This window comes from Rana temporaria, chromosome 8 (genome assembly GCF_905171775.1).
Source record: "Rana temporaria chromosome 8, aRanTem1.1, whole genome shotgun sequence".
NCBI classification, from domain to species: Eukaryota; Metazoa; Chordata; class Amphibia; order Anura; family Ranidae; genus Rana; species Rana temporaria.
In genome coordinates, this window is record NC_053496.1 from 190,182,539 (window position 1) to 190,253,052 (window position 70,514).

The 70,514-nt window shown below is 53.4% G+C and overlaps 4 protein-coding genes across 4 annotated transcripts; 1 reads left to right on the plus strand and 3 right to left on the minus strand.

The window, feature by feature from the left end:
- Positions 1–5,264: 5,264 nt before the first annotated feature.
- Positions 5,265–28,670, minus strand: LOC120910672. The gene is made up of 10 exons (XM_040322424.1): positions 28,257–28,670; positions 25,831–25,921; positions 25,597–25,749; positions 25,414–25,519; positions 22,417–23,391; positions 15,959–16,041; positions 14,155–14,253; positions 10,471–10,584; positions 10,281–10,362; positions 5,265–8,860 (listed from the first exon to the last, which is right to left on the minus strand). Exons 2-10 carry the CDS (start codon positions 25,900–25,902, stop codon positions 6,633–6,635), a joined length of 3,912 nt encoding a protein of 1,303 aa, XP_040178358.1. The 5' UTR covers positions 25,903–25,921; positions 28,257–28,670; the 3' UTR covers positions 5,265–6,632.
- Positions 28,671–37,780: 9,110 nt separating this feature from the next.
- Positions 37,781–38,830, plus strand: LOC120909781 (gastrula zinc finger protein XlCGF9.1-like). The gene has a single exon (XM_040321511.1). The coding sequence runs from the start codon at positions 37,846–37,848 to the stop codon at positions 38,467–38,469; it is 624 nt and encodes a 207-aa protein (XP_040177445.1). The 5' UTR covers positions 37,781–37,845; the 3' UTR covers positions 38,470–38,830.
- Positions 38,831–49,069: 10,239 nt separating this feature from the next.
- Positions 49,070–59,163, minus strand: LOC120909782 (zinc finger protein 3 homolog). The gene is made up of 2 exons (XM_040321512.1): positions 59,046–59,163; positions 49,070–51,648 (listed from the first exon to the last, which is right to left on the minus strand). The coding sequence occupies exon 2, from the start codon at positions 51,487–51,489 to the stop codon at positions 49,216–49,218; it is 2,274 nt and encodes a 757-aa protein (XP_040177446.1). The 5' UTR covers positions 51,490–51,648; positions 59,046–59,163; the 3' UTR covers positions 49,070–49,215.
- Positions 59,164–65,996: 6,833 nt separating this feature from the next.
- On the minus strand, positions 65,997–67,766 carry LOC120910673 (adhesive plaque matrix protein-like; the record flags this gene model as incomplete). The annotated part of the gene is made up of 1 exon (XM_040322425.1): positions 65,997–67,766. A coding segment is annotated over one exon (1,770 nt), but the record flags the coding sequence as incomplete, so codon positions are not given.
- Positions 67,767–70,514: the final 2,748 nt, after the last annotated feature.

A 70,514-nucleotide genomic window follows, 5' to 3' on the forward strand; every position in this document is an offset into this window, starting at 1 on the left:
TCCCCCGGGGCAGAGGGGACTGAATGCTGGCCTCTTGCCTCCCGATCATGGGCCCTGGCATTGTGAGGTGTGACAGACTCCCCCGGGGCAGAGGGGACTGAATGCTGGCCTCTTTCCCACCGATCATGGGCCCTGGCATTGTGAGGTGTGACAGACTCCCCCGGGGCAGAGGGGACTGAATGCTGGCCTCCCGCCCACCGATCATGGGCCCTGGCATTGTGAGGTGTGACAGACTCCCCCGGGGCAGAGGGGACTGAATGCTGGCCTCTTTCCCACCGATCATGGGCCCTGGCATTGTGAGGTGTGACAGACTCCCCCGGGGCAGAGGGGACTGAATGCTGGCCTCCCGCCCACCGATCATGGGCCCTGGCATTGTGAGGTGTGACAGACTCCCCCGGGGCAGAGGGGACTGAATGCTGGCCTCTTTCCCACCGATCATGGGCCCTGGCATTGTGAGGTGTGACAGACTCCCCCGGGGCAGAGGGGACTGAATGCTGGCCTCTTGCCTCCCGATCATGGGCCCTGGCATTGTGAGGTGTGACAGACTCCCCCGGGGCAGAGGGGACTGAATGCTGGCCTCCCGATCGTGGGCCCTGGCATTGTGAGGTGTGACAGACTCCCCCGGGGCAGAGGGGACTGAATGCCGGCCTCTTGCCTCCCGATCATGGGCCCTGGCATTGTGAGGTGTGACAGACTCCCCCGGGGCAGAGGGGACTGAATGCTGGCCTCTTTCCCACCGATCATGGGCCCTGGCATTGTGAGGTGTGACAGACTCCCCCGGGGCAGAGGGGACTGAATGCTGGCCTCTTTCCCACCGATCATGGGCCCTGGCATTGTGAGGTGTGACAGACTCCCCCGGGGCAGAGGGGACTGAATGCTGGCCTCCCGCCCACCGATCATGGGCCCTGGCATTGTGAGGTGTGACAGACTCCCCCGGGGCAGAGGGGACTGAATGCTGGCCTCTTTCCCACCGATCATGGGCCCTGGCATTGTGAGGTGTGACAGACTCCCCCGGGGCAGAGGGGACTGAATGCTGGCCTCCCGCCCACCGATCATGGGCCCTGGCATTGTGAGGTGTGACAGACTCCCCCGGGGCAGAGGGGACTGAATGCTGGCCTCTTGCCTCCCGATCATGGGCCCTGGCATTGTGAGGTGTGACAGACTCCCCCGGGGCAGAGGGGACTGAATGCTGGCCTCCCGATCGTGGGCCCTGGCATTGTGAGGTGTGACAGACTCCCCCGGGGCAGAGGGGACTGAATGCTGGCCTCCCGATCATGGGCCCTGGCATTGTGAGGTGTGACAGACTCCCCCGGGGCAGAGGGGACTGAATGCTGGCCTCCCGATCATGGGCCCTGGCATTGTGAGGTGTGGGCCTGGGGGACCCCTGAGGTTACTTTGGATTCAGGTCCATGTCCCCCCAAGACACACGGACTCTGGGAACCCTGTATATGTCATATTAGAAATGGTGACCGATTCCTAGCGTTGGGGCACATCCTGTTAGGAGACGCCGATGTCACCTCCAGCCACATGTCTGGCTGTTGTCTTCTATAATGTAAATGAGTCTAGTGTGACTTCTAAGGATCTTTCCCCCATTGTTGGTTGTGCTAATTAACCCTGCAATTGTATGAAGGAGTTCTGTGTTGATATGTACGATGATGTGTATTGTAGTTAGGGAGTCACAACGGCTGCTTTAAGGGATTAGTTAATTAGCTCATGTTAATTGATGTTTCTGGTTACAGGTGTATTGTTAGAGTAATATGAGCAGAAGGGGGGAACTTCCTCTTCTACTGTATATAAGACTTCTAATAAACAGTCCATGTTCAGCAATCACACGAGTCTCGTCTTGTTTTGTGCTTGTGAGTGGTTGGAATATCTGATATCTATATTCAGACTGGAGGAAGTGGGATATGACGAAAGCACTTAAGCGGAGTGTGGGAGGTTTCGTTACGGGGGGCAAATCCACGTTAATGGTCATGGGAAAGGTGGGCAACTCCACGTTAATGGTCAGTGGGAAAGGTGGGCAGATCCATATTGCTACCTTTATTATACTGATTGGAAAAAGCTTTTGATCCCACACCCAACCCCCCCCCCCCCCGTTCAATACCTGATCTCAAGTCCAAACCCAATCCCAAACTTAATCTCAGACCTGATCCTGAACCCAATCTCAGACCTGATCCTAAACCCAATCTCAGACCTGATCCTGCACCCAATCTCAGACCTGATCCTGCACTCGCTCTCAGACCTGATCCTGCACCCAATCTCAGACCTGATCCTGCACCCAATCTCAGACCTGATCCTGCACTCACTCTCAGAACTGATCCAGAACCCAATCTCAGACCTGATCCAGAACCCAATCTCAGACCTTATCCTGCACCCAATCTCAGACCTGATCCTGCACCCAATCTCAGACCTGATCCTGCACTCACTCTCAGAACTGATCCAGAACCCAATCTCAGACCTGATCCAGAACCCAATCTCAGACCTGATCCTGCACCCAATCTCAGACCTGATCCTGCACCCAATCTCAGACCTGATCCTGCACTCACTCTCAGAACTGATCCAGAACCCAATCTCAGACCTGATCCAGAACCCAATCTCAGACCTGATCCTGCACCCAATCTCAGACCTGATCCTGCACTCGCTCTCAGACCTGATCCTGCACTCGCTCTCAGACCTGATCCTGCACTCGCTCTCAGACCTGATCCTGCACTCGCTCTCAGACCTGATCCAGAACCCAATCTCAGACCTGATCCTGCACTCACTCTCAGAACTGATCCAGAACCCAATCTCAGACCTGATCCAGAACCCAATCTCAGACCTGATCCTGCACCCAATCTCAGACCTGATCCTGCACTCGCTCTCAGACCTGATCCTGCACTCGCTCTCAGACCTGATCCTGCACTCGCTCTCAGACCTGATCCTGCACCCGCTCTCAGACCTGATCCTGAACCCAATCTCAGACCTGATCCTGAACCCAATCTCAGACCTGATCCTGCACCCACTCTCAGACCTGATCCTGCACCCACTCTCAGACCTGATCCTGCACCCACTCTCAGACCTGTTCCTGCACTCGCTCTCAGACCTGATCCTGCACTCGCTCTCAGACCTGATCCTGCACTTGCTCTCAGACCTGATCCTGCACCCAATTTCAGACCTGATCCTGAACCCAATTTCAGACCTGATCCTGAACCCAATCTCAGACCTGATCCTGCACTCGCTCTCAGACCTGATCCTGCACTCACTCTCAGACCTGATCCTGCACTCGCTCTCAGACCTGATCCTGCACTCGCTCTCAGACCTGATCCTGCACCCAATCTCAGACCTGATCCTGCACCCACTCTCAGACCTGATCCTGCACCCAATCTCAGACCTGATCCTGCACCCACTCTCAGACCCGATCCTGGACCCAATCTCAGACCTGATCCTGCACTTCACTCTCAGACCTGACCCCAATACCAGAACCCAAGTTTGATCCCATACGCCACATGCTTTTCACTTTTAATTTATGTTGTGACTGATAAGGCAGGAGAGCTGTGCTGTCATTCACAACAACACAAGCCCACAACACACAGCAATCTACTACACTATTAGTTGGTGTAGTCTGTAGTGTATTCCATAGCTTAGTGTAGTCTTTGGTGTGGTTCCTGGCATGGTCTCCAGCGTAGTCTCTGGCACGGTCTCCAGCTTCGTCTTTAGGGTAATCTCCGGCATGGTTTCCAGCGTAGTCTCTAGTGTGGTTTCTGGTGTAGTCTCTGGCTTAGTGTCCAGCGTCATCTTTAGTGTAGTCTCTGGTGTGGTCTCCGGCATGGTCTCCAGTGTAGTCTCTGGCGTAATCTCTAGTGTGGTTTCTGGTGTAGTCTCTGGTGTGGTCTCCGGCATGGTCTCCAGCGTAGACTCTGGTGTAGTCTCTGGCATGGTTTCCAGCGTAGTCTCTGGTGTGGTCTCCGGCATGGTTTCCAGCGTAGTCTCTGGAGTAATCTCTAGTGTGGTTTCTGGTGTAGTCTCTGGCATGGTCTCCATCGTAGTCTCTGGCATGGTCTCCATCGTAGTCTCTGGTGTGGTCTCTTGCATGGCCTCCAGCGTAGTCTTCAGTGTAATCTCTGGTGTGGTCTCTGGCATGGTCTCTAGCGTAGTCTTCAGTGTAATCTCTGGCATGGTCTCCATCCTAGTTTCTGGTGTGGTCTCCGGCATGGTCTCCAATGTAATCTCTGGTGTGGTCTCTTGCATGGCCTTCAGCGTAGTCTTCAGTGTAATCTCTGGTGTGGTCTCTTGCATGGCCTCCAGCGTAGTCTTCAGTGTAATCTCTGGCATGGTCTCCATCCTAGTTTCTGGTGTGGTCTCCGGCATGGTCTCCAGTGTAGTCTTCAGTGTAATCTCTGGTGTGGTCTCTTGCATGGTCTCCAGCGTAGTCTTCAGTGTAATCTCTGGCATGGTCTCCATCCTAGTTTCTGGTGTGGTCTCCGGCATGGTCTCCAGTGTAGTCTTCAGTGTAATCTCTGGTGTGGTCTCTTGCATGGCCTTCAGCGTAGTCTTCAGTGTAATCTCTGGTGTGGTCTCTTGCATGGCCTCCAGCGTAGTCTTCAGTGTAATCTTTGGTGTGGTCTCCGGCATAGCCTCCAGCGTAGTCTTCAGTGTAATCTCTGGTGTGGTCTCCAGCGTAGTTTTCAGTGTAATCTCTGGCATGGTCTCCATCCTAGTTTCTGGTGTGGTCTCCGGCATGGTCTCCAGTGTAATCTCTGGTGTGGTCTCTGGCATGGTTTCCAGCGTCTCCAGTCTTCGGTGTAGTCTCTTGCGTAATCTCTATTGTGGTTTCTGGTGTAGTCTCTGGCTTAGTGTCCAGTGTAGTCTCTGGTGTGGTCTCCAGCGTAGTCTACTTCTCTACTCCCAACCAAACTGTCCCCTCCCCATATGGGGTGTGTCCTCCCACCTGTGTTCTCTATTCCCAAACTGGCCCACCCCTATGGTGTGTGGCCTCCCACCTATGCTCTGTACTCCCAACCAAACTGTCCCCATCTTATATACGGTGTGCCCTCCCACCTGTGTTCTCTATTCCCAAACTGTCTCGCCCCCTATGGGGTGTCTGCTGCCACCTCAGTGTGTTCCTGTTCCTCCTGTTACATTCACCATAAAATAAACAATATGGTGGGAGCCCCTGACCCAGGGACTCCAGGCAGAGATCTCAGCCATAGATAGTCTGTCAGGTGGACCCGACACTCTCCAGCAGACATGAAACACTGAAATATCACCCCTGGGTGGAGTGACCCTTTAAAAATGAAATGTATTTATATTTTATTATTACAAAAATTCATCCTGAAATTTCCCTCCCCCATTGTGGGTGGCTCCGCCCAGTGTCAAGCCTGCTGTCTCCACTTGTAGGTCGGAGAAGCTGGAGGTCTTGGTGTGGTTGGAGCAGGAGAAGGTTCTCTCTCCATGGTAGTGTCCTGAAGATGGCTCCTCTCTGCTATAGTTTGCCCAGTGTCCAGCCTGATGGGATCACCAGTCCATCCCTGGTACACCAGTAAAGTCTCTCTTCTGGGCGGACACTCGTAGGTCGGAGAAGCTGGAGGTCTTGGTGTGGTTGTAGCAGGAAAAGGTTCTCTCTCCATGGTAGTGTCCTGAAGATGGCTCCTCTCTGCTATAGTTTGCTCAGTGTCCAGCCTGATGGGATCACCAGTCCATATTTGGTACACCAGTAAAGTCTCTCTTCTGGGTGGACACTCGTAGGTCAGAGAAGCTGGAGGTCTTGGTGTGGTTGTAGCAGGAGAAGGTTCTCTCTCCATGGTAGTGTCCTTAAGATGGCTCCTCTCTGCTATAGTTTGCCCAGTGTCCAGCCTGATGGGATCACCAGTCCATCCCTAGCACACCAGTAAAGTCTCTCTTCTGGGTGGACACTCGTAGGTCGGAGAAGCTGGAGGTCTTGGTGTGGTTGTAGCAGGAGAAGGTTCTCTCTCCATGATAGTGTCCTGAAGATGGCTCCCCTCTGCTATAGTTTGCCCAGTGTCCAGCCTGATGGGATCACCAGTCCATCCCTGGTACACCAGTAAAGTCTCTCTTCTGGGTGGACACTCGTAGGTCGGAGAAGCTGGAGGTCTTGGTGTGGTTGTAGCAGAAGAAGGTTCTCGTTGGGATGGTGACAGGAAGATAGTTTGCCCAGTGTCCAGCCTGATGGGATCACCAGTCCATCCCTAGCACACCAGTAAAGTCTCTCTTCTGGGTGGACACTCGTAGGTCGGAGAAGCTGGAGGTCTTGGTGTTGTAGCAGAAGAAGGTTCTCTTTGGGATGGTGACAGGAAGATAGTTTGCCCAGTGTCCAGCCTGATGGGATCACCAGTCCATCCCTAGCACACCAGTAAAGTCTCTCTTCTGGGTGGACACTCGTAGGTCGGAGAAGCTCTAGGTCTTGGTGTGGTTGTAGCAGAAAAAGGTTCTCTTTGGGATGGTGACAGGAAGATGGTTGGCCCATTGTCCTGCCTGATGGGAGAACCATGTATATACCAGTCTATCCCAGGCACTCCAGTAAAGAGTCTCTTCTGCGTGGACACTCGTAGGTTGGAGCAGAAGTTGTAGCTCTTGGTGTAAGTGGATCAGGTTCTCTCTCTGGAGAATGATGCTGTTAGGCCGAGCTGCCCCAATCATACCGTTTCATACTCTGGACAGTCAAGCGTCTCCTGCCCAGTGTGGGTGGACTGATGGGCCAGGAGGTGTCTGTGCTGCTTGAAGCCCCGACCACACTCCGCACACTGGAAATTCCTTCCATCTCTCCGGTGCTCCTTTTCGTGTCTGATGTACTGTGACTTCTGGGAGAAGCACTCCCCACACTCGGAGCAGGAGAACTGTTTGTCCAGGGTGGCATGACTGGCCTGGTGGCGGATGAGCTGGGTGTAGTGGACAAAGAGCTCCCCGCAGTCGGGACAGGAGTAGGGCTTTTCCCCAGTGTGGACTCGCTGGTGTTTGATGAGGTTGGAGCTGGTGCTGAAGTATTTGCCGCAGTCGGAGCAGTAGAAGGGCTTCTCACCGGTGTGGACTCGTTGGTGGATAGTGAGCGTGGTCTTTCGGTTAAAGCTTTTTCCACACTCTGTGCAGGCATAGGGCTTCTCGCCGGTGTGGCTCATCTGGTGAATGGCCAGGTGAACGTACTGGTTGAAGCATTTGCCACAGTTGGCGCAGGCGAAAGGTTTCTCCCCCGTGTGGGTCCTCTCGTGGATGAGGAGCTGCGACTGGTACGAGAAGCTCTTCCCGCAATGCGAACATACGTGTGGCTTCTTGCTCTTGTGGACAGTGTGGTGGTCATCCAGATCTCGCTTATTGGCAAAGCGATCGCCACACTCGTGGCACCTAAAGGTCAGCCCTTCCATGTGAGACTGAGCCCTGAAGTTTGGGTCACACGGAGTGTTACGGCTGATGAGACGTTCACCAACCTCCCTCGTCCTGGGGTAAGGCGCATACACGCCCAGAGGGGGAGCTGAGGGATAGGAGTCTATGGTGTCCTCTTCACATGAATCTGTCCCCTCATTAGAAGTGTTATGATTGACGATCCGACCTCTGACCTCCCCTGGTTTTGGGAAATGCGAATACGCTCCATGAGATGGAGCTGAGGGACGACAGGAGTCCATGGTGTCTTCTTCACATGAATCTCTCTCATTAGGAGGGTTTCGGTTGACAAGTTCACCAACCTCCCTCATCCTGGGGTAAGGAGCATACACGCCACAAGGGGGAGCTGAGGGACGACAGGAGTCCATGGTGTCTTCTTCACATGAATCTCTCTCAGGAGGGTTTCGGTTGACGAGTTCACCAACCTCCCTCATCCTGGGGTAAGGCGCATACACGCCACAAGGGGGAGCTGAGGGACGACAGGAGTCCATGGTGTCTTCTTCACATGAATCTCTCTCATTAGGAGGGTTTCGGTTGACGAGTTCACCAACCTCCCTCATCCTGGGGTAAGGCGCATACACGCCACAAGGGGGAGCTGAGGGACGACAGGAGTCCATGGTGTCTTCACATGAATCTCTCTCCTCATTAGGAGGGTTTCGGTTGAAGAGCTCACCAACCTCCCTCGTCCTGGGGTAAGGCGCATACACACCACAAGGGGGAGCTGAGGGACGACAGGAGTCCATGGTGTCATCTTCACATGAATCTCTCTCATTAGGAGGGCTTCGGTTGACGAGTTCACCAACCTCCCCCGTCCTGGGGTAAGGCGCATACACGCCAAAAAAGGGAGCTGAGGGCCGACAGGAGTCCATGGTGTCTTCTTCACATGAATCGGTCTCCTCATTAGACGGGAGTTGTTCCGACGTGTAAATCTCATCCTCCTCACTGGAGAAGAACTCCTCCTTGACGATAATCGGAGTATACGGAATAGGATCTGAGGGTAGGGAGCCATCCTCCTCTTCCTTCACAGTCACTAAAGAATATTCCTCGGACAGAAACGCGTCGCTCTGCGGGAAATTTTCCTCCTCAGCTGACCAGGGTTCCTCTTTAATACAGGAAGGTGAAAACTGAGAGCAGTAAGTGGGCAGGTGAGCTTCAGTGAAGGTGGAATGACTTTTGTTACCCAATTGGGGTTCCTCAAGATGCCTATGTTCTGAATGAGTTGAGGGGGGCTGGGTGGCGCCATCTTGGAAATGACCTTCACATGGCACTTGAGTAGGTAGGTGAGTTGTAGGCTCAGCATGTGCTGGGGGGTCGTTGTGCCGAAGGCGCCCCCCTTCAGAAGACCCAAGCTCCTCTTTGATCACAGTTGGTGGATTTATTGTCTGATCTGCAGAGAAGAAGTCGGAGTCTCTTGGAGTCTCTACATCACAGCGCCGGGGTTCCTCTTTTATTGGAGGACTCTTCTCCAGAGGGGGAACATTCTGGATTTCTGTGGAAAGAAAGCTGGCCTCATTAGGGGGTCTCACCAGCGTACATCAATCATCATCATCGGCTCAGAAGAGACTTGGGGACAAAATGGCGTTGAGATGTAATGTAATGCTACATCCCATCTCCCCCATCCCCCCCCTCTCGTTGTGTTTAATCGTGTTGGATCACAGTACATAGACAAAGGTCTGGAGACACATCGCAGCGGGGGATGTGCAAGGAGGGGCTGCCTGCTTATAATAATCCCTTTATGTGTTTTAACTGTAGTTGTTTGAATATACAAGTGTCGAGTTCCCATTGGTTCTTCCTTGTCCCCTCCCCCCTCTATGACAAGGCTAAGGGGAGTGTCCCTGTGTTTAAAAATTAATGTTTGGTACCTAATAAACAGTTGATGCTCTGCATGTTTAACCCTCAACATCTGTGTGGCTTGCCTCGTGATTGGGGGGTTAAGGGCTGGTTGTGGCGAGTCTGCAGGCTGGGGGGTGCGTTTGGAGGACGGGAGACACAGGTCTGGCGGAGGTGCCCAGCCGGGGTATCTGAGATCCGTCACATAATCTTTCTGGGGTACAGATGCTTTCAACTTACTGGGGGGGGCATTTATTTATAGTCCTGCAGAACCCCCTGTATTGGGTCACCTCCCACTGATTGGTGGTGGGGTGTCAGGAAGATGGTGGTGGTGGAGTGTCAGGAGGATGGTGGTGGTGGAGTGTAAGGAGGATGATGGTAGTGGGGTGTCAGGAGGATGGTGGTGGTGGGGTGTCAGGAGGATGATGGTGGTGGGGTGTCAGGAGGATGATGGTGGTGGGGTGTCAGGAGGATGGTGGTGGTGGGGTGTCAGGAGGATGGTGGTGGTGGGGGTGTCAGGAGGATGATGGTGGTGGGGTGTAAGGAGGATGATGGTGGTGGGGTGCCAGGGGGATGATGGTGGTGGGGTGTCAGGAGGATGATGGTGGTGGGGGTGTCAGGAGGATGATGGTGGTGGGGGTGTCAGGAGGATGATGGTGGTGGGGTGTCAGGATGATGGTGGTGGGGGTGTCAGGAGGATGATGGTGGTGGGGGTGTCAGGAGGATGATGGTGGTGGGGGTGTCAGGAGGATGATGGTGGTGGGGTGTCAGGAGGATGATGGTCGTGGGGTGTAAGGGGGATGATGGTGGTGGGGTGTCAGGGGGATGATGGTGGTGGGGTGTCAGGAGGATGATGGTGGTGGGGTGTCAGGAGGATGATGGTGGTGGGGTGTCAAAAAGACCCCGCATCTCTCCATAAAGAGGACCTGTCACACACATTTCCTATAGACCCCTCGTGTCACCCGACAGATAAGAAGCCATTCGCACCCAGTATGGCCACCCGATCCGATCTCCGGCTCTCTATTCCAACGTATCACACTTCAGGAAACCTCATCGTTTACGAAGAAGACTTCTCTTACCAAGTGATGGAGCCGGAGGACGGACATCAGTGGCGGCGCCTTTCCTGCCCAGGTTCTTCTGCTCTTCGATGTGCCGACACACCTGAGAGGAGACACAGACACCTTATAGGAACCCGACACACAACCATACCGTCACCATCCAGACACACCCCTTGTCTGTTACTGGATAATGTCCCAGAATCCTCCTCACCTCTCCTGTCAGCAGCTCCGTGATCCGGTTGGCCAGTTCCTGAACCTCCAGCTTGAGTCTTATGGACGAAGGTCGGGAAACCTCAAGAGAACTTTTCTTCACAACAACAAAATCCTACAAAAGGAAAGCCGCGGATGAACACGGACCTCAGGCGGCAAACCCTCCTCCCAACTTCATTTCCCGCCAGGTCTGTGTGATGTCATGTGACCTCCCAGAATCCTCCTCACCCCTCCGGTCAGGTCTGTATTATTAATAGAGATAAGAGTGATGTCATGTGACCTCCCAGAATCCTCCTCACCTCTCCAGTCAGGTCTGTGTATTATTAATAGAGATAAGAGTGATGTCATGTGACCTCCCAGAATCCTCCTCACCTCTCCGGTCAGGTCTGTGTATTATTAATAGAGATAAGAGTGATGTCATGTGACCTCCCAGAATCCTCCTCACCTCTCCGGTCAGGTCTGTGTATTATTAATAGAGATAAGAGTGATGTCATGTGACCTCCCAGAATCCTCCTCACCTCTCCGGTCAGGTCTGTATTATTAATAGAGATAAGAGTGATGTCATGTGACCTCTCAGAATCCTCCTCACCTCTCCGGTCAGGTCTGTATTATTAATAGAGATAAGAGTGATGTCATGTGACCTCCCAGAATCCTCCTCACCTCTCCGGTCAGGTCTGTGTATTATTAATAGAGATAAGAGTGATGTCATGTGACCTCCCAGAATCCTCCTCACCTCTCCAGTCAGGTCTGTATTATTAATAGAGATAAGAGTGATGTCATGTGACCTCCCAGAATCCTCCTCACCTCTCCGGTCAGGTCTGTATTATTAATAGAGATAAGAGTGATGTCATGTGACCTCCCAGAATCCTCCTCACCTCTCCGGTCAGGTCTGTATTATTAATAGAGATAAGAGTGATGTCATGTGACCTCCCAGAATCCTCCTCACCTCTCCGGTCAGGTCTGTGTATTATTAATAGAGATAAGAGTGATGTCATGTGACCTCCCAGAATCCTCCTCACCCCTCCGGTCAGGTCTGTATTATTAATAGAGATAAGAGTGATGTCATGTGACCTCCCAGAATCCTCCTCACCTCTCCAGTCAGGTCTGTGTATTATTAATAGAGATAAGAGTGATGTCATGTGACCTCCCAGAATCCTCCTCACCTCTCCGGTCAGGTCTGTGTATTATTAATAGAGATAAGAGTGATGTCATGTGACCTCCCAGAATCCTCCTCACCTCTCCGGTCAGGTCTGTGTATTATTAATAGAGATAAGAGTGATGTCATGTGACCTCCCAGAATCCTCCTCACCTCTCCGGTCAGGTCTGTATTATTAATAGAGATAAGAGTGATGTCATGTGACCTCCCAGAATCCTCCTCACCTCTCCGGTCAGGTCTGTATTATTAATAGAGATAAGAGTGATGTCATGTGACCTCCCAGAATCCTCCTCACCTCTCCGGTCAGGTCTGTGTATTATTAATAGAGATAAGAGTGATGTCATGTGACCTCCCAGAATCCTCCTCACCTCTCCAGTCAGGTCTGTATTATTAATAGAGATAAGAGTGATGTCATGTGACCTCCCAGAATCCTCCTCACCTCTCCGGTCAGGTCTGTATTATTAATAGAGATAAGAGTGATGTCATGTGACCTCCCAGAATCCTCCTCACCTCTCCGGTCAGGTCTGTATTATTAATAGAGATAAGAGTGATGTCATGTGACCTCCCAGAATCCTCCTCACCTCTCCGGTCAGGTCTGTGTATTATTAATAGAGATAAGAGTGATGTCATGTGACCTCCCAGAATCCTCCTCACCTCTCCGGTCAGGTCTGTATTATTAATAGAGATAAGAGTGATGTCATATGACCTCCCAGAATCCTCCTCACCTCTCCGGTCAGGTCTGTGTATTATTAATAGAGATAAGAGTGATGTCATGTGACCTCCCAGAATCCTCCTCACCTCTCCGGTCTGTATTATTAATAGAGATAAGAGTGATGTCATGTGACCTCCCAGAATCCTCCTCACCTCTCCGGTCAGGTCTGTGTATTATTAATAGAGATAAGAGTGATGTCATGTGACCTCCCAGAATCCTCCTCACCTCTCCGGTCAGGTCTGTGTATTATTAATAGAGATAAGAGTGATGTCATGTGACCTCCCAGAATCCTCCTCACCTCTCCGGTCAGGTCTGTATTATTAATAGAGACAAGAGTGATGTCATGTGACCTCCCAGAATCCTCCTCACCTCTCCGGTCAGGTCTGTGTATTATTAATAGAGATAAGAGTGATGTCATGTGACCTCCCAGAATCCTCCTCACCTCTCCGGTCAGGTCTGTATTATTAATAGAGATAAGAGCGATGTCATGTGACCTCCCAGAATCCTCCTCACCTCTCCGGTCAGGTCTGTGTATTATTAATAGAGATAAGAGTGATGTCATGTGACCTCCCAGGATCCTCCTCACCTCTCCGGTCAGGTCTGTATTATTAATAGAGATAAGAGTGATGTCATGTGACCTCCCAGAATCCTCCTCACCTCTCCGGTCAGGTCTGTATTATTAATAGAGATAAGAGTGATGTCATGTGACCTCCCAGAATACTCCTCACCTCTCCGGTCAGGTCTGTGTATTATTAATAGAGATAAGAGTGATGTCATGTGACCTCCCAGAATCCTCCTCACCTCTCCGGTCAGGTCTGTATTATTAATAGAGATAATAGTGATGTCATGTGACCTCCCAGAATCCTCCTCACCTCTCCGGTCAGGTCTGTGTATTATTAATAGAGATAAGAGTGATGTCATGTGACCTCCCAGAATCCTCCTCACCTCTCCGGTCAGGTCTGTGTATTATTAATAGAGATAAGAGTGATGTCATGTGCCCTCCCAGAATCCTCCTCACCTCTCCGGTCAGGTCTGTATTATTAATAGAGATAAGAGTGATGTCATGTGACCTCCCAGAATCCTCCTCACCTCTCCGGTCAGGTCTGTGTATTATTAATAGAGATAAGAGTGATGTCATGTGACCTCCCAGAATCCTCCTCACCTCTCCGGTCAGGTCTGTGTATTATTAATAGAGATAAGAGTGATGTCATGTGACCTCCCAGAATCCTCCTCACCTCTCCGGTCAGGTCTGTATTATTAATAGAGATAAGAGTGATGTCATGTGATCTCCCAGAATCCTCCTCACCTCTCCGGTCAGGTCTGTGTATTATTATTATAGATAAGAGTGATGTCATGTGACCTCCCAGAATCCTCCTCACCTCTCCGGTCAGGTCGGTGTATTATTAATAGAGATAAGAGTGATGTCATGTGACCTCCCAGAATCCTCCTCACCTCTCCGGTCAGGTCTGTATTATTATTAATAGAGATAAGTGTGATGTCATGTGACCTCCCAGAATCCTCCTCACCTCTCCGGTCAGGTCGGTGTATTATTAATAGAGATAAGAGTGATGTCATGTGACCTCCCAGAATCCTCCTCACCTCTCCGGTCAGGTCTGTATTATTATTAATAGAGATAAGAGTGATGTCATGTGACCTCCCAGAATCCCCCTCACCTCTCCGGTCAGGTCTGTGTATTATTAATAGAGATAAAAGTGATGTCATGTGACCTCCCAGAATCCTCCTCACCTCTCCGGTCAGGTCTGTATTATTAATAGAGATAAGAGTGATGTCATGTGACCTCCCAGAATCCTCCTCACCTCTCCGGTCAGCAGGTAGAGGATCTCCAGGGTGAGGTTCAGTATGGTGTCTGCGATTTCTCTCCTCTCCATCATGGCGGTGTCAGTAGAGAAGTTCCATCACAGTGACGGTTAGGTTGGGGCTCTGTTGATCCTTTATCTTATAGTCAGTCCCGGGACGGAGGGACGGAGGAGGTGGAACTCTCTGGAACTTTTTCCCATCATCTGGCTTTAAAAACAAACAAAACACGAGCCCGGTTTTGAGGGAAGTTCAATAAAGAGAACCTGTCACCACCACTCGCTGTACACGCTCCTCGCGTCAGAGCTCCTCCCTCCATCATGTGACAATGCCGGGGTCCAGTGATTGGCTGGTATCATGGGGGGAGGTGACATGCCCTGTAATGTAGAGGTGCGGACCCTCTGATTACCATCAATGATCTGAGAGTTCCGGAGCCCACAGGGGGTTGGAGAGGAGGTTCCGCTCAGCAGGGAGCGCAGAAGTCATTGTATGCCGGACACCTCGGGTCCAGCAAATGTGGCCGATGAGGTGTCAGCTGACTTGGTAGAACCATGTGACATCCCTCCCTACACTGAGAGAGAAGAGTCCCCAACTATTCAGAGTTTACTCCAGAGGTGGACCCCGAGGACCTCATGACTGGAACCCTCACTAGATCTGTATCATCTGGACACCGGGACTCCCTTCCCCCCTTTGTAGACTCTTTTTATGCGAGAGCCTCCTCCTGACAGAACCTGTGGGGACCCGGGACTGCGGTCAGGCCTCCAGGATCTTCTCCTCTGCCTGTCCTGACCTTTCCAGTGCCACTCGGGTCCTCCTCACCCTTCAACTTCTGCTGTGGACTACCCTCATACCTGGACCTCCACCTCCCCCCCGAACTTCTACCTCCCACCAGACTTCCACCTTCCCTGGACCTCCACCTCTCCCCAGACCTCCGCCTCTCCCTGGACCTCCACCTCCCCCCCCTCCCCTCCACCCAAACTTCTACCTCCCACCAGACTTCCACCTTCCCTGGACCTCCACCCCCCCCCTCCACCCAAACTTCTACCTCCCACCAGACTTCCACCTTCCCTGGACCTCCACCCCCCCCGCCCCGGGCTTCTAGCTCTCGCCAGACTTCCACCTCTTCCTGGACCTTCACCTCCGCCTCTTCCTGGACCCCCCACCTCTCCCTGCACCTTCACTTCTCCCCAGACTTCCACCCCTCCCTGGACCTCCACCCCCCCCCTCCCCCCAAACTTCTACCTCCCACCAGAATTTCAACCTTCCCTGGACCGCCACCCCCCCTCCCCCCAAACTTCTACCTCCCACCAGACTTCCACCTTCCCTGGACCTCCACCTCTCCCCGGACCTCCGCCTCTCCCTGGACCTCCGCCTCTCCTCGGACCTCAACCTCCCCCCCGAATTTCTACCTCACACCAGACTTCCACCTTCCCTGGACCTCCACCCCCCCTTCCCCCAAACTTCTACCTCCCACCAGACTTCCACCTTCCCTGGACCTCCACCCCCCCTTCCCCCAAACTTCTACCTCCCACCAGACTTCCACCTTCCCTGGACCTTCACCTCTCCCGGACATCAACCTCTCCCTGGACCTCCACCTCTCCCCAGAAGTCCACCTCTCCTAAGAAGTCCACCTTCCCTGGACCTTCACTCCCCCCCCTTGGACTTCTAACTCTCTCCAGACTTCTACCTTTCCCCGGACTTCCACCTCTCCCCGGAACCTCCACCCCCCCCTCCCCCCAAACTTCTACCTCACACCAGACTTCCACCTTCCCTGGACCTCCACCCCCCTTCCCCCCAAACTTCTACCTCCCACCAGACTTCCACCTCTTCCTGGACCTTCACGTCTCCCCAGAAGTCCACCTCTCCTAAGAAGTCCACCTTCCCCGAACCTTCAGTGCAAAAACAATAAGGATATGGACAGCCGCACTCCAGTAACTTGAAAAAAGACGTGCCCTTTATTGGGTACAGGAAAAAATGCACTACAGATATCAGCACACAGTGGGATAAACAGCTGAAGCGTTTCGCATTGAGTGTCAATGCTTAATCATAGCTATAGGAACCTTCACCTCTTCCCCCCCCCCCCTGGACTTCTAACTCTCTCCAGACTTCTACCTTTCCCCGGACCTCCGCCTCTCCCTGGACCTCCACCACTCCCTGTAAGGGCTCTTCCATCCTTCACTCATAGGACCCCCCTGCTCTCTGACCCTCCTGCTGCCTGTGTATATTCTAAGGTGGGTGCCCAGGACCTGTCCTCTCTACTTCCCTGGATCCTGTCCAGTCCTGTGCCAGCTCTGACCCTCCGCCTGCTGCTGGAGCCTCCATGATCATCAGAGGCTTCCAGTGTGAGTATTCCCCTCTGCTGCCCTGGGACTGTTATCCCATACATACAGCCCTGTGTCCTCCCCTTTGTGACCCCGGACTGTCCCCACAGTTTGCCTTGCTGCCCCTGGACTCCCCGTTGGCTGTACCATATTTCCGCTCAGGACTTGCCCTCTGCTGTACCATATTGCTGTCCTGTGACCCAGCTGTGTGTCCTCCATTGTGTCCTGCGGACTCCCCCCTTTGTTGCTGTCCCATATTTCCCTCCTGTGATCCCGAGATGCCTCACTGACCGCACTGCCATTGTACGGGAACACCCCAATAGATGCTCTGCACACCCCGCTCCACGTCATCCACCTCTGTGTGCGGTCTGCGCCCCACGCCCATCACATGACCCCAGTGGGGGATCATTCTCTGTAATTGGGGGACACGGTCATACATCACCTTCCCTGGGACCTCCTCTGTGTACTGCGCTATGGACTATGTCAGCACTATATACATCTCTATGGCTATATTACTGATAATATGCACAATGATCACCTCACTGGGGTCACCCTGATTCCCTCTGAGGCCCAGAGCTGGAGAAACAGATAAAGAATGAAGATATATAAGGAGGCCACCCCCAACACAGGACCACTGACCTGCACCACAGTCCTACAGGAACTAGAATGCCCTAAGACCGCCACTTCCGGGTTGTGCGTTTCACTCATTAACTTGTGTGCGTTCCAAGCTGACGCTTCCGGTTTTTGCGGTCCAAACGTTACCCACTGTGCGTTCCAGGCCGACACTTTCGGTTCAGTGTCACATTCGTCACAGATTGTCCGGAAGTGACGTTCCGTCGCCGCCATCTTGCTACACCTGACACAGTAATGATGGCGTGTGAAGGGGTAAGCGGACATCTTCAGCGGTCCAATCGTTTCTTTGTGTGAGTTCCACACAGGCACTTCCGGGGTTGTGCGTTCCACCCTGGTTTCTCTGTCTCTAGTCCTCCTGGCCGATGTTCTTTAGCGGAGCCGCCCCCGGTGGTGGGATAACCAATGGTGATGAGGGATGTTCTGGGGGCGGGGACTGAGAATACAATCCCCCCCCCCCACCATTCATACGGTGTGATGACATCATCACCTCTGCGCCGTGTCCCCGCACTCATCATTAAGACAAGTTCTCCTTATGTGTCACCAATCCTGACCCCCGAATATGGAGGCCAGACTCACCGGTGACCCCAAAATATGGAGGCCAGACTCACCGGTGACCCCAAAATATGGAGGCCAGACTCACCGGTGACCACACACCCCAGAATATGGAGGCCGGCCTTACTAGTGACCCCCGAATATGGAGGCCGGACTCATCTGTGACCCCCGAATATGGAGGCCGGACTCACCGGTGACCCCACACCCCCGAATATGGAGGCCGGACTCACCGGTGACCCCACACCCCAGAATATGAAGGCCTGACTCATCTGTGACCCCGGAATATGGAGGACAAACTCACCGGTGACCCCATATCCCAGAATATGGAGGCTGGACTAACCAGTGACCCCGGAATATGGAGGCCGGACTCACCAGGGACCCCACACTCAATAATATGGAGGCTGATCTCACTGGTGACCCCACACCCCAGAATATGGAGGCTGATCTCACTGGTGACCCCACATCACAGATTATGGAGTCCGGACTCATCAGTGACCTTGAAATATGGAGTCTGATCTATGGTGACCCCAGAAAATGGAGTCCAGACTCATCAGTGACCCCGAAATATGGAGGCTAATCTCACTGGTGACCCCACACCCCAGAATATGGTGGGTTGAGCCACACTCACTCTTCTAGGGGTGCACTAGGACTTGCAGGTGTACATGCCATCACTCACCCTCAGGAGTCCCTCCTGCCATGTCTCCACCAGATGCGGGGACTGGGACCGGGGGACAAGGCAGCCGAGAACAAGACACAGGGGCCCCCAATCCAGAGAATGGTGGAGTCGCCATATACAAGAACCCCCCCCAAGGTGTCCACCAGGATGGAGGAGGATGACACATGGCATGGAGAGACCACCTACTACGAGACCCACCATGACCTGAATCCATGAGACCACCTACTACGAGACCCACCATGACCTGGAGAAATGAGACCACCTACTACGAGACCCACCATGACCTGGAGAAATGAGACCACCTACTACCAGACCCACCATGACCTGGAGAAATGAGACCACCTACTACCAGACCCACCATGACCTGGAGAAATGAGACCACCTACTACGAGACCTACCATGACCTGGAGAAATGAGACCACCTACTACGAGACCCACCATGACCTGGAGAAATGAGACCACCTACTACGAGACCCACCATGACCTGGAGAAATGAGACCACCTACTACGAGACCTACCATGACCTGGAGAAATGAGACCACCTACTACGAGACCCACCATGACCTGGAGAAATGAGACCACCTACTACGAGACCCACCATGACCTGGAGAAATGAGACCACCTACTACGAGACCCACCATGACCTGGAGAAATGAGACCACCTACTACGAGACCCACCATGACCTGGAGAAATGAGACCACCTACTACGAGATCCACCATGACCTGGAGAAATGAGACCACCTACTACGAGACCCACCATGACCTGGAGAAATGAGACCACCTACTACTACGAGACTCACCATGACCTGGAGAAATGAGACCACCTACTACTACGAGACTCACCATCACCTGGAGAAATGAGACCACCTACTACGAGACCTACCATGACCTGGAGAAATGAGACCACCTACTACGGGATCTACCATGACCTGGAGAAATGAGAGCACCTACTACGAGACCCACCATGACCTGGAGAAATGAGACCACCTACGAGATCCACCATGACCTGGAGAAATGAGACCACCTACTACGAGACCTACCATGACCTGGAGAAATGAGACCACCTACTACCAGACCCACCATGACCTGGAGAAATGAGACCACCTACTACGAGACCCACCATGACCTGGAGAAATGAGACCACCTACTACGAGACCCACCATGACCTGGAGAAATTAGACCACCTACTACGAGACCCACCATGACCTGGAGAAATGAGACCACCTACTACGAGACCCACCATGACCTGGAGAAATGAGACCACCTACTACGAGACCCACCATGACCTGGAGAAATGAGACCACCTACTACGAGACCCACCATGACCTGGAGAAATGAGACCACCTACTACGAGACCCACCGTGACCTGGAGAAATGAGACCACCTACTACGAGACCCACCATGACCTGGAGAAATGAGACCACCTACTACGAGATCCACCATGACCTGGAGAAATGAGACCACCTACTACGAGACCCACCATGACCTGGAGAAATGAGACCACCTACTACTACGAGACTCACCATGACCTGGAGAAATGAGACCACCTACTACTACGAGACTCACCATGACCTGGAGAAATGAGACCACCTACTACTACGAGACTCACCATCACCTGGAGAAATGAGACCACCTACTACGAGACCTACCATGACCTGGAGAAATGAGACCACCTACTACGAGACCTACCATGACCTGGAGAAATGAGACCACCTACTACGAGACCCACCATGACCTGGAGAAATGAGACCACCTACTACGAGACCCACCATGACCTGGAGAAATGAGACCACCTACTACGAGACCTACCATGACCTGGAGAAATGAGACCACCTACTACGAGACCCACCATGACCTGGAGAAATGAGACCACCTACTACGAGACCCACCATGACCTGGAGAAATGAGACCACCTACTACCAGACCCACCATGACCTGGAGAAATGAGACCACCTACTACGAGACCCACCATGACCTGGAGAAATGAGACCACCTACTACGAGACCCACCATGACCTGGAGAAATGAGACCACCTACTACGAGACCTACCATGACCTGGAGAAATGAGACCACCTACGAGATCCACCATGACCTGGAGAAATGAGACCACCTACTACGAGACCTACCATGACCTGGAGAAATGAGACCGCCTACTACGAGACCTACCATGACCTGGAGAAATGAGACCACCTACTACGAGACCTACCATGACCTGGAGAAATGAGACCACCTACTATGAGACCCACCATGACCTGGAGAAATGAGAACCTTCACACATTTTAGTATTTATGTTTTTAATTGGCTGAATTCTCCGATTGTATATACCCCCTCCCCCCATCTTCTCCAGAATTCAATGTGGTCATGTGACCAGTAGGACTTCACGCTCGTTATCTGAGAAATGTCAGTAGAACAATGATGAGAAGTTACATTCCCCTCCTCCAATAGAAACAAATCTCTAAAGTGGAGGCGCAGAGATCGCCGATCCGACACCGATCCATTAATAATAAATGTTTCAAAAAAGTCTCCAAAACACAAAGTTCAGATCTCTTGGAAGTCTGAGAAATCCGGACACTCCGAGATTAAAGCGAACCTCTGAGCATTTGTTGTCCCCTCCCCCCCACCAGCTCCACCAATCATTGACGAGAAAAAAAACAACAACCCTTCTATACCCACCGAGGAGGCCGTGATGTGATCCTCCGAAGCTACTCTTCAGTAAGTGGAGGCGGCCCCTCATTATGACATCATCACACTGCAGCTGGAGTCTTTAGGACCCTGAGATGACCCCACCAATAAGAATAGTCCATATTACCTGGGAGGGGTGTGGCCAATTAAAGAATAACCCCGTCAATGGACAGCCAATGAGTGTGGCTACTTAAAGAATGTCTCTGAGATGACCCGGCTGATGGGCAGCCAATAAGAATCATCCATGTCACCGGGGAGGGACGTGGTCACTAAGACAATGGCCCTCACATGACCCCACCTATGGGCAGCCAATAAGAATCATCCATGTGACCGGGGAGGGACGTGGTCACTAAGACAATGGCCCTCACATGACCCCACCTATGGGAAGCCAATAAGAATCATCCATGTCACCGGGGAGGGACATGGTCACTAAGACAATGGCCCTCACATGACCCCACCTATGGGAAGCCAATAAGAATCATCCACGTCACCGGGGAGGGACATGGTCACTAAGACAATGGCCCTCACATGACCCCACCTATGGGAAGCCAATAAGAATCATCCACGTCACCGGGGAGGGACATGGTCACTGAAAAAATTGGCCCTCACATGACCCCACCTATGGGAAGCCAATAAGAATCATCCATGTCACCGGGAGGGACATGGTCACTAAGACAATGGCCCTCACATGACCCCACCTATGGGAAGCCAATAAGAATCATCCACGTCACCGGGGAGGGACATGGTCACTGAAATAATGGCCCTCAGATGACCCCACCGATGGTGACATGGATGCTTCTTATTGGCTGCCCGTTTGTGGGGTTATCTGAGAGCCAATGTTTCATGTCCCTCCCCGGTGACATGGGTGGTTCTTATTTTTGGGTCATTCAGTGGCAGGGTCAGCGTGTCACATGACCATGAATTCAGTATTTTGACCAGTACGGGTGGTGTGGAGAAGTTTAGTGGTGGTGGTGAACTGTAGAGTATGGGTGGGAAGGAGAAGTTTATTGGTGGTGGGAAGGGGGAGAGTCTGGGTGGGGAGGTGGCGAGTCCGGGTGGGGAGGAGAAGTCTATTGGTGGTGGGAAGGGGGAGAGTCCGGGTGGGAAGGTGGAGAGTCTGGGTGGGGAGATGGAGAGTCTGGGTGGGGAGGTGGAGAGTCCGGGTGGGGAGGTGAAGTTTGGTGGTGGCGGTGAGCTGGAGAGTCCGGGTGGGGAGGAGAAGTTTAGTGGTGGTGGGGAGGTGGAGAGTCCGGGTGGGGAGGTGGAGAGTCCGGGTGGGGAGGTGAAGTTTGGTGGTGGCGGTGAGCTGGAGAGTCCGGGTGGGGAGGAGAAGTTTAGTGGTGTTGGGAGAAGGGGAGAAGAACTCAGAGATCAGCTTTGAATGAACGTTCCGGGAGTCATTCCATGAGCCTCCTCTTGGGTCCATAGTGAGTCCTCTGGTGCTTGGCCACGTTGGATTGGTTGGAGAAGCACTTGCCGCACTCGGGACAGGGGTAGGGCTTCTCACCGGTGTGCACCACCTGATGTTTGATGAGGTTGGACTTGATGGCGAAGCCTTTGCCGCACTCGGCGCACAGGAAGGGCTTCTCGCCGGTGTGGATCCTCTGGTGTTTGACCAGGTTGGACTTGCTGGTGAAGCCTTTGCCGCAGTCCAGGCAGATGAAGGGTTTCTCCCCGGTGTGGATGATTTGGTGTTTGACCAGGTCAGAGCTGCTGGTGAAGCATTTCCCGCACTCAATACAGGGGTAAGGTTTCTCTCCAGTGTGAATGCGCTGGTGCGCCACCAGGTTGGTGTTGGTGGAGAAACACTTCCCGCACGAGGAGCAAGGAAAAGGCTTTTCCCCGGTGTGAGTCCTCTGGTGCGCCACCAGCTCCGAATTACAGGTGAACTCCTTCCCACAGTCCGGACAGGCCACCACCCGCCCCGAGTGCATCCGCCGGTGCTTGACGATCCCAGATTTGCTGGTGAAGGTTTTCCCGCACAGTGTGCAATCGTACAACTTCCTCGTCACCTCCTGAGGAGACAAAACAGAACCGGCGGCGAAGATGGAATCGTAATTTACCCGCAAAAAGTCCATCGGTGACGGTTTGGTGGTGCGCTCCTCCGCTTCGTTTTTGATAAGGGACAGCGTCAGGTCGGTCTGGGTCTCCTCGGAGCGAGTGTGGATTCTGGTGCTGATCGCCCTTTTGGTGTGGCTGTCCGAGTCAGTGAGGTTCCCATCCTCCGCCGAGGCCGAATTGTCTGCCACGTATCTCATCGGCTGACCTTTCCTCTTCCTCGGCTTACAGATATACTGAGCTCCTCGGCTATAGTCCATCATGGCTCTCGGCTCCGAGATGTCCAGGGACCCCCCGAAATCTGCCGGACGGAGATCTACAAGAGAAAGAAAACATTAAATAGATCTTAGAGAGACTCCCCACCAGGCCTTACCCGTGACGCTTCGATCGGACATCTACACCTCAGGCCTAACTCATAAAACCAGACCGACCTTCGATCTGACATCTACATGGGGCCTAACCCATAAAACCAGAACGACCTTCGATCTGACATCTACATGGGGCCTAACCCATAAAACCAGAGCGACCTTCAATCGGACAACTATATGGGGCCGGACACCTCAGGCCTAACCCATAAAACCAGACCGACCTTCGATCTGACATCTACACCTCAGGCCTAACCCATAAAACCAGAACGACCTTCGATCGGACATCTACACCTCAGGCCTAACCCATAAAACCAGAACGACCTTCAATCGGACAACTATATGGGACCGGACACCTCAGGACTAACCCATAAAACCAGAACGACCTTCAATCGGACAACTATATGGGACGGGACACCTCAGGACTAACCCATAAAACCAGAACGACCTTCAATCGGACAACTATATGGGACGGGACACCTCAGGACTAACCCATAAAACCAGAACGACCTTCAATCGGACAACTATATGGGACGGGACACCTCAGGACTAACCCATAAAACCAGAACGACCTTCGATCTGACATCTACATGGGGCCTAACACATAAAACCAGAACGACCTTCGATCGTACATCTACATGGGGCCTAACCCATAAAACCAGAACGACCTTCGATCTGACATCTACATGGGACACCTTGGACTTTCTTGGCATTATAGGTATTTCATGAAATATCTCCAATGTCAGGAATAAAATATATGGGCCGTACCACAATATACGGAGGGTAAGGTGGACCTAGTATGTCAAATATAAAATATATGGGCCATACCATAATATACAGAGGGTAAGGTGGACTTGGTATAAAATATATGGGCCATACCATTATATACAGAGGGTAAGGTGGACCCAGTATGTCAAATATAAAATATATGGGCCATACCATTATATACAGAGGGTAAGGTGGACCCAGTATGTCAAATATAAAATATATGGGCCATACCATTATATACAGAGGGTAAGGTGGACCCAGTATGTCAAATATAAAATATATGGGCCATGCCATAATATACAGAGGGTAAGATGGACTGGGTATAAAATATACGGGCCGTACCATAATATACAGAGGGTAAGGTGGCCCCTGTATGTCAAATATAAAATATATGGGCCATACCATAATACAGTATACAGAGGGTAAGATGGACTGGGTATAAAATATACGGGCCGTACCATAATATACAGAGGATAAGGTAGACTCTGTATAAAATATATGGGCTGTACCATTATATACAGAGGGTAAGGTGGACTCTGTATAAAATATATGGGCTGTACCATTATACACAGGGGGTAGGGTGGACTCGGTATAAAATATATGGGCTGTACCATTATACACAGGGGGTAGGGTGGACTCGGTATAAAATATATGGGCTGTACCATTATGCACAGGGGGTAAGGTAGACTCTGTATAAAATATATTGGCCGTACCATTATATACAGAGGGTAAGGTGGACTCTGTATATAATATATGGGCCATACCATAATATAATATAGGTAGACTTTGTATATAATATATGGGACGTACCATAATATACAGAGGATAAGGTAGACTCTGTATATAATATATGGGCCGTACCATAATACACAAAGGGTAAGGTAGACTCTGTATATAATATATGGGCCGTACCATAATACACAAAGGGTAAGGTAGACTCTGTATATAATATATGGGCCGTACCATAATACACAAAGGATAAGGTGGACTCTGTATATAATATATGGGCCGTACCACTATACACAGGGGGTAAGATAGACTCTGTATATAATATATGGGCCGTACCACTATACACAGGGGGTAGGGTAGACCCTGTATATATAATATATGGGCCGTACCATAATATAATATAGGTAGACTCATATATAATATATGGGCCGTACCATTATACACAGGGGGTAGGGTGGACCCGGTTGGACCCGTACCTTGGAAGGGCTCCATCATCTCCTCCATGGTCCCTCCAGCTCCCCTCCCCAGATGTTCCCACTCCTCCTCCATGGAGAAATTCAAGTCTTCATTGTCCTGAGGAACCTGTAAAACACAAACGTCATCACGTCACCTTCCCGACACGTCCGTTCCCGGATACCGTCCCAGAATTCCCGGCTCACCTCCCCCATCAGCAGCTCGATGATCTGGTTGGTCAGTTCCAGGATCTTCTGCTTGTTGCTCCTCTCCTGTATGGGGGGTGGGGAAGGAAGTACCGCCATGGGAATTGCGCTTCCCCCGCTCTGGTCACTGGACTTCTTCACCACCATGTAACTCTGAGAAGAACGAGACAACAAGGACAATAAGACTCCGATATACCGGGGGGGCATCATGTGACCACCCAGAATCCTCCTCACCTCTCCGGTCAGCAGGTAGACGATCTCCAGGGTGAGGTTGAGGATCCTCTCTGGAAGGGGTCCCCTGTCCATGGTGGGGGTGGGGAATGTCCTGTAGGATAGAGCAGTAGACGGGTAAATGTGGGGAGTGGGGGCAGGGAGGGGAGGTTTTATCCAATATGGTACATTCCATCCATCACCCCCCTACATACTGACATGGTACATTCCATCCATCATCCTACCATGTCAGTATGTAGGGGGGTGATGGATGGAATGTACCATGTCAGTATGTAGGGGGGTGATGGATGGAATGTACCATGTCAGTATGTAGGGGGGTGATGGATGGAATGTACCATGTCAGTATGTATGGGGGGGGGGGGGGTGATGGATGGAATGTACCATGTCAGTATGTGGGGGGGGGGGTGATGGATGGAATGTACCATGTCAGTATGTGTGTGGGGGGGGGTGATGGATGGAATGTACCATGTCAGTATGTGTGTGGGGGGGGGGTGATGGATGGAATGTACCATGTCAGTATGTAGGGGGGGGGTGATGGATGGAATGTACCATGTCAGTATGTGGGGGGGGGGTGATGAATGGGTTGTACCATGTCAGTATGTAGGGGGGTGATGGATGGAATGTACCATGTTATTATATAGGGGGGTGATGGATGGAATGTACCATGTCAGTATGTAGGGAGGGGGGGGGTGATGGATGGAATGTACCATGTCAGTATGTGGGGGGGGTGATGAATGGGTTGTACCATGTCAGTATGTAGGGGGGTGATGGATGGAATGTACCATGTCAGTATGTGGGGGGGGGGGTGATGAATGGGTTGTACCATGTCAGTATGTGGGGGGGGGGTGATGGATGGAATGTACCATGTCAGTATGTGGGGGGGGGGGGGGTGATGAATGGAATGTACCATGTCAGTATGTAGGGGGGGGTGATGGATGGAATGTACCATGTCAGTATGTAGGGGGGTGATGGATGGAATGTACCATGTCAGTATGTAGGGGGGTGATGGATGGAATGTACCATGTCAGTATGTAGGGGGGTGATGGATGGAATGTACCATGTCAGTATGTAGGGGGGTGATGGATGGAATGTACCATGTCAGTATGTAGGGGGGTGATGGATGGAATGTACCATGTCAGTATGTAGGGGGGTGATGGATGGAATGTACCATGTCAGTATGTATGGGGGGTGATTGATGGAATGTACCATGTCAGTATGTAGGGGGGTGATGGATGGAATGTACCATGTCAGTATGTATGGGGGGTGATTGATGGAATGTACCATGTCAGTATGTAGGGGGGGGGTGATGGATGGAATGTACCATGTTATTATATAGGGGGGTGATGGATGGAATGTACCATGTTATTATATAGGGGGGTGATGGATGGAATGTACCATGTCAGTATGTAGGGGGGGGGGGGTGATGGATGGAATGTACCATGTCAGTATGTGGGGGGGGTGATGAATGGGTTGTACCATGTCAGTATGTAGGGGGGGTGATGGATGGAATGTACCATGTCAGTATGGGGGGGGGGTGATGGATGGAATGTACCATGTCAGTATGTGGGGGGGGGGTGATGAATGGGTTGTACCATGTCAGTATGTAGGGGGGTGATGGATGGAATGTACCATGTCAGTATGTGGGGGGGGGGTGATGAATGGGTTGTACCATGTCAGTATGTAGGGGGGTGATGGATGGAATGTACCATGTCAGTATGTGGGGGGGGGGGTGATGAATGGGTTGTACCATGTCAGTATGTAGGGGGGTGATGGATGGAATGTACCATGTCAGTATGTGGGGGGGGGGGTGATGGATGGAATGTACCATGTCAGTATGGGGGGGGGGGTGATGAATGGGTTGTACCATGTCAGTATGTGGGGGGGGGTGATGAATGGGATGTACCATGTCAGTATGTGGGGGGGGGTGATGAATGGGTTGTACCATGTCAGTATGTAGGGGGGTGATGGATGGAATGTACCATGTCAGTATGTGGGGGGGGGTGATGGATGGAATGTACCATGTCAGTATGTGGGGGGGGGGTGATGAATGGGTTGTACCATGTCAGTATGTGGGGGGGGTGATGAATGGGTTGTACCATGTCAGTTTGTAGGGGGGTGATGGATGGAATGTACCATGTCAGTATGTGGGGGGGGGTGATGAATGGGTTGTACAATGTCAGTTTGTAGGGGGGTGATGGATGGAATGTACCATGTCAGTATGTGGGGGGGGGTGATGAATGGGTTGTACCATGTCAGTATGTAGGGGGGTGATGGATGGAATGTACCATGTTATTATATAGGGGGGGTGATGGGTGGAATGTACCATGTCAGTATGTGGGGGGGGGGGGTGATGGATGGAATGTACCATGTTACTATATAGGGGGTGCAGTGGAAGAGGTGTGAGGCAGGAGGAAGTACACAGGACTCACACTGACCCGCTCTTCTCTCTCCCGGTTCTCCTGTCTGATCTTCAGCACAGAAGCAGCGGAAATCTTCATCCCATCCCCTCCAGACACTCTCTGACCCCCGAGTCTCCGCCTCCTTGTCCCCACTTCATGGGCGCCGCCATCTTGCCGCTTCCCTTTAGGGATGAATGGAGGCTGGTCTCCGGAAATATGGCGGCACATTCCCATTGATTGATTGCAACCTTCTCTGGGCCTGAGCGGACACCGGAAACGTGTGATGACATTACCGGAGATGGGGGAGGGGCCTCCGACCATATATGTCACCCTCAGGAGCCCGTACGGTCCGGGCCGCTCTCACACCGGAGGTCCGGAGGCAACCCGGAAGTGTCGGTGGAACGCATAGACCGGAAGTGCCCTGGATGGTCCTGGAGCCGCTTCCGGCCGTTGTCTGCAGTGGTGGAGGAGGGGAGAGGGCTGAGTACAGGTGAGTGGTGACCCGAGGAGGGGGAGGGGATATCATACATACACCCTGTAATAGAGGGGCCCCTGACCCGTGCTGGGGGCCCCACAATGCTTTACTGTTCATAGATTGGTGAAGATGGAAATGTGTGATTACCATTGGCTGCAGGCGAATATGTACACCCCGCCCCCAACGGTACAGACTCCGCCCCCAAACCTACAGACTCCGCCTTACACCGACACCCCGCCCCCAACGGTACAGACTCCGCCCCCAAACCTACAGACTCCGCCCCCAACGGTACAGACTCAGCATTCCACCGACACCCGCCCCCAACGGTACAGACTCCGCCCCCAACGGTACAGACTCCGACACTCCGTCCCCGAAGGTACAGACTCCGCCTTACACCAACACTCCGCCCCCGAAGGTACAGACTCCGCCTTACACCAACACTCCGCCCCCGAAGGTACAGACTCCGCCTTACACCGACACTCCTCCTCCAAAGGTACAGACTCCGCCCCCAAACCTACAGACTCCGCCTTACACCAACACTCCGCCCCCAAAGGTACAGACTCCGCCTTACACCAACACTCCGTCCCCGAAGGTACAGACTCCGCCTTACACCAACACTCCGCCCACAACGGTACAGACTCCGCCTTACACCGATACTCCGCCCACAACGGTACAGACTCCGCCTTACACCAACACTCCGCCCCCAAAGGTACAGACTCCGCCTTACACCAACACTCCGCCCCCGAAGGTACAGACTCCGCCTTACACCAACACTCCGCCCCCGAAGGTACAGACTCCGCCTTACACCAACACTCCTCCCCCAAAGGTACAGACTCCGCCCCCAAAGGTACAGACTCCGCCTTACACCGACACTCTGCCCCCGAAGGTACAGACTCCGCCTTACACTGACACTCCGCCCCCAAATGTACAGACTCCTCCTTACACCATAACTCCGCCCCCAAAGGTACAGACTCCGCCTTACACCGATACTCCGCCCCCAAAGGTACAGACTCCGCCCCCAAAGGTACAGACTCCGCCTTATACCATCACCCCACCCCCAATGGTACAGACTCCGCCCCCAAAGGTACAGACTCCGCCTTACACTGACACTCCACCCCCAAATGTACAGACTCCGCCTTACACCGACACTCCGCCCCCGAAGGTACAGACTCCGCCTTACACCGACACTCCACCCCCAAAGGTACAGACTCCGCCTTACACCAACACTCCGCCCCCAAAGGTACAGACTCCGCCTTACACCAACACTCCGCCCCCAAAGGTACAGACTCTGCCTTACACCAACACTCCACCCCCAAAGGTACAGACTCCGCCTTACACCAACACTCCGCCCCCAAAGGTACAGACTCCGCCTTACACCAACACTCCGCCCCCAAAGGTACAGACTCCGCCTTACACCAATACTCCGCCCCCAAAGGTACAGACTCCGCCTTACACTGACACTCCGCCCCCAAATGTACAGACTCCGCCTTACACCGACACTCCGCCCCCAAAGGTACAGACTCCGCCTTACACCGACACTCCGCCCCCAAATGTACAGACTCCGCCTTACACCGACACTCCACCCCCAAATGTACAGACTCCGCCTTACACCGACACTCCGCCCCCAAAGGTACAGACTCCGCCTTACACCGACACTCCACCCCCAAAGGTACAGACTCCGCCTTACACCGACACTCCGCCCCCAAAGGTACAGACTCCGCCTTACACCATCACCCCACCCCCAATGGTACAGACTCCGCCCCCAAAGGTACAGACTCCGCCTTACACCAACACTCCTCCTCCAAAGGTACAGACTCCGCCTTACACCATCACCCCACCCCCAACAGTACAGACTCCGCCCCCAAACCTACAGACTCCGCCGTACACCAACATTCCTCCAAAGGTACAGACTCCGCCCCCAAAGGTACAGACTCCGCCTTACACCATCACCCCACCCCCAACGGTACAGACTCCGCCTTACACCGACACTCCGCCCCCGAAGGTACAGACTCCGCCTTACACCAACACTCCGCCCCCAAAGGTACAGACTCCGCCTTACACTGACACTCCGCCCCCGAATGTACAGACTCCGCCTTACACCAACACTCCGCCCCCAAAGGTACAGACTCCGCCTTACACCGACACTCCACCCCCAAAGGTACAGACTCCGCCTTACACCAACACTCCACCCCCAAAGGTACAGACTCCGCCTTACACCAACACTCCGCCCCCAAAGGTACAGACTCCGCCTTACACCAATACTCCGCCCCCAAAGGTACAGACTCCGCCTTACACCGACACTCCACCCCCAAAGGTACAGACTCCGCCTTACACCAACACTCCACCCCCAAAGGTACAGACTCCGCCTTACACCAACACTCCGCCCACAACGGTACAGACTCCGCCTTACACCAACACTCCACCCTCAAAGGTACAGACTCCGCCTTACACCAACACTCCGCCCCCAAAGGTTCAGACTCCGCCTTACACCAACACTCCGCCCACAACGGTACAGACTCCGCCTTACACCAACACTCCACCCTCAAAGGTACAGACTCCGCCTTACACCAACACTCCGCCCCCAAAGGTTCAGACTCCGCCTTACACCATCACTCCGCCCCCAACGGTACAGACTCCGCCTTACACCAACACTCCGCCCCCAAAGGTACAGACTCCGCCTTACACCAACACTCCGCCCCCGAAGGTACAGACTCCGCCTTACACCGACACTCCACCCCCAAAGGTACAGACTCCGCCTTACACCGACACTCCGCCTCTTACAATATATAGACTCCGCCTTGCACTGAAACTCCGCCTCTTACAATATATAGACTCCGCCTTACACCAACACTCCGCCTCTTACAATATATAGACTCCGCCTTGCACTGACACTCCGCCTCTTACAATATATAGACTCCGCCTTGCACTGACACTCCGCCTCTTACAATATATAGACTCCGCCTTGCACTGACACTCCGCCCCCAAAGGTACAGACTCCGCCTTACACCAACACTCCGCCCACAACGGTACAGACTCCGCCTTACACCAACACTCCGCCCCCAAAGGTACAGACTCCGCCTTACACCAACACTCCGCCCCCGAAGGTACAGACTCCGCCTTACACCGACACTCCACCCCCAAAGGTACAGACTCCGCCTTACACCGACACTCCGCCTCTTACAATATATAGACTCCGCCTTACACCAACACTCCGCCTCTTACAATATATAGACTCCGCCTTACACCGACACTCCACCAGAGGTCAGGAGAATATAACGTCCCCCTTGTGGCCCATGTTGGGAAGTGGTTGTAGATTTCCTCGCTCTCCTGGCACCACGTTGATTGGCGGTTGGTTGCCAGGATACGATCTGGTTGGTCTTGCAGAATCCGGGACAGAAGTGGGCGGCACCCACCGGCATTGAACATGGAGATCCTTCCAGAGAACTCACCACATTCCTCATATCTCTTCACAGTGAGGAACCTTCCGGAGGCATTTGTGGAAGGAGAAGATCGGACATGGAGGGGGGCAGGAAGAGGTCCCCCGTTTTGGTGAAAATGGAAGAGGACTTGGGGAAGGTATCAGAAAGTATCCTGAGACTGACACTGGAGATCATCTACACCGTCACCGGAGAGGTGAGGGGCGCCGGATCGGGATGGTGGGGGGTTCTTGGATGGAGGGCGGTGGGGGGTGGGGGGATTGGATGGTGGGGGGTTTGGATGGAGGGGGGGGGATGGAATGGGGGGATTGGATGGTGGGGGGTTTGGATGGAATAGGGGGGGGGGGGGGTGGGGGGTTTGGATGGAGGGGGGTTGGATGAAGGGGGGGGTTTGGATGAAGGGGGGGTGGGGGGTTTGGATGAAGGGGGGGTGGGGGGTAGGGGGGGGGTTTGGATGGAGGGGGGGGGGTTTGGATGAAGGGGGGGGGGGGGTTTGGATGGAGGGGGGTGGGGGGCTTGGATGGAGGGGGGGTGGGGGGTTTGGATGAAGGGGGGGTGGGGGGTTTCGATGGAGGGGGGGGGGGGTTTGGATGGAGGGGGGTGGGGGGTTTGGATGGAGGGGGGGGGGGTTTGGATGGAATAGGGGGGGGGTGGGGGGGTTTGGATGAAGGGGGGAGGGGGGGGGTTTGGATGGAGGGGGGGGTTTGGATGGAGGGGGGGGGTTTGGATGGAGGGGGGGGGGGGTTTGGATGGAATAGGGGGGGTGGGGGGGAGGGGGTTCTCGGATGGATGGTGGGGGGTTTGGATGAAGGGGGGGGGGGGGGTTTGGATGGAATAGGGAGGGGGGAGGGGGGAGGGGGGGGCCTCTGTCGGGTTTGTAGTGGGAATTGCTGTATGAAGTCATCGTTCCTCCTCTCCCTCCCCATCCTAGGACTCTATGGTTGTGGAGAAGTCGGGGGAGGATCACGTATTGGAAGTCTTCAGGGATCCTCCAATGAAACGCGAGAGAAATAATGAGTGGAGGATTCTGGAACTCGCCAACAGAATCATTGAGCTGCTGAGTGGACAGGTAGGTGACCCTGGGAATTCTGGGTAATAATCTCATCCTCTGTGTCTGACGGGTAACATGCTTCATAGTCACCCCTCCCCCCTCAGGGGGCCGTCCTCTTCCTGTGTGGCCCCTTCTGTGCTCCTCTATCTACTGGTGTGCCATGACCTTCTGTCCTTCAGGGGAGAAGAAAAGATCGGGGGGTGGGTACAATAATGCCGGAGATAGATGACTGAGTTGGTGTTGTGGGAAGGTCCTCCTCCAGCAGGGGGTGGGAAGGTCCTCCTCCAGCAGGGGGTGGGAAGGTCCTCCTCCAGCAGGGGGTGGGAAGGTCCTCCTCCAGCAGGGGGTTGGAAGGTCCTCCTCCAGCAGGGGGTGGGAAGGTCCTCCTCCAGCAGGGGGTTGGAAGGTCCTCCTCCAGCAGGGGGTGGGAAGGTCCTCCTCCAGCAGGGGGTTGGAAGGTCCTCCTCTAGCAGGGGGTTGGAAGGTCCTTCTCCGTCGGGGGGTGGGAAGGTCCTCCTCCAGCAGGGGGTGGGAAGGTCCTTCTCCAGCAGGGGGTGGGAAGGTCCTCCTCCAGCAGGGGGTGGGAAGGTCCTCCTCCAGCAGGGGGTTGGAAGGTCCTCCTCCAGCAGGGGGTTGGAAGGTCCTCCTCCAGCAGGGGGTTGGAAGGTCCTCCTCCAGCAGGGGGTTGGAAGGTCCTCCTCCAGCAGGGGGTTGGAAGGTCCTCCTCCAGCAGGGGGTTGGAAGGTCCTCCTCCAGCAGGGGGTTGGAAGGTCCTCCTCCTCCAGCAGGGGGTTGGAAGGTCCTCCTCTAGCAGGGGGTTGGAAGGTCCTCCTCCGTCAGGGGGTGGGAAGGTCCTCCTCCAGCAGGGGGTTGGAAGGTCCTCCTCCAGCAGGGGGTTGGAAGGTCCTCCTCCAGCAGGGGGTTGGAAGGTCCTCCTCCAGCAGGGGGTGGGAAGGTCCTCCTCCAGCAGGGGGTGGAAAGGTCCTCCTTCGTCAGGGGGTGGGAAGGTCCTCCTCCAGCAGGGGGTGGGAAGGTCCTCCTCCAGTAGGGGGTGGGAAGGTCCTCCTCCAGCAGGGGGTGGGAAGGTCCTCCTCCAGCAGGGGGTGGGAAGGTCCTCCTCCAGCAGGGGGTTGGAAGGTCCTCCTCCGTCAGGGGGTGGGAAGGTCCTCCTCCAGCAGGGGGTGGGAAGGTCCTCCTCCAGCAGGGGGTGGGAAGGTCCTCCTCCATCAGGGGGTGAGAAGGTCCTCCTCCAGCAGGGGGTTGGAAGGTCCTCCTCCATCAGGGGGTGGGAAGGTCCTTCTCCAGCAGGGGGGGGGAAGGTCCTCCTCCAGCAGGGGGTGGGAAGGTCCTCCTCCGTCAGGGGGTGGGAAGGTCCTCCTTCAGCAGGGGGTTGGAAGGTCCTCCTCCAGCAGGGGGTTGGAAGGTCCTCCTCCAGCAGGGGGTTGGAAGGTCCTCCTCCAGCAGGGGGTGGGAAGGTCCTCCTCCAGCAGGGGGTGGAAAGGTCCTCCTTCGTCAGGGGGTGGGAAGGTCCTCCTCCAGTAGGGGGTGGGAAGGTCCTCCTCCAGTAGGGGGTGGGAAGGTCCTCCTCCAGCAGGGGGGGGGAAGGTCCTCCTCCAGCAGGGGGTTGGAAGGTCCTCCTCCAGCAGGGGGTTGGAAGGTCCTCCTCCGTCAGGGGGTGGGAAGGTCCTTCTCCAGCAGGGGGTTGGAAGGTCCTCCTCCAGCAGGGGGTGGGAAGGTCCTCCTCCATCAGGGGGTGAGAAGGTCCTCCTCCAGCAGGGGGTTGGAAGGTCCTCCTCCATCAGGGGGTGGGAAGGTCCTTCTCCAGCAGGGGGTGGGAAGGTCCTCCTCTAGCAGGGGGTTGGAAGGTCCTCCTCCTCCAGCAGGGGGTTGGAAGGTCCTCCTCCTCCAGCAGGGGGTTGGAAGGTCCTCCTCCGTCAGGGGGTGGGAAGGTCCTCCTCCAGCAGGGGGTTGGAAGGTCCTCCTCCAGCAGGGGGTTGGAAGGTCCTCCTCCAGCAGGGGGTGGGAAGGTCCTCCTCCAGCAGGGGGTGGGAAGGTCCTCCTCCAGCAGGGGGTGGAAAGGTCCTCCTTCGTCAGGGGGTGGGAAGGTCCTCCTCCAGTAGGGGGTGGGAAGGTCCTCCTCCAGTAGGGGGTGGGAAGGTCCTCCTCCAGCAGGGGGTGGGAAGGTCCTCCTCCAGCAGGGGGTTGGAAGGTCCTCCTCCAGCAGGGGGTTGGAAGGTCCTCCTCCGTCAGGGGGTGGGAAGGTCCTCCTCCAGCAGGGGGTTGGAAGGTCCTCCTCCAGCAGGGGGTGGGAAGGTCCTCCTCCATCAGGGGGTGAGAAGGTCCTCCTCCAGCAGGGGGTTGGAAGGTCCTCCTCCATCAGGGGGTGGGAAGGTCCTCCTCCAGCAGGGGGTGGGAAGGTCCTCCTCTAGCAGGGGGTTGGAAGGTCCTCCTCCTCCAGCAGGGGGTTGGAAGGTCCTCCTCCTCCAGCAGGGGGTTGGAAGGTCCTCCTCTAGCAGGGGGGTGGAAGGTCCTCCTCCGTCAGGGGGTGGGAAGGTCCTCCTCCAGCAGGGGGTTGGAAGGTCCTCCTCCAGCAGGGGGTTGGAAGGTCCTCCTCCGGCAGGGGGTTGGAAGGTCCTCCTCCAGCAGGGGGTGGGAAGGTCCTCCTCCAGCAGGGGGTGGAAAGGTCCTCCTTCGTCAGGGGGTGGGAAGGTCCTCCTCCAGTAGGGGGTGGGAAGGTCCTCCTCCAGCAGGGGGTGGGAAGGTCCTCCTCCAGCAGGGGGTTGGAAGGTCCTCCTCCAGCAGGGGGTTGGAAGGTCCTCCTCCGTCAGGGGGTGGGAAGGTCCTCCTCCAGCAGGGGGTTGGAAGGTCCTCCTCCAGCAGGGGGTGGGAAGGTCCTCCTCCATCAGGGGGTGAGAAGGTCCTCCTCCAGCAGGGGGTTGGAAGGTCCTCCTCCATCAGGGGGTGGGAAGGTCCTTCTCCAGCAGGGGGTGGGAAGGTCCTCCTCTAGCAGGGGGTTGGAAGGTCCTCCTCCTCCAGCAGGGGGTTGGAAGGTCCTCCTCCTCCAGCAGGGGGTTGGAAGGTCCTCCTCTAGCAGGGGGTTGGAAGGTCCTCCTCCGTCAGGGGGTGGGAAGGTCCTCCTCCAGCAGGGGGTTGGAAGGTCCTCCTCCAGCAGGGGGTTGGAAGGTCCTCCTCCAGCAGGGGGTTGGAAGGTCCTCCTCCAGCAGGGGGTGGGAAGGTCCTCCTCCAGGGGGGGGTGGAAAGGTCCTCCTTCGTCAGGGGGTGGGAAGGTCCTCCTCCAGTAGGGGGTGGGAAGGTCCTCCTCCAGTAGGGGGTGGGAAGGTCCTCCTCCAGCAGGGGGTTGGAAGGTCCTCCTCCAGCAGGGGGTTGGAAGGTCCTCCTCCGTCAGGGGGTGGGAAGGTCCTCCTCCAGCAGGGGGTTGGAAGGTCCTCCTCCAGCAGGGGGTGGGAAGGTCCTCCTCCATCAGGGGGTGAGAAGGTCCTCCTCCAGCAGGGGGTTGGAAGGTCCTCCTCCATCAGGGGGTGGGAAGGTCCTTCTCCAGCAGGGGGTGGGAAGGTCCTCCTCCAGCAGGGGGTTGGAAGGTCCTCCTCCAGCAGGGGGTGGGAAGGTCCTCCTCCATCAGGGGGTGAGAAGGTCCTCCTCCAGCAGGGGGTTGGAAGGTCCTCCTCCATCAGGGGGTGGGAAGGTCCTCCTCCAGCAGGGGGTGGGAAGGTCCTCCTCCAGCAGGGGGTTGGAAGGTCCTCCTCCAGCAGGGGGTTGGAAGGTCCTTCTCCGTCGGGGGCACAGGGGTCTTCAGGGTTGCTGGAGGAAGGAGGGTGGGTCTCCAGGGTTGCTGGAGGAAGGAGGGTGGGTCTCCAGGGTTGCTGGAGGAAGGAGGGTGGGTTGCTAGAGGAACCTTTTAGACCACACCAAATTGCTGATGGACTGCAATGCTGGCACTTCCATGTTCCAGAGAGAAGGGTGGGCACTGGATTGGGGACGAGGTAAGTGACACACAGATTAATGAGGAGGAACACAATCCCCTCCCCCTCAGAGGCGGAGTCAGTTCTAGGCTTTCTTGTATCCTGGAAGCCGGTTGTCAATAAATGACATTGATAATAGAAACCAGTGAAAGCCACATCCCACTTTCCTCAGACAGACCAATCAGCGAAGGTTTTGGGGTGATGGGCGGTCTTGTAAGTCGTCTTGTTTTGTGTCTTGCAGGTCCGCATCCCACAGAAGAGGAAGGCGCACCTGACAAAGGCGCACACTGGAGGGCGCTAGATAAATGGACGCAGACTAACACAGCAGCGCCCAATGAAGACGGGAACCTCACAAAGAGCTCCGCCCCCGCGGAGCAGTCACCATTTAGTTGCATTAAGGAGGAGATGGATGTGTTGGATGAAGAGGAAAGCCTCACCGGCGGTTCCACGCCTCCTGCCGACGCCCAGATAGATTACATCATCACCTACATCAAGGAGGAGGACGAATCGTATGATGAGGAGACTCTTTCCGCCCCTTTCTCGCCCCGGGAGTACGCCTCCATCTGTAAGAGGGGCGGGGAGCAGAACATGACGGCCATGTACCCGGACCCGGACAAGAGAGGGGACGATCCGGCTTCTACCTCCAGCCGCCAGTTTTTGAAAGGACGCCGAAGGGATGCACAGCTTCGCCGAGTGCGAGAAATGCTTCACCTGCAACAAGCACCAGCGGATCCACATCCGGGAGAAGCCCTTCGCCTGCTCCACCTGCGGCAAATTCTTCACCACCAACTCCAACCTGGTGGCCCACCAGAGGATCCACACCGGGGAGAAGCCTTTCTCGTGTTCGGAGTGCGGAAAATGCTTCACCAGCAGCTCAGACCTGGTCAAGCACAAGATCATCCACACCGGGGAGAAGCCCTTTCCCTGCTCCTCGTGCGGGAAATGTTTCACCAACAAGTCCAACTTGATTAAACACCAGAGAATCCACACGGGCGAGCGGCCCTATTCCTGCCCCGAGTGCGGGAAGAGGTTCACCAGCACCTCGCACCTGGTTACACACCGTAGGACTCACACGGGGGAGAAGCCATATCCCTGCCCCGGCTGCGGGAAGTTCTTTAGCAATAAATCGCACCTGGTGGAACACCAGAGAATCCACACAGGGGAGAGACCTTTTCCTTGTCCCGAGTGCGGGAAATGCTTCACTCAGAAGAGCAACCTCAATAATCACCTGAGAATTCATTCCCGGGGGAAGACGGAAAGTCGTCTCCGAGGATCAGAAACCAGATCTGACATAAACTGAGAAGCCGACCCTAAAGACATGGCTTTGGCCACCCCGGGTGCTCCAATTCTAGACTGGGCCATGACTCCTGGGTAACGGGTATCGTAGTCTACATTGGTCAGGAAATAATGCTTCCCAAACTTGCTGGTGCCAAAGAATGCCAATGGCTCCTCAGAAGCACCATCAGATACTCTGCTGGTCAGCACTGCACACCATGGGCTTCCGAACAATGTCTTGAGTCGCATGTTCTTGGCTGACCTTCCATGAATACCCATTGGAGATGCCAACTGTGGTGACCTGGCCAAGAGAGGAATTCTGGCCGAGAGGAAGAACTTCTGGCCGAGAGGAAGAACTTCTGGCCAAGAGAGGAACTTCTGGCCAAGAGAGGAACTTCTGGCCAAGAGGAAGAACTTTTCCCCAGAGAGGAAGAACTTCTGTCCGAGAGAGGAACTTCTGTCCGAGAGAGGAACTTCTGTCCGAGAGAGGAACTTCTGTCCGAGAGGAGGAACTTCTGTCCGAGAGGAAGAACTTCTGGCCAAGAGAGGAAGAACTTCTGGCCAAGAGAGGAAGAACTTCTGGCCGAGAGGAAGAACTTCTGGCCAAAAGAGGAACTTCTGGCCAAGAGAGGAAGAACTTCTGGCCGAGAGGAAGAACTTCTGGCCAAGAGAGGAACTTCTGGCCAAGAGAGGAAGAACTTCTGGCCGAGAGGAAGAACTTCTGGCCAAGAGAGGAACTTCTGGCCAAGAGAGGAAGAACTTCTGGCCGAGAGGAAGAACTTCTGGCCGAGAGGAAAAACTTCTGGCCAAGAGAGGAACTTCTGGCCAAGAGAGGAACTTCTGGCCAGTAGAGGAACTTCTGGCCAAGAGAGGAAGAACTTTTGCCCCGAACTTGGAACTTGACCTAAGGCTCTCATAGGTTCGGAGCTGGATCTCTGAACATGGTGGGGGCGGGCTTCCTGCCACAGGAGTCTGACCTTGGAAGGCTTGCCATGACATGGACATTTCTGGAATACCCGGGACAGACAGAACCTTCAGAACTGGAAGTGTATGTTCAGGTCATGTTTGTAAGAGGTCTGGTTATGAAGGCCCGACCTTAGAAACCGGACTCCACAACTGGATGGTCAACACGAAATCTTCTAAAAAAGGATCTAGAAGTGAGAAGATAGACGTTTAAAGATCGGTCGGGTTGTGAAGGGCGGGCCAGAGTTCTTCTTTAGGGATCAGAACTGGATGTTCCACCCAAAACCTCAGAAGTGGATGTTCAGATGATGGAAGTTTACAGAGAGAGGTCGGGTTGTGGAGGGACCAACGTTTTGGAAATCGGAGTCCACAGTTGGATCTTTGAAAACAGATCTAGAAGTGTGATGAGGAGGGTTCAGCCATCAGGAGGCGGATCCATAGCCATAAATATCCAGTGTGAGGAACCCTAAAGATGGCTCCAAGTCTTTCTGAAAAGGCAGCAGCAGGCCCGGACAGGCCTATAGGGCACACATTTGCCCGGTAGGCCGGGGCCACATGTCCTAACAAGAACTGGCTAATGCCCGGGTCTTTCATTCCTGGTAGCGGGATCCACAGTGGCCGGCCTCTACACACACATGAACTGTAATGACATCCCAGTCTTAGTCCGGAGGGTTCAATATTGAGTTGGCCCCGCCTTCTTTGCAGCTATAACACCTTCACCTCTTCTGGGAAGGCCGTCCACAAGGTTTAGGAGGGTGTCTATGGGAAGGCCGCCCACAAGGTTTAGGAGGGTGTCTATGGGAATGTTTCACCATTCTTCCAGAAGACCATTTGTGAGATCAGGCACTGATGTTGGACGAGAAGGCTTGGCTCACAGTCTCCACTTTAATTCATCCTAATGGTGTTCTATGGGGTTGAGGTCAGGACTCTGTGCAGGCCAGTCAGGTTCTTCCACCCCAAACTCGCTCCTCCATGTCTTTATGGACCTTGCTTTGTGCTCTGGTGCGCAGTCATGTTGGAACAGGAAGGGGCCGTCCCCAAACTCCTCCCACAAAGTTGGGGACATGAAATTGTCCAAAATTTCTTGGTATGCCGACGTCTTAAGAGTTCCCTTCACTGGAACTAAGGGGCCAACCCAACCCCTGAAAAACAACCCCCACACCATAATCCCCCCTCCCCCACAACACTATAATCCCCCCCCACACCATAATCCCCCTAAACCTTGTGGACGGCCTTCTCATAGACGCACCCCTAAACCTTGTGGACGGCCTTCCCATAGACCCACCCTCCTAAACCTTGTGGACAACCTTCCCATAGACACACCCCTAAACCTTGTGGACAACCTTCCCATACACACCCCTAAACCTTGTGGACGGCCTTCCCATAGACACACCCCTAAACCTTGTGGACGGCCTTCCCATAGACCCACCCTCCTAAACCTTGTGGACAACCTTCCCATAGACACACCCCTAAACCTTGTGGACAACCTTCCCATACACACCCCTAAACCTTGTGGACGGCCTTCCCATAGACACACCCCTAAACCTTGTGGACGGCCTTCCCATAGACACACTCCTAAACCTTGTGGACGGCCTTCCCATAGACACACCCCTAAACCTTGTGGACGGCGTTCCCAGAAGAGTTGAAGCTGTTATAGCTGCAAAGGGCGGGGCCAACTCAATATTGAACCCTACTGACTAAGACGCCATTAAAGTTCATGTGCGTGTATAGGCAGGCGTCCCAATACTTTTGGTAATATAGTGTAGATGTGGCATGTGTACACCTTTTGGCTGCTGCCTCTGGAGCGCCCTGTCACATTAGCCCGGGTCTCGTCAGGACATGGTCTGCTCAGGCCTGGACACCATGGAGCCTCCATTACTGGATCAGTCTGTGACTCTCTATTCTCTGAAATGTGAAGCCAGTCCAATGAGCTGCAGAGAATCTCGATGACATCAGAGACCTCAAGAGTTTTTTAGTCAAATATTTCTATTTATTGAACTTTGTGGGGTGTTTGTGAGTTTCTATGCTGAGCATTCCCTCTCTATCACATCTGAGCAGCCCATGTGACTATAGAGTAACACATGTGGGCGTATACACAATAACAGGCCACTCCCTCTCTCCTCCTCCATCCCCTTCAAGAGTCAGCACATCGTCTACATTCCCTAGTTGTCATTGCTCGTTAGGACCTTCCCGTCCAGCTCATCTGTGGACCTTCTCTTGAGTAGACGTTGGTTTTGGATCTGTTGTGTTTTCGGCTAAAATGGGTAATTTTCAGGTTTCCAATCATGCATCTCACATCATTATAACTGGACTCCGGGGTCCCAGCAGAAAACCATCCACCATGTAGATAGGTGGAACCTCCTGCCGGATTTATAACCCGACTCTGGGGTCTTAGCAGAAAACCATCCACCATGTAGATAGGTGGAACCTCCTGCCCGATTTATAACCCGACTCCGGGGTCCCAGCAGAAAACCACCCACCATGTAGATAGGTGGAACCTCCTGCCGGATTTATAACCCGACTCCGGGGTCCCAGCAGAAAACCACCCACCATGTAGATAGGTGGAACCTTCTGCCGGATTTATAACCCGACTCCGGGGTCCCAGCAGAAAACCACCCACCATGTAGATAGGTGGAACCTCCTGGAGGATTTATAACCCGACTCCGGGGTCCCAGCAGAAAACCACCCACCATGTAGATAGGTGGAACCTTCTGCCGGATTTATAACCCGACTCCGGGGTCCCAGCAGAAAACCACCCACCATGTAGATAGGTGGAACCTTCTGCCGGATTTATAACCCGACTCTGGGGTCCCAGCAGAAAACCATCCACCATGTAGATAGGTGGAACCTCCTGCCGATTTATAACCAGACTCCGGGGTCCTGGCAAAAACCATCAACCATGTAGATAGGTGGAACCTCCTGCCGGATTTATAACCCGACTCCGGGGTCCCAGCAGAAAACCATCCACCATGTAGATAGGTGGAACCTCCTGCCGATTTATAACCAGACTCCGGGGTCCCAGCAGAAAACCACCCACCATGTAGATAGGTGGAACCTCCTGCCGGATTTATAACCGGACTTTGGGGTCCTGGCAGAAAACCATCCACCATGTAGATAGGTGGAAACTCCTGCTGGATTTATAACACGACTCCGGGGTCCCAGCAGAAAACCATCCACCATGTAGATAGGTGGAACCTCCTGCCGGATTTATAACCAGACTCTGGGGTCCTGGCAGAAAACTATTCACCATGTAGATAGGTGGAACCTCCTGCCGGATTTATAACCCGACTCTGGGGTCCTGGCAGAAAACCATCCACCATGTAGAGAGGTGGAAACTCCTGCCGGATTTATAACCAGACTCCGGGGTCCTGGCAGAAAACCATCCACCATGTAGATAGGTGGAACCTCCTGCCGGATTTATAACCCGACCCCGGGGTCCTGGCAGAAAACCATCCACCATGTAGATAGGTGGAAACTCCTGCCGGATTTATAACCCGACTCTGGGGTCCTGGCAGAAAACCATCCACCATGTAGATAGGTGGAACCTCCTGGTGGATTTATAACCCGACTCCGGGGTCCCAGCAGAAAACCACCAGCCATGTAGATAGGTGGAACCTCCTGCTGGATTTATAACCCGACTCCGGGGTCCTGGCAGAAAACCATCCACCATGTAGATAGGTGGAACCTCCTGCCGGATTTATATCCGGACTCTGGGGTCCTGGCAGAAAACCATCCACCATGTAGATAAGTGGAACCTCCTGCTGGATTTATATCCGGACTCTGGGGTCCTGGCAGAAAACCATCCACCATGTAGATAGGTGGAACCTCCTGGTGGATTTATAACCCAACTCCGGGGTCCCAGCAGAAAACCACCAGCCATGTAGATAGGTGGAACCTCCTGCCGGATTTATAACCAGACTTTGGGGTCCCGGCAGATAACTATCCACCATGTAGATAGGTGGAACCTCCTGCTGGATTTATAACCAGACTTTGGGGTCCTGGCAGAAAACCACCCGCCATGTAGATAGGTGGAACCTCCTGCTGGATGAGAATAGGTGCTGCACAATCTATTTTAGGGGCTCCTCTGAAAGCACTGAGTGCCGCCGTAGCCTTTCCTAGAGACAAAGCATGAAGACTCAGAGACTACCTGGGCCATTCTGTAAACACCTACAAAGAGGAAGCCAATCAGCGGGGGGCTTGGGAGGAGGGCTTGGGGGGCTGGAGCCCCGAATGGGTCCCCGAAAAGCCCTGAGTCTCAGGAATGCAGCTCTCCCTCGTTAGCCGCGAGCGCCGGGACCGATTTGATCCCAAGCGCCGGCGAATGCGGCCGAGTGCCATAGCAGGTCCCGCCTTCTGGAGCCTGCGCAAGGTCTATGATGGACGTCCCACTGGTCCAATGCCGGGACCATGGGACATGTGGCGTCCATCATAGGCACTGCAGTTTTCAGAAGGCTGGAATTACAATGCGGCCGCCGTGCCACACTAACCCTAAGGTCATGTATGTGTATGTAGGTCAGTGTAAGTGGGTCATGTACGTGTATGTAGGTCAATGTATTCAGGTCAGGTAGGTCAGTGTATGTAGGTCAGTGTATTCAGGACAGGTAGGTCAATGTATTCAGGTCAGGTAGGTCAGTGTATGTGGGTCAGAGTATTCAGATCAGGTAGGTCAGTGTATTCAGGTCAGCGTATTCAGGACAGGTAGGTCAGTGTATTCAGGTCAGCATATTCAGGACAGGTAGGTCAGTATATGTAGGTCAGTGTATTCAGGACAGGTAGGTCAGTATATGTAGGTCAGTGTATTCAGGACAGGTAGGTCAGTGTATTCAGGACAGGTAGGTCAGTATATGTAGGTCAGTGTATTCAGGACAGGTAGGTCAGTATATGTAGGTCAGTGTATTCAGGACAGGTAGGTCAGCGTATTCAGGTCAGGTAGGTCAGCCTATTCAGGACAGGTAGATCAGCATATTCAGGTCAGTGTATATAGGTCAGCGTATTCAGGACAGGTAGGTCAGCGTATTCAGGTCAGGTAGGTCAGCCTATTCAGGACAGGTAGATCAGCATATTCAGGTCAGTGTATATAGGTCAGCGTATTCAGGACAGGTAGGTCAGCATATTCGGGACAGGTAGGTCAGCATATTCAGGTCAGTGTATATAGGTCAGCGTATTCAGGACAGGTAGGTCAGCATATTCAGGTCAGGTAGGTCAGTGTAGGTAGGTCACGGCTCAGCCAAGAAAAAAGCCTGCGTCACAGACACCACCATCTCCCCCGTTTGAACTTTGGGCTGAAGCCCCGGGTCTTTTTGCCACCAGGCAACGCCCCTGCCAATCAGAAATCACCAAAGCATTACTGACGGCAAACAAACATTTTGATTGGATCTGATGACTTTCATGTTTTTTGTGCTTCTCCAATGGCGGTCGTGGAAGTCGCTTTCTATGGTCCTAGACTCGAGGGTTCCATGTGGGGATCTGATATTTGCCGTGTTATGTGGATAACGGGGAGATTTACTAAAAGGGGAGCACTCAGAATCTGGTGCAGCTGTGCATGGGAGCCAATCAGCTTCTTTAATGAAACTCTGACAAAAAGAAACTGGAAGCTGATTGGTTCCTTCGCAGAACTGCGCCAGATTCTGCACTCTCCAGTTTTAGTAAATCTCCCCCTATTGGCCACAGAATGATCCACAAAACTGACACCAATTCACAGACTGCAGTGTCCGTATAGAAAGGATGTCCAAGTTGTAGATCTTTTCAGACAGATGACCAGCATCTCATCTCCATGTCCCTCAAGAAACCATTGGTGGTCCCAATTTGTTAGAGATTTCCCTTAAGAAACCATTGGTGGTCCCAATTTGTCAGAGATTTCCCTCAAGAAACCATTGGTGGTCCCAATTTGTCAGAGATTTCCCTTAAGAAACCATTGGTGGTCCCAATTTGTCAGAGATTTCCCTCAAGAAACCATTGGTGGTCCCAATTTGTCAGAGATTTCCCTCAAGAAACCATTGGTGGTCCCAATTTGTCAGATTTCCTTCAAGAAACCATTGGTGGTCCCCAATTGTCAGAGATGTCCCTCAAGAAACCATTGGTGGTCCCAATTGTCAGATTTCCCTCAAGAAACCATTGGTGGTCCCAATTGTCAGAGATGTCCCTCAAGAAACCATTGGTGGTCCCAATTGTCAGATTTCCCTCAAGAAACCATTGGTGGTCCCAATTGTCAGAGATGTCCCTCAAGAAACCATTGGTGGTCCCAATTGTCAGAGATGTCCCTCAAGAAACCATTGGTGGTCCCCAGTTGTCAGAGATTTCCCTCAAGAAACCATTGGTGGTCCCAATTTGTCAGATTTCCTTCAAGAAACCATTGGTGGTCCCCAATTGTCAGAGATGTCCCTCAAGAAACCATTGGTGGTCACCAATTGTCAGAGATTTCCCTCAAGAAACCATTGGTGGTGCCAATTTGTCAGATTTCCTTCAAGAAACCATTGGTGGTCCCCAATTGTCAGAGATGTCCCTCAAGAAACCATTGGTGGTCCCCAGTTGTCAAGAGATTTTCCTCAAGAAACCATTGGTGGTCCCCAATTGTCAGATTTCCCTCAAGAAACCATTGGTGGTCCCTAATTGTCAGAGATGTCCCTCAAGAAACCATTGGTGGTCTCCAATTATTAGATATTTTCCACAATGAACCATCGGTGGTCACTAATTGTCAGAGATTCCCTTCAATCTACGGGGATTTGTTGGGACACCCAACATTTGGGGTCCCTCAATGGCGCACTGGAACATTGGCGCCAGAGGTCTCATGTGATCACCAATAACACAGAAGAGACTCGTCTGTAAGAAGGAAGAACTTTTATTGAAGCTCCAGAATATCAGAATTTCGATCCCGATTTTTCCTGGTAGAGTTCAGATGATGGAATCTGCCCAGAGGCCTTGCATTGATTGTAAAGAGAATTTCCAAATCGCAGCAGGACTCTGCGACTCGCATAGGAAGGTCGTTCAGAACTCGCCCCCTCCCCCGCCTCGGGTTCTGCACCTTCTGATGGGACTTTATTAGGGCAGGAACATACAAGGTCTGCTTATCTGGTGGACCCCAAACCCCCCGTAAAAGGACAGCTAAAGCCCAACTCCTGTTGTCCCTTTTGTTATTATTTAGTTTCAGAAATAGGAAAGTAGCTGTCGCTGCATTACTCTCCTCCTCTCTGGTGCTGTACCCCCCCAGCAGGCATTGTCTCTTTCCTAGGCTGTGTTCATCTCCCTTCCTGTAGATAACTATGGGGGGGGGGGGGAATTCCTCATTGCTCCTCACCATCACTCATCACAAGGACTGAACCTTGCCGGAGAAGAGAAGACCACCCAACCCCATAACGGGGCCACCTATAGAATTCTTTCCCGCCGCTGACATTACTACTACGTCATGATGGGGTTCGTGGATACATCAACTTTTTTTTAGCACCACATCCCTGGATTGAATAAATGAACGGGGGAGATATTTGGGGATATTTTTTTTAGGTGCGGAAATGATATCAAATATATTATTTTAAAATCATCTATTTTTTATTTTTATTTTGAAAAGGCAAAATAAAAAATGTATTGAGGATAAAACGGTTGGCAATATATTGGTAGGACAGCACTGTAAGGTGGATTTCGCAAACACGTTTCGCCCATATTTCGGGCTTCTTCAGGGGAGGCTGGTACTTGAAAACTGGACAGCCTCCCCTGAAGAAGCCCGACACATGGGCGAAACATGTTGGGAAATCCACCTTACAGTGCTGACCTACCAATACTGTGATATATTGTACTTGCCAACCGTTTTATTCTCAATACATTTTTTATTTTATTATCCCCAAAAATCTCCCTCGTTGTACTACGTCGGGATCTGTAGTGTTATCAGATTTACAGCGACAATAGCAGCCATTTTTTTTAGGAGTGTTGTAGAGCAGTCCAGCTGTCATACGGCACCCAAATACCTGTTCATGTACCACCTCCCCTCCCCCCCCCATTCCTAACACCCGCCCTCCTCCATTCACTGGTCATCCCATCAGGATGGTGGGCAATGGAGAGACATCTCTGAACCCTGAAGTGCTCGGCTCTGACCCATCCCCTCCCAGCTAAGAGCTGGGCGAAGCTGCCGATGGGAGGACATTGTGTCCCCTGAGAGTTGGCAGGGGAAGAACTATGGGTCCAAAACACCACCCCCCCCCCCCCCCGACGACCCCTCCATTAAGTGCCATCAAATAGGGCACAGGGGTCAAACACAATGCCCGCGGGCTGAATCCGGCCCTCCAGGCCATTTCATGTGGCCCTCGCACCTATCCTGCAGCTGCAGGAGAGCTCCAGCCCTCCTCTGGTCCTCCTCCAGACCCTTAGGCCCAGATTCTGAAAGGGCTTACGACGGCGCAACGCCATGTGCGCCGTCGTAAGTCCTAATCTGGGCCGTCGTATCTATGCGCCTGATTCTTAGAATCAGTTACGCATAGATATCCATTAGATCCGACAGGTGTAAGGCTCTTACGCTGTCGGATCTTAAATACAATTTTTTTCCGCCGCTAGGTGTCGCCTCCGTCGTTTTCCCTGTCGAGTATGCAAATTAGCAAAATACGCGAATTCCCAAACGTACGCGCGGTCGACGCAGTGAAGATACAACGTTTACGTTAGATTTGCGACGCGTAAAGTTGCCCCTGCTATATGAGGGGCAACCAATGTTAAGTATGGCCGTCGTTCCCGCGTCGAAATTTAAAAATTTACTTTGTTTGCGCAAGTCGTCCGTGAATAGGGCTGGACGCCATTTACGTTCACGTCGAAACCAATGATGTCCTTGCGACGTCATTTAGCGCAATGGACGTCGGGAAATTTTAGGGATGGCGCATGCGCAGTACGTTCGGCGCGGGAACGCGCCTAATTTAAATGATCCACGCCGCCTACCCGGATCATTTGAATTAGGCGGGCTTGCGCCGGGGGATTTACGCTACGCCGCCGAAACTTTACAGGCAAGTGCTTTGTGAATCAAGCACTTGTCCGTAAAACTTGCGGCGGCGTAACGTAAATGAGATACGTTACGCCGCCGCAGAGATGCGGCGATCTACGAGAATCTGCCCCTTACTTTCTGCTTTCAAGCAATGCATCCAGCTTCTCCCCAGCAGCAGAAGGAAAGGGGGTGCACTGTGATGTAGGGGAGAGTGGGGGACTCAACTTCTGATGGTGGGGGGGCTCTAACATCTAATCTTACAGATACAAATGGCCCTTTTGAGGGCAATCATAATGCTTATGCGGCCCACAATGAAATTGAGTTTGACACCCCTGACATTGGGGGTTCATCGCCCCCCCCCCCATGTGATCGCAATAAAGTTAAGTGATAAAAAAAGATAAATTGGTACAAAATGAAAAAATATTAAATAAATTAAAAAGGGAAGGGGTGTAAGATGAGTATATTTTTAGTTTTTATCACGTCTGATTTCAAGAGAAGCAGCTCCTGCACACAGCCTGTGATTGACAGCCTCAGCTCTGTTGCTGTGTGAAGGGGGGGGTCCCTTCCCTCCCAATCGTCTGTCACTGAGCTCTGCAGAGTGTGATTTTTAGCTCACCGCCCCCTTTTTTTTCTGATTTATAAACGATGGCTGTAGAAAAGAGAAGACTGCAGATAACAATTATCCTACATAAGTTGTACCTGTTTATCATCTCTGTGTGAAAGCAAGTCACCTTCACTGGGTACATGGAGGGTTACAACCATTTTAATATACAAAGGGTCGACAAGATAAGCGGACCTTTTGCTAACGTCCAGATAAAGCGACCTTCCTCTACGAGGCCTCCCATCCCCCTATTTTTAGCTTTGCCCCTCCTCCGTTTTATTCTCTTCGTGACTTTTTAAATGTTCGTTTAAGCGGCTCTTGAAAGGGAACTCCTTGCCGCAGTGCGGGCAGGGGTGCTGCCTTCGCATGATGTGGACTCTCCGGTGGACCTTGAGGTTGGACCTGGTGGTGAAGCCTCTCTCACATTCGGCACACCAGAAGGGCTTTTCCACCTCGTGGACCCTCTGGTGCCTCACCAGGTTGTTCTTCTGTTTGAAGCAATTGCCGCACTCGGTACACTGATAGGCCTTGTCCGCCGCGTGCAGTTTCTGGTGGTTTAGGAGGCGGGGTCCCGAGCTGAACCGCTTCCCGCACTCCGAGCATTCAAACAGTTTCTCGGTGACGCCCATGTGGACTCTCTTGTGTTTGGTCAGTTCGGTTTGTCGGAAGAAACACTTACCGCAGTCAGAACAGACGGGATTCCCACCGACATGAGTCCGTTCGTGCCTGAGGAGCAGCGCCTTGTGAGCGAAGCGCTTGGCGCAGAGGACGCACGGGTACGGCTTTTCCACGGTATGGAAGCGTTGGTGCCTGGTGAACTTGAGCTGGTCAACAAAGCACTGGCCGCAGTGGGTGCAGGTGAACGTCACCGCTTCTTGGTGGATCCGCTGGTGGCTGAGCAGGTTCTCTTGCCGGGCGTAAGATTTGCCGCAGGCCGAGCAGCAGAACTGTTTGGAGCCCGTGTGGACCTTCATGTGCTCGGCGACGTTGGACTTGCTGGAGAAGCGTTTCCCGCAGTGGGGGCAGGAGAACGGCTTCTCTCCGGTGTGGATTCTCTCGTGGATGATGAGGTGCGAGTTGCTGGGGAAGGTGATGTTGCACTCGGAACAGTAAAGGACCCTGTTGGCTTTGTGTATCCGAACGTGAGCTGTGAGGTCCGTCTTGTTGCAGAAGTCAGCTCCGCAATCCAGGCAGGACATCTTCTTCCCTTTGTGGGTTTCCCGGTGCCGCACCAGGTTGCCGTGATTGGTGAAGTTTCTTTTGCACACGGGGCAGGAATAGGTGGTCTTCGATGACTGAGATGTGGCGGCCACTTTGTCCTGCATGGGTTTGGTCTTCAGCTTGATCTCAATGCCTTCAATGTACTCTCCAGTGATGGTGAAGGAGTGAATGTCGGAGTCTGTGATGGTCCCTTCAAGTATGTGAAGCCCTTCAGGAGAAAAGTCTTCTTCCTCCTCCTCTTCCTCTTTAATCTGAATAGAAAGTGTCTGTGTGGGATCAGCGGGTGGAGAGAAGTTCACATTGGTGGAATCTTCTTCTTCAGGTGATCGGGGTTCCTCCTTTATCTCTATAGGTGGACACTGTACATGAGTTGGGGGTTCTAAGATATTACTCCTCCTTCCACCGATGAGAGGCTCCTGCTTTATCCGAATCATGGAGGAGGAAGAGTCAAGGTCACCTGAGAAGGGTTCCATCTTAACCTTAGATGTTCGAGCATGGGGAAAGTCTTCTCCTTCATACAAGCAGGGCTCCTCCTTAATATGGGACGGCATATGCCTTCTATGATCTGCAAGGGAAGATTGCTTGGAGTTCAGGACATTGTTGTGTCCTGACTGAGAATTCTTTCTAAAAGGACCGGATGGGACTTGGTGAGTAGCAGATGTGGAACATCTAGTTGGTGGAATGTTGTCTTTTTGAAATAAGGGGGTTACCTCATCAGGTGTACACGGTCTAAGACATCTGGGTGTGGGAAAGTCCGCACATTCTTGATGTGGGAGAGGTTCTTCTTTAATGGTGGCAATGTGGTCAGGGTGCAAAGAGGTCTCCTCCTTCATTATCACGGAGAATCGTGGTGTGCATGTAGAGCTGTCCGTGTACTGGCGGCTGTGACCTCTCACCAATTCCCGCTTCTTGTCTCTTGTCTCAATCCAGGTGGTCTCTTCCATAGTCTGGATCTTTGCCATGTCCGTTGTCTCAGTATGAGTCTCTTCTATGTCCGTTATTTCAGTCTGGGCCTTTTCCAAATCCATTGTCTTAATCTGGGTCTTCTCCATGTCTGTTGCCTCAATCTGGGACTTTTCCATGTCCCTTGTCTCAGTCTGGGTCTCTTCCATGTCTGTTGCCTCAATCTGGGACTTTCCCATGTCCCTTGTCTCAGTCCGGGTCTCTTCCATGTCTGTTGCCTCAATCTGGGACTTTCCCATGTCCTTTGTCTCAGTTTGGGTCTCTTCCATGTCCCTTGTCTCAGTCCGGGTCTCTTTAATGCCCATTATCTCCACATCCCTTGTCTTAGTCCGGGACTCTTCCATCACTGTCTTATCTTGAGGCTCTCCTAACCCGGATCTCACACTGCTGCTATACTCTGGACCATGCTACCGTGGTGAATATTCACAAAGGTCTCCTCCTCTGTGACACATGAATGAACTCCGATGTGATGGCTCCCAGATCATTGGTGGCTTCTCACTGACCTGCCAGAAAGAAGGAAAGAGTGAGAGCCAACACCAACAACTGACACAAAGGGGCACAAAAACACAACAGGATAAAGTTATGTTAAAGTGGAGGTTCACCCGGAAATGGCAATTTTTAACATTAGATTAAGGCTCATTTTGTCAATGAGAATTGGGAAGTTTTTTTAAAATCGAAGCAGTACTTACCGTTTTAGAGATGCATCTTCTCCGCCGCTTCCGGGTATGGGCTGCGGGACTGGGCGTTCCTTCTTGATCGTCAGGCTTCCGACGGTCGCATCTATCGCGTCACGATTTTCTGAAAGTAGCCAAACGTGGGTGCGCAGGCGCCGTATAGAGCCGCACCGACGTTCGGCTTCTTTCGGCTACTCGTGACGCGATAGATAGAAGATAGAAGCCTGTCAATCAAGAAGGAACACCCAGTCCCGAAGACCATACCCGGAAGTGGCGGAGAAGATCGCTCTCTAAAACGGTAAGTACGGCTTTGATTTTAAAAAAACTACCCGATTCCCCTTGACAAAATGAGCATGAATCTAATCTTACATTTTTTTTTAGGGTGAACTCCCGCTTTAAAGGGCAACTTCACTTTTAGTAGATAACCCCCTTCATGTATCTGACATCGTTTCCTCCATCCCACTCTAAACTCCTGCCCTGTGATGCACAAACAGTGGGCTCCTTTGCCTACTGTACACGGCAGCTCCATTGATTCCTATTATAGACCGTACCCCACAGGATGACTGGGGGTCAATGGGAAATGTGCTGGCAGTGCGGTGCTGGGATGTATTGGATACAGAGGCTGTGCGGTGCTGGGATGTACTGGATGTGTGGTGCTGGGAAGTATGGTATACAAAGGCTATGCAGTGCTGGGATGTATTGGATACAGAGGCTATGCGGTGCTGGGATGTATTGGATACAGAGGCTGTGCGGTGCTGGGATGTACTGGATGTGCGGTGCTGGGAAGTATGGTATACAAAGGCTGCGCGGTGCTGGGAAGTATGGTATACAAAGGCTGTGCGGTGCTGGCATGTATTGGATACAAAAGCTTTTTCCAGCGCAGTCCATATTGCATCCGGTCCTGTAGAGTGATTGGCCTTATCCAGAAATGGTCTTCTCCTCCTAGTCTATGGAGAAGGAGTAGGGAATAATTGGTCTGCTCTTGTTAAGGACATCTCCATGTCTGAAGAACCAATGGATAAGAGGCTAGAAGCCCTTCCTAAGGACTTATTCTCCAACCATGTCCATCTGATAAAACGTAACTGTTTGGTTAGGATTATGGTAACCCTCCATGGTTATGTCCTCTGACCCTGAACCCATCCTTACAGATCCTCCTGGAGCTCATCCCCGCGGCTCTACTTTATTTTCTTGATATTGTACATCAAATCTTCAGAATGGGCCCCCTTTTCGGGACTAATTCTAAAGGCCCTTTGGCTGAACTGGTCAGACCTCTTCTTGTATTTGGTCTTTGATGAGGATTGATTTTACCGAGGTGTCATCATGGAGAAGAGTACAAGGCAAACTCCCCTAATCTTTAATTTCTCTTAGGTTGGAGGCAAAACCTGGAACCCAGTTTTGCCCTTAGACCTGGACTTCGAACTTCAGCAAGCAAGTCACCCCCATGACGAGGGGGCACCCCCACCTGTCACTCTGCGATATTTTAGTTGGTCTTTGCAGCCATCTGACACTCGGATCCAGAATATTGTAAAAACTGGAATTTTGGTTCCTGAATCCCGATTCATGTCGTCAAAACCTGAAAAGATTGGTGACCCTACAAGATGTCCTCTCTCAAGGGCCCATCACCATTGGAAAGGTTTCAAAGTTTCAATTCAAACCTTTTCATCATGCCCAAAGCATAAAGGGGGAAACCACATATAGGTCTAAAGGGTCTCAACATCTTCCTGGTACAAAAAATTCCATATGGAATCTGCCGGTCATTGATCTTCCTTTGTGGACCTCCAGGATCTCTGTTTCCATGTCCCTATCATCCCGTTGCATTTTGCTGCCCCTTCCCTCTTTGCCCGTCCTTTGCACCTCGAGCTTTCAGTAAGCCCGTTCTCGCTATGCGTCACTTTCAGGGCTTCCCCATGATGGAATACCTTCTTCTGAGGGAACAGTCCATGAGATTTGGGTGGATCCTAGATCTCCAGAAATTTAGTGTTGGAACCATCCCACATCGGACTATGTGGGCCTGATCTGAGACACAGTCCTGTCCAAAGTTTTCCTTCGCCTTGCAGGCCAGGAGCCAACCGACCCTCCATTTTTACATGAGGGTCATGGATTTTATGGTGTCTTCCTAGTTCCATACGCCCAATTTCCCTCCATTGCAACTCATTATTCTGGCAGAACACGGGACAAGAGGGTGTAGTCCCTGGATTGTCCTATGACTAGCAGGACCAGGTTTGTGGTGGGTCACCAGTGTGGCACTGGATTTGGGAAAATCCAATGGTTTGGAAGGTACTCACGACAGATGCCAGGTGTCCTCTCCATACAAGGGACTCCTTGGGCCCCTTCCCATGGTGGTTTCTTCCAGGACCCCTTCTCATGGTGGTTTCTTCCAGGACCCCTTCCCATGGTGGTTTCTTCCAGAGCCTCTTCCCATGGTGGTTTCTTCCAGGGCCTCTTCCCATGGTGTTTCTTCCAGGGCCCCTTCCCATGGTGGTTTCTTCCAGAGCCCCTTCCCATGGTGGTTTCTTCCAGGGCCCCTTCCCATGGTGGTTTCTTCCAGGACCTCTTCCCATGGTGGTTTCTTTCAGAGCCCCTTCCCATGGTGGTTTCTTCCAGAGCCCCTTCCCATGGTGGTTTCTTCCAGAGCCCCTTCCCATGGTGGTTTCTTCCAGGGCATCTTCCCATGGTGGTTTCTTCCAGGGCCCCTTCCCATGGTGGTTTCTTCCAGGGCCCCTTCCCATGGTGGTTTCTTCCAGGACCCCTTCCCATGGTGGTTTCTTCCAGGGCCCCTTCCCATGGTGGTTTCTTCCAGGACCCCTTCCCATGGTGGTTTCTTCCAGGACCCCCTTCCCATGGTGGTTTCTTCCAGCGCCCCTTCCCATGGTGGTTTCTTCCAGGACCACTTCCCATGGTGGTTTCTTCCAGGACCTCTTCCCATGGTGGTTTCTTCCAGGGCCTCTTCCCATGGTGGTTTCTTCCAGGGCCTCTTCCCATGGTGGTTTCTTCCAGGGCCCCTTCCCATGGTGGTTTCTTCCAGGGCCCCTTCCCATGGTGGTTTCTTCCAGGGCCTCTTCCCATGGTGGATTCTTCCAGGGCCTCTTCCCATGGTGGTTTCTTCCAGGACCCATTCCCATGGTGGTTTCTTCCAGGGCCTCTTCCCATGGTGGTTTCTTCCAGGACCCCTTCCCATGGTGGTTTCTTCCAGGGCCCCTTCCCATGGTGGTTTCTTCCAGGGTCCCTTCCCATGGTGGTTTCTTCCAGGGCCCCTTCCCATGGTGGTTTCTTCCAGGGTCCCTTCCCATGGTGGTTTCTTCCAGGGTCCCTTCCCATGGTGGTTTCTTCCAGGGCCCCTTCCCATGGTGGTTTCTTCCAGAGCCCCTTCCCATGGTGGTTTCTTCCAGGGCCTCTTCCCATGGTGGTTTCTTCCAGAGCCCCTTCCCATGGTGGATTCTTCCAGGGCCTCTTCCCATGGTGGTTTCTTCCAGAGCCCCTTCCCATGGTGGTTTCTTCCAGGGCCCCTTCCCATGGTGGTTTCTTCCAGGGCCTCTTCCCATGGTGGTTTCTTCCAGAGCCTCTTCCCATGGTGGTTTCTTCCAGAGCCTCTTCCCATGGTTGTTTCTTCCAGGGCCTCTTCCCATGGTGGTTTCTTCCAGGGCCCCTTCCCATGGTGGTTTCTTCCAGGACCCCTTCCCATGGTGGTTTCTTCCAGAGCCTCTTCCCATGGTGGTTTCTTCCAGGACCCCTTCCCATGGTGGTTTCTTCCAGGGCCCCTTCCCATGGTGGTTTCTTCCAGGACCCCTTCCCATGGTGGTTTCTTCCAGGGCCCCTTCCCATGGTGGTTTCTTCCAGAGCCTCTTCCCATGGTGGTTTCTTCCAGGACCCCTTCCCATGGTGGTTTCTTCCAGAGCCCCTTCCCATGGTGGTTTCTTCCAGAGCCCCTTCCCATGGTGGTTTCTTCCAGGGCCCCTTCCCATGGTGGTTTCTTCCAGGGCCTCTTCCCATAGTGGTTTCTTCCAGGACCCCTTCCCATGGTGGTTTCTTCCAGGGCCCCTTCCCATGGTGGTTTCTTCCAGGACCCCTTCCCATGGTGGTTTCTTCCAGAGCCTCTTCCCATGGTGGTTTCTTCCAGGACCCCTTCCCATGGTGGTTTCTTCCAGGGCCCCTTCCCATGGTGGTTTCTTCCAGGACCCCTTCCCATGGTGGTTTCTTCCAGGGCCCCTTCCCATGGTGGTTTCTTCCAGAGCCTCTTCCCATGGTGGTTTCTTCCAGGACCCCTTCCCATGGTGGTTTCTTCCAGAGCCCCTTCCCATGGTGGTTTCTTCCAGGGCCCCTTCCCATGGTGGTTTCTTCCAGGGCCTCTTCCCATGGTGGTTTCTTCCAGGGCCTCTTCCCATGGTGGTTTCCTCCAGGGCCTCTTCCCATGGTGGTTTCTTCCAGGGCCCCTTCCCATGGTGGTTTCTTCCAGGACCCATTCCCATGGTGGTTTCTTCCAGGGCCCCTTCCCATGGTGGTTTCTTCCAGGGCCTCTTCCCATGGTGGTTTCTTCCAGGGCCCCTTCCCATGGTGGTTTCTTCCAGGGCCCCTTCCCATGGTGGTTTCTTCCAGGGCCTCTTCCCATGGTGGTTTCTTCCAGGGCCCCTTCCCATGGTGGTTTCTTCCAGGGCCTCTTCCCATGGTGGTTTCTTCCAGAGCCTCTTCCCATGGTGGTTTCTTCCAGGGCCCCTTCCCATGGTGGTTTCTTCCAGGACCCCTTCCCATGGTGGTTTCTTCCAGGGCCTCTTCCCATGGTGGTTTCTTCCAGGGCCCCTTCCCATGGTGGTTTCTTCCAGGGCCCCTTCCCATGGTGGTTTCTTCCAGGGCCTCTTCCCATGGTGGATTCTTCCAGAGCCCCTTCCCATGGTGGTTTCTTCCAGGGCCCCTTCCCATGGTGGTTTCTTCCAGGGCCTCTTCCCATGGTGGTTTCTTCCAGGGCCTCTACCCATGGTGGTTTCTTCCAGAGCCTCTTCCCATGGTGGTTTCTTCCAGGACCCCTTCCCATGGTGGTTTCTTCCAGAGCCTCTTCCCATGGTGGTTTCTTCCAGGACCCCTTCCCATGGTGGTTTCTTCCAGAGCCCCTTCCCATGGTGGTTTCTTCCAGAGCCCCTTCCCATGGTGGTTTCTTCCAGGGCCCCTTCCCATGGTGGTTTCTTCCAGGGCCTCTTCCCATAGTGGTTTCTTCCAGGACCCCTTCCCATGGTGGTTTCTTCCAGGGCCCCTTCCCATGGTGGTTTCTTCCAGGACCCCTTCCCATGGTGGTTTCTTCCAGAGCCTCTTCCCATGGTGGTTTCTTCCAGGACCCCTTCCCATGGTGGTTTCTTCCAGGGCCCCTTCCCATGGTGGTTTCTTCCAGGACCCCTTCCCATGGTGGTTTCTTCCAGGGCCCCTTCCCATGGTGGTTTCTTCCAGAGCCTCTTCCCATGGTGGTTTCTTCCAGGACCCCTTCCCATGGTGGTTTCTTCCAGGGCCCCTTCCCATGGTGGTTTCTTCCAGGACCTCTTCCCATGGTGGTTTCTTCCAGGGCCTCTACCCATGGTGGTTTCTTCCAGGACCCCTTCCCATGGTGGTTTCTTCCAGGGCCTCTTCCCATGGTGGTTTCTTCCAGGACCCCTTCCCATGGTGGTTTCTTCCAGGGCCCCTTCCCATGGTGGTTTCTTCCAGGGCCTCCCCCAGGTGAGGTATGAGGCACAGTTATCCCCTCCCCCCAGGTGAGGTACAGTTATCCCCTCCTCCCAGGTGAGGTATGAGGTACAGTTATCCCCTCCCCCCAGGTGAGGTATGAGGCACAGTTATCCCCTCCCCCCAGGTGAGGTATGAGGCACAGTTATCCCCTCCCCCGAGGTGAGGTATGAGGCACAGTTATCCCCTGCCCCGAGGTGAGGTATGAGGCACAGTTATCCCCTCCCCCCAGGTGAGGTATGAGGCACAGTTATCCCCTCCCCCCAGGTGAGGTACAGTTATCCCCTCCCCCCAGTTGAGGTATGAGGTACAGTTATCTCCTCCCCCCCAGGTGAGGTATGAGGCACAGTTATCTCCTCCCCCCAGGTGAGGTATGAGGTACAGTTATCCCCTCTCCCCAGGTGAGGTATGAGGCACAGTTATCCCCTCCCCCCAGGTGAGGTATGAGGCACAGTTATCCCCTCCCCCCAGGTGAGGTACAGTTATCCCCTCCCCCCAGGTGAGGTATGAGGCACAGTTATCCCCTCCCCCCAGGTGAGGTATGAGGCACAGTTATCCCCTCCCCCCAGGTGAGGTATGAGGTACAGTTATCCCCTCTCCCCAGGTGAGGTATGAGGCACAGTTATCCCCTCCCCCAGGTGAGGTATGAGGCACAGTTATCCCCTCCCCCAGGTGAGGTATGAGGCACAGTTATCCCCTCCCCCCAGGTGAGGTATGAGGCACAGTTATCCCCTCCCCCCAGGTGAGGTATGAGGTACAGTTATCCCCTCTCCCCAGGTGAGGTATGAGGCACAGTTATCTCCTCCCCCCCAGGTGAGGTATGAGGCACAGTTATCTCCTCCCCCCAGGTGAGGTATGAGGTACAGTTATCCCCTCTCCCCAGGTGAGGTATGAGGCACAGTTATCTCCTCCCCCCCAGGTGAGGTATGAGGCACAGTTATCTCCTCCCCCCAGGTGAGGTATGAGGTACAGTTATCCCCTCTCCCCAGGTGAGGTATGAGGCACAGTTATCCCCTCCCCCAGGTGAGGTATGAGGCACAGTTATCCCCTCCCCCCAGGTGAGGTATGAGGCACAGTTATCCCCTCCCCCCAGGTGAGGTACAGTTATCCCCTCCCCCCAGGTGAGGTATGAGGTACAGTTATCTCCTCCCCCCCAGGTGAGGTATGAGGCACAGTTATCTCCTCCCCCCAGGTGAGGTATGTGGCACTGTTATCCCCTCCTCCCAGGTGAGGTATGAGGCACAGTTATCTCCTCCCCCCAGGTGAGGTATGAGGTACAGTTATCCCCTCCCCCCAGGTGAGGTATGAGGTACAGTTATCCCCTCCCCCCAGGTGAGGTACAGTTATCCCCTCCCCCCAGGTGAGGTATGAGGTACAGTTATCTCCTCCCCCCCAGGTGAGGTATGAGGCACAGTTATCTCCTCCCCCCAGGTGAGGTATGTGGCACTGTTATCCCCTCCTCCCAGGTGAGGTATGAGGCACAGTTATCCCCTCCCCCCAGGTGAGGTATGAGGCACAGTTACCTCCTCAGTTGCTGTCTGTCCCTTTTCATGCTGTAGGCCTGCACCGGAAGTCCACTCTCCTCTTCCTCCTGGTTTTGCTTTCCAGGCTACTTCCGGATTCTGCGTTTCACATCTTCAGACACTTCCGCTCTGTGCGTTCCACCCAAGGACGTAGCCCCGCCCTCCCTCTGAATGAGGCGCCTGCGCAGTACGGAGGGATTGTGAAGCCGGCGGAGGGGGCGTGTCCCGGCATTCCCCGCGCGATATAGAGAGCTGAGGGAGGAGGAAAATGTCAGCCTGACCCCCATTGTCATCACAGGAGCCGTGTCCCTGTCTGTCTATGTGTGGGGGGGGGAGGGGCGGATAATGGATAGGAAGTATATTATTATATATAAAGTCAGCAGAATGTGTATTATATATCTGGGGGCCCCGCCGGGGGGACATGAAACCTGATTGGTCGCTCACCTTTATAATCTGAGGATCACCTGAACTGTGGACACACCCAGTGTGATTGGCTCCGCCCCCATGAGCACCTGTCACCTGAGTGGTGATTATAGGTCAGGTGGTGTGTTGTGTCACAGCTCCGCCTCCAGTGTAGACCTCTGTCACCTCATTGGCTGCCCAGGTACATAACGACTGACCCGTCACCAGAGGAAGGGTGTACCAAGATGGCGTCTGGACTCTTATAGGACCCCTTCCAGTGTCCATGGTGGGCCCTTCACTCATCACCAACACATAGGGACCTTCTACTGGTAGGGATCCGATGGCTTCCAAGTTGTGGCCCCGGCATAGTGGGGGGGGGGTCTGATTTTTGGCCCCCGGCTGGTGTTGTGTTTCTTGTGGTGTGCAAGATATGGGGCCCTGAGCCGGTGTGGAGGGTCTGGTGGTTGGAAAGACCGAGACCTAAACTAGGGGGACATTTCTGGTGGGCACCACTTTGTGGCCCTGATCTGGTGTAGAGGGTCTGCGGATCCTCCATTGGGGGCCCTGGGGTCCTTAGTGCTCTCTCTACAGTCCGGGACCCACAAAGACCAGAGGGTCTGCGGATCCTCTATTGGGGGTCCTTAGTGCTCTCTCTGGTCTTTGTGGGTCCCGGACTGTAGAGGGTCTGCGGATCCTCCATTGGGGGGCCCTGGGGTCCTTAGTGCTCTCTCTACAGTCCGGGACCCACAAAGACCAGAGGGTCTGCGGATCCTCTATTGGGGGTCCTTAGTGCTCTCTCTGGTCTTTGTGGGTCCCGGACTGTAGAGGGTCTGCGGATCCTCCATTGGGGGCCCTGGGGTCCTTAGTGCTCTCTCTGGTCTTTGAGGGTCTGCGGATCCTCCATTGGGGGCCCTGGGGTCCTTAGTGCTCTCTCTGGTCTTTGTGGGTCTCAGACTGTAGAGGGTCTGCAGATCCTCCATTGGGGGCCCTGGGGTCCTTAGTGCTCTCTCTGGTCTTTGTGGGTCTCAGACTGTAGAGGGTCTGCAGATCCTCCATTGGGGGCCCTGGGGTCCTTAGTGCTCTCTCTGGTCTTTGTGGGTCTCAGACTGTAGAGGGTCTGCAGATCCTCCATTGGGGGGCCCTGGGGTCCTTAGTGCTCTCTCTGGTCTTTGTGGGTCCCAGACTGTAGAGGGCTCTGCGGATCCTCCATTGGGGGGCCCTGGGGTCCTTAGTGCTCTCTCTGGTCTTTGTGCGTCCCAGATTGTAGAGGGTCTGCAGATCCTCCATTGGGGGGCCCTCGGGTCCTTAGTGCTCTCTCCGGTCTTCGTGCGTCCCAGACTGTAGAGGGTCTGCGGATCCTCCATTGGGGGGCCCTGGGGTCCTTAGTGCTCTCTCTGGTCTTTGTGGGTCTCAGACTGTAGAGGGTCTGCAGATCCTCCATTAGGGGGCCCTGGGGTCCTTAGTGCTCTCTCTGGTCTTTGTGGGTCCCAGACTGTAGAGGGTCTGCGGATCCTCTATTGGGGGCCCTGGGGTCCTTAGTGCTCTCTCTCTGATCTTTGTGGGTCCCGGACTGTAGAGGGTCTGCGGATCCTCCATTGGGGGGCCCTGGGGTCCTTAGTGCTCTCTCTGGTCTTTGTGGGTCCCGGACTGTAGAGGGTCTGCAAATCCTCCATTAGGGGGCCCTTAGTGCTCTCTCTGGTCTTTGTGGGTCTCAGACTGTAGAGGGTCTGCGGATCCTCTATTGGGGGGCCCTGGGGTCCTTAGTTCTCTCTCTGGTCTTTGTGGGTTCCGGACTGTAGAGGGTCTGCGGATCCTCCATTGGGGGGCCCTGGGGTCCTTAGTGCTCTCTCCGGTCTTCGTGCGTCCCAGACTGTAGAGGGTCTGCGGATCCTCCATTGGGGGGCCCTGGGGTCCTTAGTGCTCTCTCCGGTCTTCGTGCGTCCCAGACTGTAGAGGGTCTGCGGATCCTCCATTGGGGGGCCCTGGGGTCCTTAGTGCTCTCTCCGGTCTTCGTGCGTCCCAGACTGTAGAGGGTCTGCGGATCCTCCATTGGGGGGCCCTGGGGTCCTTAGTTCTCTCTCTGGTCTTTGTGGGTTCCGGACTGTAGAGGGTCTGCGGATCCTCCATTGGGGGGCCCTGGGGTCCTTAGTGCTCTCTCTGGTCTTTGTGGGTCTCAGACTGTAGAGGGTCTGCGGATCCTCCATTGGGGGGCCCTGGGGTCCTTAGTGCTCTCTCTGGTCTTTGTGCGTCCCAGACTGTAGAGGGTCTGCGGATCCTCCATTGGGGGGCCCTGGGGTCCTTAGTGCTCTCTCCGGTCTTCGTGCGTCCCAGACTGTAGAGGGTCTGCGGATCCTCCATTGGGGGGCCCTGGGGTCCTTAGTGCTCTCTCTGGTCTTTGTGGGTCTCAGACTGTAGAGGGTCTGCGGATCCTCCATTGTGGGGCCCTGGGGTCCTTAGTGCTCTCTCTGGTCTTTGTGGGTCTCAGACTGTAGAGGGTCTGCGGATCCTCTATTGGGGGGCCCTGGGGTCCTTAGTGCTCTCTCCGGTCTTCGTGCGTCCCAGACTGTAGAGGGTCTGCGGATCCTCCATTGGGGGGCCCTGGGGTCCTTAGTGCTCTCTCTGGTCTTTGTGGGTCCCGGACTGTAGAGGGTCTGCGGATCCTCCATTGGGGGGCCCTGGGGTCCTTAGTGCTCTCTCTGGTCTTTGTGGGTCCCAGACTGTAGAGGGTCTGCAAATCCTCCATTGGGGGGCCCTTAGTGCTCTCTCTGGTCTTTGTTTTTTTTGGACTGTAGAGGGTCTGTTGATCATCCATTCGGGGGCCCTTAGTGCTCTCTCTGGTCTTTGTGGGTCTCAGACTGTAGAGGGTCTGCGGATCCTCTATTGGGGGGTCCTTAGTGCTCTCTCTCTGGTCTTTGTTGGTTTTGGACTGTAGAGGGTCTGCGGAACCTCCTTCGGGGGGCCCTGGGGTCCTTAATGCTCTCTCTGGTCTTTGTGGGTTTTGAACTGTAGAGACTGCTGATTTTCCATTGAGTAGACTGGAAAAGTGAGGTAAAGGTCACGGGAGAGGTGGGGTCTGAGACACGGGACACTGAAGAGGTGAGGTAGGAGACACAGACAACGGAAGAGGTGAGGTAGGAGACACAGGTTACGGGAGAGGTGAGGTAGGAGACACAGGTTACGGGAGAGGTGAGGTAGGAGACACAGGTTATGGGAGAGGTGAGGTAGGAGACACAGGTCACGGGTGAGGTAGGAGACACAGGTTACGGGAGAGGTGAGGTAGGAGACACAGGTTATGGGAGAGGTGAGGTAGGAGACACGGGAGAGGTGAGGTAGGAGACACAGGTTATGGGAGAGGTGAGGTAGGAGACACAGGTTATGGGAGAGGTGAGGTAGGAGACACAAGACATGGAAGAGGTGAGGTAGGAGACACAGGTCATCTGAGAGGTGAGGTAGGAGACACAGGTTACGGGAGAGGTGAGGTAGGAGACACAGGTTACGGGTGAGGTAGGAGACACAGGTCATCGGAGAGGTGAGGTAGGAGACACAGGTTACGGGAGAGGTGAGGTAGGAGACACAGGTTACGGGAGAGGTGAGGTAGGAGACACAGGTCACGGGAGAGGTGAGGTAGGAGACACAGGTCACGGGAGAGGTGAGGTAGGAGACACAGGTTACGGGAGAGGTGAGGTAGGAGACACAGGTTACGGGAGAGGTGAGGTAGGAGACACAGGTCACGGGAGAGGTGAGGTAGGAGACACAGGTCACGGGAGAGGTGAGGTAGGAGACACAGGTTACGGGAGAGGTGAGGTAGGAGACACAGGTTACGGGAGAGGTGAGGTAGGAGACACGGGAGAGGTGAGGTAGGAGACACAGGTTACGGGAGAGGTGAGGTAGGAGACACAGGTTACGGGAGGGGTGAGGTAGGAGACACAGGTTACGAGAGAGGTGAGGTAGGAGACACAGGTCACAGGGGAGGTGAGGTAGGAGACACAGGTCACAGGGGAGGTGAGGTAGGAGACACAGGTCACAGGGGAGGTGAGGTAGGAGACACAGGTCACAGGGGAGGTGAGGTAGGAGACACAGGTTATGGGGAGGAGAGGTAGGAGACACAGGTCACAGGGGAGGTGAGGTAGGAGACACAGGTCACGGGAGAGGTGAGGTAGGAGACACAGGTCACGGGAGAGGTGAGGTAGGAGACACAGGTCACGGGAGAGGTGAGGTAGGAGACACAGGTCACGGGAGAGGTGAGGTAGGAGACACAGGTTACGGGAGAGGTGAGGTAGGAGACACAGGTTACGGGAGAGGTGAGGTAGGAGACACAGGTTACGGGAGGGGTGAGGTAGGAGACACAGGTCACGGGAGAGGTGAGGTAGGTGTGATGCAATTGCCTATATGCTTCAGGTTAATCCTCCCTGCTTGTTTAAGGCTGTTAATTGTAATTACTCTTCTGCAGCTAGTCCTGTTTCAAATGTTAATTGTTCTAGCCCTGTGTTTACTGGTTACTGTGATTAGATAAGTGGCTTGTGTTAATTATGCTGATTGCTTCATTGTGGTAATTATCTCTCTATATGCGGAGCCGAACCGGCTAGATACTGATTAGTTCAAAGAAATATCTTTATTTCAAAGGAGCTGTATTGAAGACCCCCCACGGTGTAAGAGGGGGGCGGAGATTTGTCATTGTAACAGTTTTGGAAATGACATATAAGCTGTGTGTTATAACATTAAACTCTGTCTTGTTCTAGCAGTAAGCCTGGACTAATGTGTGGCTTAATGGGCGATCTCAGGGATATTCCTCCTAGTGGAATATTGGGGTGATGTTCTTATGGAAGAAGGGAATCTTTGACGGGGATATCATACCGATACCGTCACAGTAGGAGACACAGGTTACGGGAGAGGTGAGGTAGGAGACACAGGTCACGGGAGAGGTGAGGTAGGAGACACAGGTTATGGGAGAGGTGAGGTAGGAGACACAGGTTACGGGAGAGGTGAGGTAGGAGACACAGGTCATCGGAGAGGTGAGGTAGGAGACACAGGTTATGGGAGACGTGAGGTAGGAGACACAGGTCATCGGAGAGGTGAGGTAGGAGACACAGGTTATGGGAGAGGTGAGGTAGGAGACACAGGTCATCGGAGAGGTGAGGTAGGAGACACAGGTTATGGGGAGGTGGGGTAGGAGACACAGGTTATGGGAGAGGTGAGGTAGGAGACACAGGTTATGGGAGAGGTGAGGTAGGAGAGACAGGTTACGGGAGAGGTGAGGTAGGAGACACAGGTTATGGGAGAGGTGAGGTAGGAGACACAGGTTATGGGGAGGTGGGGTAGGAGACACAGGTCACGGGAGAGGTGAGGTAGGAGACACAGGTCATCGGAGAGGTGAGGTAGGAGACACAGGTTATGGGGAGGTGGGGTAGGAGACACAGGTTATGAGAGGTGAGGTAGGAGACACAGGTTACGGGAGAGGTGAGGTAGGAGACACAGGTTATGGGGAGGTGGGGTAGGAGACACAGGTTATGGGAGAGGTGAGGTAGGAGACACAGGTTATGTCAGAGGTGAGGTAGGAGACACAGGTTATGGGAGAGGTGAGGTAGGAGACACAGGTTATGGGAGAGGTGAGGTAGGAGACACATGTTATGGGAGAGGTGAGGTAGGAGACACAGGTTATGGGAGAGGTGAGGTAGGAGACACAGGTTACGGGAGAGGTGAGGTAGGAGACACAGGTTACGGGAGAGGTGAGGTAGGAGACACAGGTTACGGGAGAGGTGAGGTAGGAGACACAGGTTACGGGAGAGGTGAGGTAGGAGACACAGGTTACGGGAGAGGTGAGGTAGGAGACACAGGTTATGGGAGAGGTGAGGTAGGAGACACAGGTTATGGGAGAGGTGAGGTAGGAGACACAGGTCACAGGGGAGGTGAGGTAGGAGACACAGGTTACGGGAGAGGTGAGGTAGGAGACACAGGTTACGGGAGAGGTGAGGTAGGAGACACAGGTTACGGGAGAGGTGAGGTAGGAGACACAGGTTACGGGAGAGGTGAGGTAGGAGACACAGGTTACGGGAGACGTGAGGTAGGAGACACAGGTTACGGGAGAGGTGAGGTAGGAGACACAGGTCATAGAAGAGGTGAGGTAGGAGACACAGGTTATGGGTGAGGTAGAAGGCACAGGTCACGGGAGAGGTGAGGTAGGAGACACAAGACATGGAAGAGGTGAGGTAGGAGACACAGGTCACGGGAGAGGTGAGGTAGGAGACACAGGTCACGGGAGAGGTGAGGTAGGAGACACAGGTTACGGGAGAGGTGAGGTAGGAGACACAGGTCACGGGAGAGGTGAGGTAGGAGACACAGGTCATGGAAAAGCTGAGGTAAAAGACACGGGTTCCTGGAGAGTTGCGGTAGGAGACCCAGGTCACAGGAGAGGTAAATATAATACCTTCTTTTGCTTGGATCTCATGTTCCCCCGAGGCTGTTTGTCGGCACGTGGACAGGTTCAGCATAGTTGAAACGTCCCTAAAGCTCAGGAGCCATGGAAACCCCATCATACACTTAGAAGCCGCCTTAATTTTGCCAATTTCCCCGGTAACACCAATTTATTTTGTAAACATTTTGTTTTAATGTGTTCGTATTTCTCCAAAAACACGTATTCCTGGTCATCTGAAAGACAAGGCAGCGTTGATGAAGAAGGATGCGAGGGGACGTTGATGATGAAGGAAGGATGCGAGGGGACGTTGATGAAGAAGGAAGGATGTGAGGGGACGTTGATGAAGAAGGAAGGATGCGAGGGGACGTTGATGAAGAAGGAAGGATGCGAGGGGACGTTGATGAAGAAGGAAGGATGCGAGGGGACGTTGATGAAGAAGGAAGGATGCGAGGGGACGTTGATGAAGAAGGAAGGATGTGAGGGGACGTTGATGAAGAAGGAAGGATGCGAGGGGACGTTGATGAAGAAGGAAGAATGCGAGGGGACGTTGGTGAAGAAGGAAGGATGCGAGGGGACGTTGATGAAGAAGGAAGGATGCGAGGGGACGTTGATGAAGAAGGAAGGATGCAAGGGGACGTTGATGAAGAAGGAAGGATGTGAGGGGACGTTGATGAAGAAGGAAGGATGTGAGGGAACGTTGAAGAAGGAAGGATGCAAGGGGACGTTGATGAAGAAGGAAGGATGCGAGGGGACGTTGATGAAGAAGGAAGGATGCGAGGGGATGTTGATGAAGAAGGAAGGATGTGAGGGGACGTTGATGAAGAAGGAAGGATGTGAGGGGACGTTGATGAAGAAGGATGCGAGGGGACGTTGATGAAGAAGGAAGGATGTGAGGGGACGTTGAAGAAGGAAGGATGTGAGGGGACGTTGAAGAAGGAAGGATGTGAGGGGACGTTGATGAAGAAGGAAGGATGTGAGGGGACGTTGATGAAGAAGGAAGGATGCGAGGGGACGTTGATGAAGAAGGAAGGATGTGAGGGGACGTTGAAGAAGGAAGGATGCAAGGGGACGTTGATGAAGAAGGAAGGATGTGAGGGGATGTTGATGAAGAAGGATGTGAGGGGACGTTGATGAAGGAAGGATGTGAGGGGACGTTGATGAAGAAGGAAGGATGTGAGGGGACGTTGATGAAGAAGGAAGGATGTGAGGGGACGTTGATGAAGAAGGAAGGATGCGAGGGGACGTTGAAGGAAGGAAGGATGTGAGGGGACGTTGATGAAGGAAGGATGTGAGGGGACGTTGATGAAGAAGGAAGGATGTGAGGGGACGTTGATGAAGAAGGAAGGATGCGAGGGGACGTTGATGAAGAAGGAAGGATGTGAGGGGACATTGATGAAGAAGGAAGGATGCGAGGGGACGTTGATGAAGAAGGAAGGATGTGAGGGGACGTTGAAGGAAGGATGCAAGGGGACGTTGATGAAGAAGGAAGGATGCGAGGGGACGTTGATGAAGAAGGAAGGATGTGAGGGGACGTTGAAGGAAGGATGCAAGGGGACGTTGATGAAGAAGGAAGGATGCGAGGGGACGTTGATGAAGAAGGAAGGATGCGAGGGGACGTTGATGAAGAAGGAAGGATGTGAGGGGACGTTGATGAAGAAGGATGCCAGGGGACGTTGATGAAGAAGGAAGGATGTGAGGGGACGTTGATGAAGAAGGATGCCAGGGGACGTTGATGAAGAAGGAAGGATGCGAGGGGACGTTGATGAAGAAGGATGCGAGGGGACGTTGATGAAGAAGGAAGGATGCGAGGGGACGTTGATGAAGAAGGAAGGATGTGAGGGGACGTTGATGAAGAAGGAAGGATGTGAGGGGACGTTGAAGGAAGGATGCAAGGGGACGTTGATAAAGAATGGTCCCCCCCATTAAAGACCTTACTCCACCATACAGCTGCGAGTGCTTTAGTTTTTATTTGCAGTGGGGAGGTGAAAAATGCACAAAAGACATCATATATAATTACACATAATAAGCAAAAATAACGAGTAATAAAGACGGTGTAATCTACAATAATAAAGCTACAGTCTGACCACCAGGATGTCAAGCTTGGGGAGGTTCTCCTGGATTACGGGGACCTGGAATACATCGGCAATGGTATTTGCCCTGATTTTGGCCATTGATGGACTTGACAGTCCTCACCTGACTACGACATGCCTACACTCGAGTATTTGGCTTTCTGGAAAGTCTTCTGGTGGACCTCTGGAGATATTTAGCTAAATATGTTGAAGTCCCTGTAGGAGCCATGGCCATTCTGGGACCCTCGGCATGAATACCTGTATGAGGCCAATGTTTCTTGGACTGTGTGGCTGGTAGGTGGTCACATCTCCCGTTATTTTCCTCTTGATTAAGTAGACTCTGAGAACCACACTGAGTGTCACCTAGACCCCTTTAGTTTGAAAGTTTTTTTATTGCCGAGTACCCTACGGGGAGATTTACCCGGTGGCTGTCAATGTGATCCCAACATTTGCAGTTGTCGTCACCAGAAGAATAGAGGAGGATATAGCAATGGGGACACCTGGTTGTGGAGAGATTTCCTCTGATTTCTTGCTGTGTCTCTGGGGCGAGGACTCCCCAATGGGAAGGTACAGGAGTAGTATGGGGCAGTAACGATTCCAATCTACTCTCAGGCCTCTCTTTTGAGTCATCTTCCAGCAGCCCGGGGGGGGGGAGTTGTCACCGCTACATTTGGGGGCTCGTCCGGAATACCCTTCATGGTTGGCCCTAGCAAGCAACTTCCCTCCTTGAACTCCGTTTGATCTGAGACTTGTTCAGACCTACAACTCTCTGACGGTTGTAGGTCTGACCACGTCTCGGATCAAACGGAGTTCAAGGAGGGAAGTTGCTTGCTAGGGCCAACCATGAAGGGTATCCCGGACGAGCTCCCAAATGTAGCACCCCCCCCCCCCTGTGAGGGCTGCTGGAAGATGACTGTCCCCAAACGTTGCCCTGAGAAATGGAAGTCCAGAAGTCACAATTCGGAAAAAGAAAACGGGTCGACAGGCCTGCCATATACCGAAGACAGGAAATGTATATTAGACGGAGAATGGAGTGATCCCAAAAAGTCATCTCTAGGATAACAGTGAAAGGGATCCAGACCTAATCTGTCTGGATTCATTGAGAACATGTTTAAGGATTTTAAGCTTGTAGTACCCCCAAGATTCTGTACGTTTTCTATCCATAAAGAAGGCTGCCCACCTCTCTGGAGACCCCTGAGCCTCATTTATAAAGATGGCCGCCCACCTCTCTGGAGACCCCTGAGCCTCATTTAAAGTTGGCCATCCATATCTTTGGAGAGCACCGGGCACTGTTTATGAACATGGCCATCCATCTCTCTGGAGATCACTGGGCCTCATTTATAAAGATGGCCGCCCACCTCTCTGAAATTCACTAGGCCTCATTTATAAAGATGGCCACCCACCTCTCTGGAGATCACTGAGCCTCATTTATAAAGATGGCCGCCCACCTCTCTGGAGACTCCTGAGCCTCATTTAAAGATGGCCACCCAAATCTTTGGAGGGCACTGTTTTTTTTTTATATAGATTGCCATCTTTGTTTATAACCACTGCCATCTGCGGGCCAGTGGTTAGAGCTGGTTCTCTCTGTCTGGTAAATGCTACAGTTCTATACAGTGGGTGAGGGCCGGTTATGTCTACCTCTCTGGTATATGGAGTTCTATGTAGTAGTTGAGGCCTGGTTCTGTCCATGCCTCCAGTATAAAGTATGGAGCTCTATGTACTGGTTAAGGTCCAGTTCGGTCTGGTATAAGGTATGGAGCTCTATGTACTGGTTGGGGGACGGTTCTGTCTGGAATAAGGTATGGAGCTCTGTGTACTGGTTGGGGGCCGTTTTTTCCCCGGTATAAAGTATGGGTCTCTATGGATCGCCAAGTACTGGTTAAGGTCCAGTTCTGTCTGGTATAAGGTATGGAGCTCTATGTACTGGTTTAGGGCTGGTTTTGGTCATCTCTCTGGTATATGGAATGGACTTCTATAAACCGGGGGGGGGGGTTGGCTCGGCAGACTGTTTGGCTCCACAAGGCCGATGGCTCGTTCTTCCAGAGTCGGGTGGTGGTGGGGGGGCGGGTCACACTGTCTTTGGACTGATCCCATTTTCCCTTCCCAGCTTCCAAGACCAAATGAGATCACTTCCTTGAGCGTTTCATGAGTGGAAATTCCGAAAGTCAGAATTTTAACGTCAGAAAAGTGCCGCCAATCTTTTCTTATTTTGCCGGGGTGGGGCAAGAGGTGGTTGACCCTAATTTTCGGACACATTTTTCGCTCTGTATTGGCAGCACATTTCAGTCTGTAATACGGGAGGAGGATTGTCTGTCACATCCGCTGTACTGCGTTGAAGGAACGTTCCGGTGGTCGATGGTGTGGAAGGCCAGAAGGCTCTAGAGGTGAACTCCACATTCCATTGAAGGAACGTTCCGGTGGTCGGTGGTGTTGGAAGGCCAGAAGGCTCTAGAGGTGAACTCCACATTCCATTGAAGGAACGTTCCGGTGGTCGGTGGTGTTGGAAGGCCAGAAGGCTCTAGAGGTGATCTCCACATTCCACTGAAGGAACGTTCCGGTGGTTGGTGGTGTTGGACGGCCAGAAGG

What these genes read in the sequence shown, in the direction of transcription:
- LOC120910672 (XM_040322424.1), bottom strand. Translation starts at nt 25,902, where the DNA reads ATGGACAGGGGACCCCTTCCAGAGAGGATCCTCAACCTCACCCTGGAG. An exon ending in GATGATGGAGCCCTTCCAAG is followed by an intron (nt 23,392 to 25,413) that starts GTACGGGTCCAA and finishes TTTCTCTTGTAG; the next exon opens with ATCTCCGTCCGGCAGATTTC. An exon ending in TCTACCTGCTGACCGGAGAG is followed by an intron (nt 10,585 to 14,154) that starts GTGAGGAGGATT and finishes TTCCTTTTGTAG; the next exon opens with GATTTTGTTGTTGTGAAGAA.
- LOC120909781 (XM_040321511.1), top strand. Translation starts at nt 37,846, where the DNA reads ATGCACAGCTTCGCCGAGTGCGAGAAATGCTTCACCTGCAACAAGCAC.
- LOC120909782 (XM_040321512.1), bottom strand. Translation starts at nt 51,489, where the DNA reads ATGGAAGAGTCCCGGACTAAGACAAGGGATGTGGAGATAATGGGCATT.